The following is a 72,089-nucleotide window of genomic DNA, read 5'->3' on the forward strand; positions in this document are numbered from 1 at the left end:
TCATATATTAGACACTTATTAGTCGGAGAAAGTTCGTGTATTTGTACTTTATTTTTTAGAAGACATAAAGTAATTTGTCACTGCCATGATTTATTACAGAATTATAGCACTGATAATGCTTTGATCGGAAATTGCAAAAAATAACACTTATCTTGAAGTATTCTGCAACCTTATATAATGCATGTGACATTATATGAAAAAAGTTCTTTGGAATTTCGTACTTCTTCTAAAACTTTTAGTATTTAGTTATCAATGTAAATGAAATATTTGAAAGAGGGTTAAGTATATATAAATCTTTCAATATCATCAATTTTAAGAGACACAAACAGCTTTGAATTTGATTGGGTTATGACGTAAAAAAACATTATTTTTATAATTATATTTTTAATCAATTTGATTTAATTTTCCGATTTCAAGCTAAAGATTTAATGTTTATAAAGATTTCTTGTTTCCTTGTTCATTTATATTATAGTTATAAATATACAAAGAAGTAAAAGTTTAAGAAAGTCCTAGACAACTTGAAATTTGTGGCATTATAGCAATGAAATACTAGTATATGAATCGTACCTGAGACTACTATAACACTGTGTTATAGTTGTCTCAGATCCTACATAATTTATATCATTAGAAACTGTATTTTTCGAATAATTTAATATACTTATTTACCATCAGAGCACTGAAATTTGTTACATACTATCCCATAAAAAAGGGTGTAAAAACTGGATTTTAAGTTTTCGGAAATTGTTTTCAAGTTGAAGATATATTTTAAGGTAACGGACCCGACTGGTTTTGTCTATTTATTTGTATGTCATCTATCCACGTTCTTAGATGTACAAATTATATATGGCCTTAAATAGCCGACCATACGATATGGACCTTTTTCAGTGTTGAAGGCCGTACGATGGCCTATACATGTAGTTCTTACGTCCACTTTATTTTAACTTTGATGGATAGTTGTCTCATTAGCAATCATATCACATCTCCTTATATTTAGTATACTAGATGTAAGGAATGTTTTTCGTTCCGATTTATTTATGGAATTATGATTTAGGGAAGGCATTTTGTTTTTATACTTGGTTTAAATTTAAACACGATCTAAACTTTATGTTGGCACTATTTTTCCTTTTTCTTTCTTTCTTAATTGGTATTTCCCTTCAAATGTTAACACCTACATAACTGCATGTAGACTAAAACATCAATAAAAAGAAGATAATCCGATCCCAACACGATTATCCCACAACACATAGTACTTTATGAATCGCATCTTCCTTCTTAACATAAACACCAAGAGTGAAAAACAAAGAAATTTAACACAATCTTGTTGACACTTTCGATTAACCACCTCGATCGTAAGACGATTAGTCAAAAATCTCTCTAAAAAAGCGAGAAACAATCTTAAACAACAAGATGACATCTGAAAAAGTCTTTTGTTAAATAGGTGTTTAATAAGGAAAGAAAAGGATATATATTTAATTTATAGGGTGCATAGTAAGTTTTTGGTGTTGACACTGGCTAAATATTAAACACCTTTCTAATTTCTGATTGCATTTAAAACTTTATTTCGTTTTATTGATTTATTTTTTTCTAAATCTTAATGAAAAGAGTAACTATTTTAAGGCATCAAAAATAACACTTTTTAGACAGGATAAAGCATATGTTTTATGAGATAGTTAAAAAATAAGATTTTACAAAATTATCAAGAGCTACGTGCATGTCTTTGTTTGTGTTGCTGGGTTGTCGTCTCTTTTTCATATATGTTGCAAATTTCAATTATAAGTGAGTTTTTGTTGTGTTTATTAAGCAGTCAGTGATTGTTGACTATTTATAACTACAAAGTGATAATTTCTGTATATGATACGCTCTTTATAAAAATACTAAATATGATTAAAAGGAAAATTTTGGGAATATGGTCTATACGACAGCAACCAATCAACAACTAAAAGACATCTAAATCTTAACATATAGTCTTCGACAATAACAGTAGTCTATACTACATGCCATGTTCTAAAACGTCCCAAGTATATAAATGTTTTGAATGAATTTTAAATTTTAAATGAAAAAAATGCGTTTCTCTAAATAACTTGACACATGCGAACTCGTTTATCTTAGAGTTGTTTGTTATATAGCAGTATTCTACAGAAATTCGATTTCTTCAGTAGTTTATTTTTTAACTGACTGAAATCCTGGTCGGAAGTGAAATGTAAGAACACTCAACACTAATGCTCTAAAGTATCACCTCTTACATAAACAATTTAATGTACTTGTGAAAAAGATACACACTCAACAATAGACCCATTAAAATTCGGCACACACTTTGATGAATTCTTTTATTCAATTATTTATTAATATAATTCTAGGATAAATAAGTGAACAAGTTAATAATTCCTTAAGTCAACAAAACTTCTAAGAAATAATACAACCCGCCACTTCAGATGATAGTATTAGTCGCATTACTAACAAAACGTCTCGTCAGTGAAAGTTTCGAAGGTGTAAAATGTCCCTACAGCAGAAATTCTTGGACAAATACTAAACTGTATATGATGGTCGTGTTATTCAGTAGCTATACAATAGAGAATACGTATATAAATCAAAATTATATGAATTTTGTTTAATAAATATCGAAACCATAGAAGCATATAATGATTATGATCAAAAGAAATTACAACATAGTTGAAGTTCCCATCAGGGGTAACAGTTCCGAAATGATCAAAGCCATCATATACCCACCGGAACCCAAAAATGTGAGAAACCTTTGTGATATATAAACATATAATAAGTAAATATTTCACGCTTCATATTTTATTTACTTTGCTTAATTCACAAAGAAGTCCCGAAACTGATTAACACATAATTTGTTATGCCCAATCATATCATATTCACATTGCCAAAAATTCGTAAAAATACATTTGTAAGTCTTGACCAGTGACGAACTTATTTCAAGGGTAATATTATAAATTTGAATTTTATCGGTCAGTGCTTGATCAAAAGCAGATACACACACGAGACATTAATTAGAGCTGTTAATGAACTGCTGGGCAGTCAATTATACAATATCTTCGTGTTGAAACATAAATTTAAGACCCGTGCATGGTGAGGTGTGAACAGGGTACTTCTCAAATGAGTAATACAGAAATACATTTGGATCAATATTTTAAAAGTACCACGAAGTTATGCAAATCTTTACAAATTGTGCAAACTATTTTGAGTAAAAACATTTTATATTATAAAATTTGATAACCCGACTTTATGATGCTGAAAGTTTAGCACTTATTTCGTACTTTAAGTTAATAATTAAAAAAAATATTTGGAATTTTCAGAAACCCTGTATACAGTTAGAACATACAACAAAGGCCTAGGTTTGCAGAAGGCAAAGTTACAATGAATATAGACTTTTTCTTAAAAGATAAACAAAATCATTTTTGGGACCCTTTATATTGTTCGGTATGAGCCAAGGCTTCGTGTTTAAGGCCCCACTTTGACTATAATGGTTTCCTTATTACTATTTTTGACTGCATATAGAGTTGTTTCATTGGCACTTATACTACATCTTCTTATATCTATATGTGGGTAGAATAAATAAAAAATCGAAAATTACAGGGACGTCATTAGTCAATCTCTCAAATTTTAAAAGATTTTGGTCGCATGTTTGATGCATAAATGATCGGAACGTTTCATTTTGTTCAAAATACTTCCAAGTCCAGTGGCAAATATTTTATGGATTCAATTTTTGACGATTTTCCCAACACAGCCTCAAATAAATCCAGATCGGTTGTTAACAGGTCGTATTACATGGGTAAACATTTGAGGTTTTGAAGTGTAATAATCATTAATGAGTAATACGTGATATAGAAGATAAACAAACACACATGACGTAATACATTGCAACTAACACGCGCTACAGATAACGGCGACGATAAACTGTTTTTCTTTCGATAATATACTATCACATGTTTGGTACAGCGGAATTGACAAAATAGACATTTATTGAGAAAATTAATACAATTACAAAATTAATCAACCAGAAAAATACTTTTTCTTAACCAAGGACAATGACGTAACACGCCGCGTGATTCCGCACGGTAATTGTATTGTGGTCATTGAAAATAGCATATCTGTTCAATACCGAGCGTTAGATTCGAACCATTGCGTTTAATGGAAAGTTGAATTCGTATTAAAGAACAATAAACATTTTAGAATTTGTGTCTTCTGAATTGGTATTAAAGTACAATACATATTTTAGAATTGGTGTCTTCATCTCTGTTGAAGTACACCGAAGTGTCTGCTCCAAACCTTAATCCCTGCTTTAAACAATAAAGGGATTTAAAGTAAAAAGATATTACAACAATTTCATAAAATTATTTTGTTCTGATGTTTGATTTGATCCAATAAATGAAACGGCAACCTGTTCTAATTGGTACGTTGACAAGACGTACGTGAAAGTGCAGTCGTCTGTCAAATGGCGCGTGGCGAATCGACAGAACAAGTGCTGAAGACGATTGGTAAATTGCCTACAGATAACAACAGTAATTGATTACTACGTTTGGACAAATTGACCATTAAAATTAAATGTATAAAGACTTTGGTTACTGCATATCAGTGATGTATTGCAATAACTTATTTTACAATTTGATATGGACAGCTGTAATTTGTGGAAACTAGACCATAAAACTACCATTCAACAAACACAAATATTTGCATGCAAACATATGGACAAAAAAAAGAAAGAAAAAAAAGTGTTTTTATATCACTCCAAAACGCTTAATTAGAACTGAAGTAAAAAAAGGAATAAAAAGTTAAGAAATTTACAGAAAAAAAACCCAAGCACAAGTTCAGAAATATCCAAAAGGCGCTAAAAAAAACGACCCCTTAAAGTTTACAACTTACATTTTAGTTTATATAGCACTTCGGCTATAAAGTAGTTAGTTTTTATCTCAAACCTTTAGTAAATTTTCCCATTCTACTTTTTACAGATTCGTTACAAATTTGGTTGTTATGATGAAATCTGTGATGTTGAAAACAGAAAGGTACGGCATTGTAATTGGATCCGGTTTAGCAAATCTTCTGGAAACATAAACGATGTAAACTTCATTGCTGCTATTGTGAAAGACCAGCCTATATACCAAACAATCCGTCCAGTCAAACCAAACGATGAAATTGTCGTCTTCTTTGATCACGTGAACATCCAGTCTGAGGTTGCAGACGACACGATAGAAGAAATTGATGTTGTCGGAGACGTAGACGAGTGTATGGAAAGTAGTAAGTATTCCAGTACATTGAATAAATCAAAACATAATTTTCACAGACATTTTTAATGATACAACAGGTCAATATTACAGATATGGTATGATTGCCAATGCGAAAACCCTCCACAATATGTTCTCTTAAAAGGTCAAGGTTTGGAATTTAGCAATTTAATTGGATATGTTAAAAGCTCTAACAAAGTGTACCTTATTTGGATATCAAAATAATTTTCTTATCACTATTTGTAGGTATGAAAATTGAGAATGAGACATCACCAGTCCTGAACAGTAACTCTTCCCTAGAGTTGTCACGAGAAGATGACTGTCGTTCTAGTTTAAGCGATATAACAAGCTGTGGCGAAGAGCAAGATGATAATGTAAAATCAGAAAGCACAGAAATTCCCAGCTCTAGTCATGAGAGTAGTCTTAATTCCAGCAAGGACATATCCGCGTCTAGTCACAACAGCAGTGGGATAATATCTAGTAAACCAACAGGCTCTACTGAATCCGATATAACCAGCAGTAGCCCAGATTTCACAGAGAAACCAGTCAGGCGGAACAGAGAAAGAACGTGGTTACCATGTGAAGTCTGTGGCAAACGATTTGACCGTCCATCTTTGTTGAAACGACACATGCGCACCCACACAGGTACTATTTTTTGTTATCAACTGTACTCCTTTTGTGACATGTATATATATGTCATTTCATTACCACTATTCATACAATAAAGAAACTATCTAGAGATGAAGCATTTTTATATCAAACGTGTTTTTCATATTTGAGTAAATCTCTATTATTAATTCTGTAACATCAACCAGACAGTATACAAGGGCAACTTAAAGATCAGCAGTATCATACAAATTAAGACATATAATAGAATGCCATCTTCGTAAACTTAGTATTAACCAATCAAAACATGTTATTCTAACGTGTAGTATAATATAATAAATTGTTACATTTTAGTTTATGAAAGTTATTTCTGATTTCAGGTGAGAAACCCCATGCTTGTGATGTTTGCGGCAAAGCATTCTCAACCTCTTCCTCTCTGAACACCCACCGCCGGATCCACAGTGGAGAAAAGCCACACCAGTGTAAAGTGTGTGGAAAACGATTCACAGCATCATCTAACCTTTACTATCACAGAATGACCCATAATAAGGTAAAGTTCATTGGTTTTTCTTGTAAAACTGAATAGCGTAGACTTTTCCATAGTACTTTGTACATAACAGTTGCGTGTGAATATTCCATTATTAATGACGTGTTACTATTTATAGTTTTGTACCTCTATTTAACCGTTACAGAGTTGGGCTATAATAATAGATGCATATAATCCAAATATATACCTGAAAGTTTTAACCATATTTTCAAAAATAGAACAACATTTGTATGCACTGACACCGACTACATCCTGCTTTTACGGAAGTTGAAAATTTAATATCTATTAATATTTAATCGGTCAGTATGTCTGAGCAATATACATCTAGTCCGAGATTGCTCTGACGTCGGATGGCCTTTTTCAGGATTTTCAGAGGAAGGCAAATCCAGAAAAAGATTGTCAGACGTCAGAACATACAATTGCTTTATATTGTTCAAAACTCAGAGCATGTAATTGTTTAATGCATGCTTAATATGCAACCAAAGCAAACTTTGTACACTTTTACGTCTGCATTGAATAACGTTTTATCAGAATTCATTAAAGGATTTATATAGTAAATTAATGAAATATGTATATATAGTAACATAGTTATATTTATATTATTGCAGGAAAAGCCACACAAATGTAACATGTGTTCCAAGTCGTTCCCGACCCCCGGAGATTTACGAAGTCATATGTACGTTCACAGCGGATCTTGGCCATATAAATGCGAAATCTGCAATAGAGGATTCAGCAAACAGACCAACCTCAAAAATCATTTATTGCTACATACAGGTACAAACATTTATCTCAGCTATTATAGATATTGGTTTTGCATGCTCATTGTTGACGGCCGTATGTCGACCTTTAGTAGAACATCTTGTTGTAATGATTTTAAATAATGCCGCTTTTTTTATTTTAAGAAATGAAACAAAGCCAAATAAATGAATATCTTTAAGCTTGTATGGATGATATTCGTAAGCATTATAGAAAAAAAAACATTTAAACATATGTGAATATAATAAAACTTAAGGTATATAGCGTAATGTGAATTATCTATGATGAGTTTATTTAGATTACATCATGCATTTTATAGTAGAAAGGAATTTCACAGAAACTTTTCAGAGAAAGTCTCCATTTCAGATGTATTATAGACTTTTTGTTTTACCTTCGATTGTTATTGATTCCAACTTTTATTAACAGGTGACAAACCTCATGAGTGCTTAGTTTGTGGGAAGAAGTTTGCTCTACAATGTAACCTCAGGACTCACATGAAAACTCATGAAAGTAAGTACATATATGTATACAGATAACACTTTCTTTCGTATAATTTAAGTTGCACTTAGTTTTAAAACTTTGAATGTTCTTTTAAAACACAACAGCAAACATATTTGCTTAAGAATTATATGGTTTTGCTTATTGCAGAAAGCCTTACGTAAACCTATAAATGTAGTTGTCACATAACATAATTTGATCTACGGTGGGGAGATGTCCGTTGTGGAAATCATACCACATCTTCTTATTTTTACAATATTTTTTTTTAATTTGCCAACATTAACATGCATTTCATAAATTGAACCATTATTATTGTTCTTATATCTCAATTTCTGAATTAACGATTATTGTACTAAATATCTTATCCATCTTCTCAATTTCTGAGTTAGAGATTAGAGATTAATGTACTAAATATCTTATCCATCTTCTCAATTTCTGAGTTAGAAACTTAGAGATTATTGTACTAAATATCTTATCCATCTTCTCAATTTCTGAGTTAGAGATTATTGTACTAAATATCTTATCCATCTTCTCAATTTCTGAGTTAGAGATTATTGTATACTAAATATCTTATCCATCTTTCTTGTAGATGACAGCCAAGATGAATGCTTAAAATGTGGGAAAACCTTTACAGTCACAGACAAACAGAGTTTCACTGGGCGTTGCTCCGGATGTTCGCATGAGCAACAACTCTTGACAAATTTCAGTATATCTCGTTTGACAGAATCTACACCAAAGTGCTATAGCAAAAATCTGAATTCGAATGACTTTAGAAGAGCATCATCATTGACGTCTCCTCATTTCGAAAGATCACCACCATTTACGTCTGCGCAATTCTTTTCGACGCCATCTCACGTGACAGCAGCTCTGTCACCAATCACAGCTTTGAATCCAATTTTCACTGGAATGGTTCCAGGCTTCACTCCGGTTTCTTCACGTTCTAGTGAAAATCTAAAATTATACGGACAATTTATGTTGGATGAACATGCACAAGCACGACAACTTTGGACAGGAGTCCCCGCGCATGGATATTGAGGAAATGTCTTCTTACAGTGCAATCTTTGAATGACGCATACAAACTAGTTATAACAAATAGTGCCAAAATTATTTCGTTGTATGTACATACATGTATTTGTTTTTATATCTATTCTATTGTCTCCTTTGTAGACCATACATGTGCACTTCTACGCAAAAAAATGTATATAAATGGATGTATTTATTTCTATATCCATTCTATTGTCTCCTTTCTAGACCATACATGTTCACTTCTACGCAAAATATGTAAATTAGAAATGTATATTTTTCATTTTTTCTCTCACAATGTAGAAAGTTAAAAGTCATCCTAATTATTCTTGAATCTTCTGACATTTCTCTTCTTACCTTTACTTCTGATGTGAATGTATATATTTTATTCTTTCTATTTTCACACTACACTTTGCTTTTATTTTCCTATATCTTTTCTATATTTCCTCTCATTTGAACTATACATATAACATGATATATTTGTTACATATATTTTTGTAAACTTTGTTAAGTTTATGACATATTTCATTATCTTAATTGTTAAAGAATAAAATAATTGGTAATATAAACTTGTTGACTCTTATTCGAGTATAAAGATACTAAAGGGGCATTACTAAAATCCATCGACTTTTACGACAGACATACAATAGAGAGTATTTCAACAAAATTTAAACACATTCGGAAAACCAAAAATTTGGCAATACGAACCACACCAAAGAAACTGGATGTGAACTCAGATACTCTTGGAGCGTAAACAGTTCCTGCTTCACTAGTGACATCTTTTGAGGTGCTCTTATCAACTCATGGATGATAAGTCGCATAAGGGGATGACATACATGATATACAAATAGGAGTGTATAGGTCAACTAAAATTTTCAATGAGATGACTATAGCTTAATCATGACAAACCATTGGTTCTTTAATTTGCTCTAGGAAATAATGATCAGAACAATCAAGCTTTCCATGGACTATGTAGTCGACTAAGCTATAAAAAAAAAGAAGATGTGGTATGATTGCCAATGAGACATCTATCCACAAAAGACCAAAATGACACAGATATTAACAACTATAGGTCACCGTAAGGCATTCAACAATGAGCAAAGCCCATACCGCATAGTCAGCTATAAAAGACCCAAATAAGACAATGTAAAACAATTCAAACGAGAAAACTAACGGCCTTATTTATGTAATAAAATGAAAGAAAAACAAATAGGTAATACATAAACAAACGACAACCACTGAATTTACAGGCTCCTGACTTGGGACAGACACATCATGACACAAATAATGTGGCGGGGTTAAACATGTTAGCGGGATCCCAACCTTCCCCCTAACCTGTGACAGTGGTATAACAATACAACATAAGAACGAACTATAAAAATCAGTTTAAAAAAGGCTTAACTCATTAGATGGACAACAATACATGTGGAATGTTTTAATCACATATTGTTCGTGTATAACATACAATTACAATGTCCAGTCATAATAAGTGTTTGGTACATCTTGAGAAAAACAGTTCGAAATTCAAAAGAAAGTTTTGTTTGAAAATAAGTTCAAAGGCTTAGAATTGTTAAAATCCACGCTATTTCGACAGTCTGTTGAAATTTTTCTGCGACTGTCATACACTTGAGAGATTAATAGCTAGCTAAAAAAAACAGGCTACATCCACTATTTTCTATATCGGAAAATGTCTGTATCAAGTCAGAAATATAACGGTTGTTAACAATTCGTTTGATGTGTTTGAGCTTTCATTTAGCTTTTTGCTTTATAGCAATTTTCGTTTTAAAATTTCCTCGGAATTCAGTATTTGTGTAATTTTTCACTTTTTTTTTGATAATTGTCTCGTAGGAAATCATGATATCACATCTCATTATTTTTGGTGAAATAAGTAACTTAAGGTGGTACCTAACACTACAGGGAGATAACTCTGTAAAATCAGCTTAATGTTTTAATTACGTTGTGTTTTTACGGAATATTAAGCTTCTCAATGATCAAAATAAGTGTTTGTCAAATTGCTATATAACCAGTGTAATTTTTCTGATAAAACGATTGGTTCAATTTTAAAAAGAAAATTATATTTTTGTCAAAGGGTCAAAGTAAATACTTTGTCAAAATTTCAAGAAAATTAAACGAGCCGAATTATTTTAGTTTAGGTGTTGGGTACCACCTTAAATGTCTATGATTTCAACTCTCAGAAAAGGTTGTCCTTCGATGAATTCGGCCTTTCTTTTTAGGCCCTTCTAATCATATTAATAGATTGCTCTAGAATTATATATATATATATGTATATGTATTATTCATCCATATATTTTATATGTTCACATGTTTGATCGATTCTAAAGGAGATTGCTCTAGAAAAGCAATTCGGACGCACGAAAATAAAGTGTCACCTTCATTTAAAATCTTTATAATTACATTTGATGATACACATCTTTGAGTCAATGTTGAACATTTAAAACCATGTAAATTATACCTGTAATAATGAGTGATAATTAAATGACGCAATGTACTAATCATGATGCAACATTTAACAAAAGATTGAAAATTGAAAAAGTGACACACAATAAGAAAAGATAAACACCTTATGGTACTTCTTGGCATATCAGTTACTACATGTATCCCAAGGGTAGATGTAGATCTGGAGGTATGTAGACAGGTGTCAATTTCCGGTACGGCTCATTTTAATTAAGGAAATCACATCTGATGACTCTTCGATCGAAAACAAAATAATTGCTGAAGCGCCTGCTTTAAAAGATAACTTCACCATACAACCAATTCAAAACTTGCTCCAACAAACAGCAGGCAGTTAACAAAACAGACAAACAAAAAAATATTATTTCAAAGCAAAAGAAATAATCTGGCGCTTTGTTCTTACAGAGACATATAATATGTCACATTATATGTTTCTGGTTCTTAGCTATAGACTAGCAGCATAAATATATCCGAAAGGATGCATTTCAAAGGAAAACAAAAACTTTAGCACAAATATAAACCAAATATAATAATGAATATTCATTTGCAAGTGTTCGGTTAAGTTTGAATCTATATCAAGATAAAAATGACATCAAAACATTGAGAAAAAGCAGCATTTTTTTCTTCTTTTTCTTCTATTTTTTATTTCTCGCTTATTTTTAAATTTTTTAAAAAGTCCACATTTTTTGTTTGGAAAAAAGAACAGTTTTGAGTCATTGAATTCTTTAAACATATGTTTATTTTGCGCCAACCAACAAGTCTTGGCATAAGTTATTTTAAATTACTAAAATGTAACATTTATCATTGTTGATAAAGTTGTCTGTTCTTTGACATAGTGCACATCGTAAAACAGTTCCCAGAGGAAAGGAACCAGTATCTAGAACAATCTGGTACCGAGTTAACTACTCCACTGGGGCAAACATTACTATTTATTCTGGTGATAGACATTCAACACTGATAGGACATTTCAAATTAAGCTGAACACAATTGATTGTCATTTGATAAAATTTATTTGAGTTTTGGCATGGTATTACCAATAAAATAGTATCAGTGTTAACATTCACTGTAAATGACACTTAAACCTTTGTAACAGAACATCAAATTAATTATACTTTATTGCTTTATTGCTTGTCAAAGAATCAATTGTTTGCGAGATAACTCTTTCAGGCGGAAGAAAAAAAGCTGCAATGTCGTCTGCCGAGTACACTTAGAAATGTATATACACAATTATACGCTATATCGGATTTTTATGTAAGAGGAAAGCCCAATTTCCTCTAACACGTATTTGTCATAGGCGGATCCAGCCTCCCCTTTTGTGTGGAAAATTTGGTTGATTATAAAGGGAATCACTGAAGCATAACTGGAGCCTTCTTTCTGAAAAGTTCTGGATCCGCCACTGTTTGTTTCACTCACAGGACCAAAATGTATCATATTGAAAATTGGTTGATTTATTGGTAGCCGTTGGTAAACAACCAGTGGCAAATATTTAAATTATGTTCAGAACGACTGGGAATTTAATATTGAATATAAAATTGAGAATGCAAATGGGGATTATGTGAAAGAAACAACAGCCCGACCAAAGAGCACGAAACAGTTATTAAAGAGTTTATAACATACTTTTAAATCAAATCAAATTTTTTTTTGATAAAAGCAAACATGATAGGATGACAATTTTTTGTTGTTAAGTTTCAACAATATTACATACGTTTTATTTCCATAAAATAAAAATGCTATATGAGTAACAGTGCGGCCTTCGACAATGGACAATACACATGTAAAGTCAGTTTTAATATTCGTGTTCATTTGCTATTGAGTTTTTTTCACATAGTATTATAGTAGGTATTACTACAATTGATTCTTTCTTTTCCATATCATTAAAAAAAAAATCTATTTTGTTTTTGTTTTGAATTATAACATACAACAATAAAATCTCATGTTCAAAAAGCTTGCTGACTTTGGAATTACGACTTTTTCATACATTCATGCGTGCATGGTCCTACAAAGCTTCTCAGATCAACGACCACCGCTATGATTTCCAACTTTATTTTTTGAGAAATAATTGTAATGCCCTTTTAGATGGAATGTCATGAGTTTTTAACTTTTTATATGAAGAAATACATGTTTCCTTCAATTGATTTTTTTATTGTTTGGAATTCTCCCTTTTTTTGGAGGTTGTGGTTATGTATTTTTCTGGCTTAAATTCTCAGAATTATAAAAGGGTAAAAACGGTTCCGTATGGTTCTTCTATTTTTGAGTTTGTTTTTATGAGATATTTGTTTGTTTGTTTGTTTGTTTGTTATCTTTAACTGAACATAAGCTTCCGGCTTCACACGACTATAACTTACGAATGTCTTCACAAACATTTGGTTTTCAAATTGAAATTTCAACTAATCTTGATATCTAATGGTTATATGTACTAAGATATGAATACAAATTTTATTTACCAGAGAAAATTTGTGAAAGTTTTATTGTAGTGCTCGAAATAATGACTTTGACTGTTTGCTAATGATACATCATTAAGAGCTGTGACTAATTGAGGCCTGTCAAATGACTGACGAGTCACGCGTATATGATGAGGTAGGGGGTATGGTTTATTTGTAGTGGCTTGAGTAGCCTCAATGGACCACCAGTGAAAGAAATTAAATTTAAAACAATACGGTCATAAAATTGCCAAAACGTTCAGACTAATTTGTTCTCATCTACATTATTTCCAAGAGGTTAAAGAAAATGAAACCTCATTATAGCTTTAACAGGAATTCAAACACAAATGAAAAACGACAAGAGAAATCATATTAGTTATAAAATATAAATTAAAAAAGCTTTATAAATTTCATGCATCGGAATCGCTTTTCTGGTTTTAAGTTCATTGGGAACACTCACAGTCTAATAATGGATAGCCAAGGGTGTACATAAGAACCGAAACATTCAAAGAACTATGTGAACCTAAACATATAAGCTAAATCAATTTACCGTCAACTTTGCCTGTGTAAATAAATTTATAAACGGAAAATTTAAGAAAGTTTTTCTAGATCCATATAAATCATTTAGTACTTCACTGAGCTGGTGATACCCTTTCCGTCCAAGTTGCTTTATGGATCTTGTGCTTAAATTAAAAAATGAAGTCTTTTCATATCAACAGTATAACATCTTCATTTTGTGTAGTTCTATCTTAAGTATGCTAGTAAAAAAATCCCAGGTTTTGAGATTCAAGCATAATATTGTGTCAAAATCACAGGCACTTGTTTCTATCCATTGGAAGACCCATTATCAACGTATATTTATACGCCTGTGGACCAAATTATAAGTATTTTTTAAATAAAAATCCAATTAAAATTCAGTGCTGAGTATTTCTGTAAAAAGAATTAAGAAGATAAAGCCAAATAAATCATAATTCGATGGAAAAAAATGGTTGCTACCTTCTGAACTAATTCTTATGTATTTCAATATATAAAAAAAAAGAAACAAGAGAAAATACCATTTGTTTTACAGGTTTTAGTTCTATCATCTCTTCAACGTTTGTGTTTAAGCTGTGTTTTTACAAACATTTCGCTATATTGTACAGTAAAGTTGGTATTGAATTGTTTATGACTATCACACAAGTGAGAGGTTTACCTAGCTACAAAACTAGATCTAATCCATCATTTTCTACAAAAGAAAATAAAAAAAATATAGAAAAACAGATTCTGAGACTAGTGCCTGTGTCAAAAGCATACAATTTTCTTGTCCTAACGAAATGACTTCGTGACTATATCTTAAGTTTTATACTAAGCGAACAAAACGGTTTATAACATATTGTATTGGCCAAACTTCGGGATGTGCTATAACATACAGGCAGCACAATCTCTAAAATATTGTTCGTTTGCTCGAAAGCGAAATCAGCTTCTTTATTGATCTGTGTAGCCACAAACTGAAGTCAAATCTATTGGAAAAAGACTAATTATTTATGAATTCTTGACATATTTTGAACATTCACAGAAATTTGCTTTTAAGCATACAAGTGGTTACGAAAGCTAATAATTCAATCCCATTAGCTTAACTAGGTTTTTTTTATTGACAGCATACATATATAAACGGAAGAAGACAGGGCATTTACAAAAATCAACAAAGTTCGAAAGTTTAAGACGTTAAGACTTTTCAACAATTACATGTGGGTGTCTTGTCAAATAAAGCTTTATTTTTTTTTCAAACTGGCGACTTTGAAATCAAATTTCAAAGCGCCATTCTGTGATAAATGTTTAAAAGGTACAATTAGATGTGTAATCACAATTGCATTTTTGTAATTGTCCGGGAACAATATCCACAACTAAACGTTCTATACTGCAATTGTGATAGACTGGACATTGAGAGGGAATCCTATTTAACATTGTATTGACGGGCTTAATTTTTCAGAACGTCTTATCAATTCAGCCTTGAGCAAGGCAACGCCCTTTTAAATTCCTGAACAGTGGACAGTGAAGTTAATTTCACTTTTCAAAGGGTCATTAATGTTAACTAGCTTCTTTAACCCATTTTTATCTAATTTGAAAAGTCAAGCGTGAGTTCATTATGTTGAATTACCTTTGAAATGTTTTCAAAGCAAAGAAAACTGTTTAAATCAACTCATCTGTCAGACGGCATGCTATTCTGCAGACGTTAGGTCACAGGTCAAACGACGTCGAGCGCGTGCATCCAATTATGTAATTCTATTGGTGGATTGTCAACCCGTTCAATACAACTTGATGGTTCAATGGACTGGCATCTGCTACACGACTCTAAACAACTTGTTTTGTGCTTCATTTCAAGGGTATCATTTCTCTAAATCAATTATAACGACTGTAAGACACGTGGCTGTATAAAACACCAATATTTCAACCATTTATCACTATATTTAATTTTGAAAAAATTTCGTCAACTTCATGCAAAAACCAGTACTGTCTGTTTAGGGAATATTGGTTTAACTTGACTTGTGTCAAAGCTACTACAAATGAGAAGAAATTATTACTATGACTGCTATATAAATGTAAGAAGATATGACATGATTGTATGGAACGCCATAGCTGTCTTATGTGTCTTTGTTATTGCTTTTCTATTATAAGATGGTGCTTTTCTATTATAAGATGGTGCTTTTCTATTATAAGATGGTGCTTTTCTATTATAAGATGATGGTTTTCTATTATAAGATGGTGCTTTTCTATTATAAGATGGTGCTTTTCTATTATAAGATGGTGCTTTTCTATTATAAGATGATGGTTTTCTATTATAAGATGGTGCTTTTCTATTGTAAGATGATGGTTTTCTATTATAAGATGGTGGTTTTCTTTTATAAGGTGCTTTTTTATTATAAGGTGGTTTTCTATTATAAGGTGCTTTTTTATTATAAGGTGGTTTTCTATTATAAGGTGCTTTTTTATTATAAGGTGCTTTTTTATTATATGATGGTGGTTCCCGTGATTAAACGGAAGTGTGGGGATATCCTCTAGAAATTGACATAAAAAATAGAATGATATCATTCTAGGGTAAAATTCTTTCTGGAAAGGAGTCAAAAGTGTCAAAAGTTGTCTATAACTTATGTTTTCAATTGTCATTTGTAAATGGAGATACATTTTTATGGTAAGATAACATAGAAAATATTTTGAATGAATGTGGCTTAACATATATTTGAAATTCACAAACTTTTATTAAATTGAATTGACTACGTCTCACAGTTAGTAGAAACCTTAAAGATCAATTTGACTGACAGAATTGTCACTTTCTGTTAGAAGAATCACCAAAAGCTGTAAATTACAAAGTTTAAAGATAGTTTTAGTTCTGAAGTTTATTTAGATATTTTAGATAACAAAATCTTGTAGAATATTTTTAAATTTAAAATATTCCTTAATATCATGGACAAATATGGTAAAATAAAAGAGATATTGACATTTGTGTCGATCATTAATATATTTAAAGCATATATATCGGCGAATGTGAATTCCGTCCGGTCAACTTTTCTTTAAGAAAAACAGTTTTATTTACTATAAAGTTTATATTTTCATATCAAGTATTTATTGATCTCGTATGCTTTAAATATATTAATGATCGACACAAATGTCAATATCTCTTTTATTTTACCATATTTGTCCATGATATTAAGGAATATTTTTAATTTATAAATATTCTACAAGATTTTGTTATCTAAAGTATCTAAATAAACTTCAGAACTAAAACTATCTTTAAATACTTTGTAATTTACAGCTTTTGGTGATTCTTCTAACAGTAAGTGCCAGTTCTGTTCAAATTGATCTTTAAGGTTTGTACTAACTGTGAGACGTAGCCAATTCAAATTAATAAAAGTTTGTAAATTCCAAATATTTGTTAAGCCACATTCATTCAAAATATGTTCTATGTTATCTAACCATAAAAATTTATCTCCATTTACGAATGACAATTGGAAACATAAGTTAACTTTTGACAATTTTGACTCCTTTCCAGAAAGAATTTTACCCCAGAATGATATCATTCTATTTTTTATGTCAATTTCTAGAGGACATCCCCACACTTCCGGTTAATCACGGGAACCACCATCATCTAATAAAAAAGTACCTTCTAATAAAAAAAAGCACCTTATAATATAAAAGCACCTTATAATAAAAAAGCACCTTATAATAGAAAACCACCTTATAATAGAAAACCACCTTATAATAGAAAACCACCTTATAATAAAAAAACACCTTATAATAGAAAACCACCTTATAATAAAAAAGCACCTTATAATAGAAAACCACCATCTTATAATAGAAAACCAACATCTTATAATAGAAAAGCACCACCTTATAATAGAAAACCACCATCTTATAATAGAAAAGCACATCTTATAATAGAAAACCATCATCTTATAATAGAAAAGCACCATCTTATAATAGAAAAGCACCATCTTATAATAGAAAAGCACCATCTTATAATAGAAAACCATCATCTTATAATAGAAAACCACCATCTTATAATAGAAAAGCACCATCTTATAATAGAAAACCATCATCTTATAATAGAAAACCACCATCTTATAATAGAAAACCATCATCTTATAATAGAAAAGCACCATCTTATAATAGAAAAGCACCATCTTATAATAGAAATCCACCATCTTATAATAGAAAAGCAATAAAAAAAAGACACATAAGTCAGCTATGGCGTTCCATATGATTGTCAATGAAACAATTTTCTTCCAGTGACCACATGACGTAAAGTTATGCAACTATAGGTCACCTTCAATTATGAGCACAACCATGCCGCATAGCAAGCGATTACCTCTTTTTTATGCTACCGTTTGTCCACTTGGCATAATGCAATTGTTGGCAGTTTAAACTCTTAGATTAGCTTCGATCACAATTTCAATATCTTATTTGTAAAGACTCGTCAAAGATATGCTTATGATTCGGTATGCTAAACTTGCGTTTCGTCTACATAAGACTCTTTAGTCGTGTTCGAATCAAATACTAGCATGTTGGAAGATCCTCATTTATACAAAAATGGCTTTATAAATGATTTTATCGACACAATTAAGTCCATGCATTTTCATGCCTTTATAGATATAAGAAGATGTGGCATGAGTGCAAGTGAGACAACTCTCCATCCAAGTCATAATTTCCTAAAGTAAACCCTTATAGGTCAAAGTACGGTCTTCAACAGTTACACGGAGCGTTGGCTAACACCGAACAGCAAGCTATAAAGGGCTCACCAAAATGACTAATGTAAAACTATTCAAACGGAAAAACCAACCGTCCAATCTAAACAAGAAACGTTTTGTTTTTTTGACGTCACAACTATTGGAATAAAGTGTACCAACTTGATGCAGATTATTTCAGAGACACGTCTTTTTTTAACAAAGAAATCGGTATAAATTTTTTCACCTTATATCATATATTATTAAGGGTATTATTAGGTATTATTAAGGTATTATTAATTTGCCACGGACTCACGCATGGCCTAAGATACAGTATAGTGTTTTAAAAGTTATACTTGTGTTTTCTGCTGATAATTATAGATTAGTGGATTTTTACTGCTTCTCCTTTTTACTAACTTATATTTATTCCCCTAGACTAGAATACATGGGAGAGAGTCGAGATCGAAAAAAATGGAACCTCTCCACATGTGTACGTGTCAGTACATTGTTATGTTCCTAGAAAGAGGCTGCATGTATCCATATGTCTACTAGTATATCTTTTTAACATTTAGTATACTAGTATTTGATATACAGCCTTGACGATTAACTTTTGAGTCCAGAAGCCCGAAGACCAATTTTGTGAAACTTTTTGTTGGATTCTGTTTGCTTGTGTAGAGAAGATTTAACAAGCCTGAAAGCAATTTTAAAAGCCTGGGCCTTATGACTTATGATTATACGTGAAGACTGGAAATAGATAGTAACTCTTCGCTAGTCTATATTCACAACATATCTAGACTCTGAACCGATTAACATAAGCACGTGTTGTTTTGGTTTTTGTAACCATCATCTGGTAGAATTGAGATAACAAAAACTCGGAAAGCAAACATATAAAACAGAGAACACACAAATAAACGATACGGCCTAAATAGAACATACGAATCCTATTAAAGATCTAAACAGGATGAGGGCACAGCAACACGTTAGTCCATCAGCGAAGGTGCCGACCAAATGAAAGTATAACAATAAGTAGTTCAACAAATCCCTCTCTGGGTATTTTACAAATATGATCGACATAAATAGTGCAGTAAATATTTTACCAAACAAAGTATATTCTTGGTCTCAAAATAATTAAACAGACGGCATTCGCTAGTGTAATGAAAACAGCTACAATAATCCAATGTAAATAAAGGCAACAGTAGCATACCGGCATTCAAAAGTCATAAATCAATTGGAGGAAAATAAATCGGGGTCCAAACCTAAAACCGAGGGAGACACATCAACTATGAGTGGAAAACAAAGGAACACTGAAGTGCAACAAGAACAAACGCCACCATACATGTACATGGAAACGAATTATTTGATAACATGTCATTTTAAGACAAAACTGTTGGGTTGATCCCGGATTTAAGGCTAGCTAAACCTCCCGCTTATAGGACATTATTAATAAAATATCGCCAATATGAAATACCACGTGACAGACTTACAGCTCAAACACATTCATTAATACTCATCACAGAATAACACACAAACAAATAATATCATAGTCCACACAGTATATGCAAATAAACTCATCATAGATACCAGGATTGAAATTTGAATTTGCGCCAGACGAGTCTACAAATCATTAAAAAAAAAAAAAATACTGAACTTCGAGAAAGACTCAAAAAACAAAGTTCCTAATCAAATGGCAAAATCAAAATCTCAAACACATCAAACGAATGGACAACTTCTGTCATATTCCTGACTTGGTACATGCATTTTCTTATTTAGAAAATGGTGGATTAAGCCTGGTTTGAAACCTAGCTAAACCTCTCACTTGTATGACTGTCGCATAAAATTCCATAAAATTGACAATGATGTGTGAACAAAACAAACAGGCAAAATAGGTAAAAACTTAAAATAATAGGGGTACAGCAGTCAGCATTGTGTTATAAACTAATCACTATTAAAACAAATAAATATGTTACACATAGAAGCACAATTAGGCATAAAGATCAAGAATATTAGCAAAAGTTAAAGACAAAAATTTACCATAGAACAATAACTGGATGTACAAGTACAGAGACACGTCATATATATACTTAGTTGTTTTTTTCGTTTGGGCTTGCATCATATTTTCCCTCCGTATTATATGATTCGTTCATTCTATTTTGACTCTTTAAAATTCAAGGGTCTCTCTTAATTTCAGGTAAATTATATGACCGTCCAAATACCGTTTCGATCCCTAACATCACTTAAGAGACAATTGGTGTGGAAATCCGGATCTGTTGTACAAATGTCTGCACCTCATGTTTGTGGTATAACATCTTTGCCGCAAGTTTCAAAGTGTTTTCTGATTAGTATTAAATTAGTATTAAAATCCATTTTGTTTCATCTTGTGATCATTTATTTGGAAATCGCCAATAGCAGCAACAGGCTTTAAGAACATCAGTTGTTCGACCTGTTATAGTCAAATGCGTTTTGTAAAAATATATATTTTCACTTTTTTCGGTCTTTCGGAAAATATTGTTTGTGCTGTATATTTAAACCCTTCTATAACAAAATTTGCAAAAAAATGAAAGACAAAATTACGAGAATTTTCAAAGAACAACAACACAATGACAGGACCATGTTACTTTCAATGTCATATTTTTTTTACCTTTCTTTAGTTTTTGTCTATTTTTTTCATAACTTTTGTGGAGTTAACTGTCCCGCCAAATTGAATTTTGTTATTAATTTGGACGAACAATTTGCCATGTGATATTTTCCTAAAAATCTGTTTAATTGTTTCCATAAATATCATCAAAGTACAATATCATTTAAAGATCAAAGGGTAATATAAATTATCGGTAATGGCATAACTTGGCGAATTAAATGCATAACCCTCTTTATCCTGAATAGAACAGAAGTGTTCGAACTCCCGAGTCCACGTCTTCTACAAGAATGGCTATTATTGAAAATTAATACGTCGTTAACATCTAATCAAAACGCGGTCGAAGTTTGTAGTGGACTATGTCCAGCTATTATTAACACTTGATTAAAGTGTCCTTTTGTCACCACCGGCGTTATGCAAGGGAGGATCTTCCGGACTGACGGAGGCGTGACAGGCTTGATAGGAAATTACGTCAACTTTTTGACTTCAAAACCATTATTATATTCAATTTAGCGAAAAACAGCATTATAAAGAGTTATTTATAATTGGTAATAGATAGGGCGATCGATTTAGTCCAGATTATTGGTTTTCGCACCTGGATCTCTGCTTGAAACCATAAAAATTAAAGAAGTGTATTTCACGACTTTTTAAATAACTAGTATACCTTAAAATGGCAGTTTTCAAAATAAGCCCAACTGACGAATAATGCCGTTTTCTGGCATATTTTGATCATACGAAAATGGCGTCTTTATCTATAGCTATTGATATACCTGTTTTTTAAATTATTTATCGTATTCAATCAATAGCCAAATATATAATTTTTTTCAGCAATATATAACCAATGACTTTATTTATATAATTTCAAAAATGTTACTAACACTTTAAAATGTTGTGCGTCCGGGCCTTTTTTCCAGGGTTTACCTTCATCAGGAACTGTCAAACTATATCATTTAAAAGTCATGGATATATAATTACGAGATCAAGTAAGGAGGTTTATGAACAAAAGGGAGTATACAAAAATTAAATTAAACTCTTCTGATATTCATTATTATATTTTGCCAGTAAAACTGTAGTGTAATTTTAAACCATGCGTGTTAACCAAATTATTTGATACAGTTGTCTTCACGAACCGCCCAAGCTTTGAACGCCCAAAATTAACACTTCTACCTTAAAGGGACAATCGTTAATTGGGGTTTACGGATTTTAGAGAGCAAAAGTCAAGATTATTTGAAAACATTGTGTAATGGTCTTGAAACAGATGTTCAGTTATTTCTGTCGTAACATCAAACGATTAAATCCGGTCATGTCTGAAGGCATTTGATTCATCACATTTCAATGAACTGTCCAATAGCAGTTCAAATAGAGACAGTCACTGCTGTACTATTTCCGTACACCAGAGGAACTTCTGTATCATCCAAATCTATGATGAATAAAGTTATTATTTTAAGCGTGCAAATTTCAATTTAGTGGCGAATCCAGGGTTCGAGGAAACAGGGCGTAATAATTTATTTTTTTCGATATTTTTTTTTAAAAATTGTACTTTTTCGACCAAAAAAAAAAGAGTGCGTGCGTATGAACGTACCCCTCTGAAATCGCCACTACAAATGCCAGTTTTAGATTATAAAAACAAGGAGGAAATTGACGTTTTCGATAATTAATGTTTCATAGGTATTGTGCAAATAATTGTATAAAGTTCGAGATTGCATGTTCCTTACATTTATATAAGTGCGTCACTGTTTGTGATGGCCTGTGGTCGTTGATTGAATATGTTGGTTGTTGTTCTGTGATTGCCCAGACCAGCAGTCAGTACTTCTGTGTTGACATGAATATGGTCATATTATAAATAAGCTGTTTACCAAACTGAATTTTTGAAATACTAAGGCTTTTCTACATCAGGGGTTGATCATCTTTACCTTGGCTGTATTTAGCTAAACTTTCAGGAATTTTTGGTGCTAAATGCTCTTCAAAGTCGTACTTTATTTGGCCTTTTAACTTTTTGTTATTCGAGCGTCACTGATGAGTCTGTTATAGTTCTCGTCATTTTTCTAAATCAAAGTTCATCGGAAGGTACCACAACCTCGTTGGTAAATATTACGTGATACTGTCTTCAAACATAATAAACGATGGTCTTGGTCTTGCAGTTTAGTTTCTTGGTACTGACGTTGTTTCTCATCTTAATAACGTGTTTTAGTACTAGTATTCTTTTATTTGTCCTCATGAATATTACTTTTACTGTTTATTCTATTTTTATTGATATCCTCTTGATGTGGCTCGGTACTTGTACATCGATGCTTAACTTGCATAAGGGGCAAATTCTAAAACAAAACTCGTATTTTTTAACACGTGTGTATGTGTTAACCTTGAGTCACTTTTATTCATTATATTTAATATAAATGAAGATGATAAAAAGATGAACTTTACTCCTGGTCCGAAACATATCCAATTATCTGTATAAATCAATTAAAAATGCAACAAAGTTTTTTTTTTTTATAGGGGGATGTTGAATTATGAACCCGATATATATGTTCTTGCTGATCATTTTTGTTTTACAAGTTGTTCTCTATATACAATATAGTTTTCAAGATGATACAAAGAATACAAACAATTAGTTAAGATGTGTCATTAGAGGGCAATAACTCATATTTACGGAGTCACCAAGTGATTCTGCCATGTTTAACTTATTTGAAGATCGTGTCCTTTCATTCATTTTGTGGTTTAAAATCTCTCCATCTTGTACCGTTTTAAAGATGACAATCAAAAACCGCAAAAAAATACCGCATACTAGTATATAAGGCCCATAGGTCCCGCTGAACTCTTATACCTTCCCTTAAATCTTGATAAAGTTTGTTTTTTGAAAAGACTAAATATGCATCTGCAGAAAAAATGCAAGATGAAACTTAGTTAATTAAAAATTATGTGAACATTTTGAAAAAAAATGTTTTCTTCTAAAGGATTTGCAGTGCGCATGTTAGTATAGTATTCTGTTGTGGTTTATAAATCCTTGCTCTTTGGTTTTCTTGAGAATAGTTATCGCATTGACAATCAAACAATACATCCTAATTTTTATATTTGAGCTGCACTTATTTCAGATGTATTATACAAATCTTCATTTTAATATCTGATTGGTCTACAAATAAAGTACTTTTTGTTCAGCCACAGACAGTCGTGACATGCATTTGTAAGTGCCTGTTCAGAGTCAGATGTCTTGGCATAGATTGAATCTGTCTTTATTGTTTTCGTTTGTGAAATTAATTGTGAATTCTAGCAGAAATATCTCAAGATTTATAAAAAAAAAATACGAGTATCCGAGTTCTAAAATTATACTCGAGTACTCGTTGCCATCCCTAGTAAGTAGTAATGTTCGTTGGACTTATTTAAAATGCAGATATACCGAGACATCCGGGTTTTCTAAACAGTGAAGACTGGGAATTTGCAGAAATTGATGCTTTGACTCCTCATTAATAAGACAAGGTTATAATAAGCTCATCATTCACACATAATATCAAGCCCCTGTCTCACTACATGTTGATTTATTCTGCTCTAGTACGGGCACTGTGATTAGTTAATAAAATTATTTGTACTTTTGTTGATATTTTTGTGTATATCTACCACGCAGAAGCTTATTTATCTAATCAAATTTTCTCTGCTTTAAGACACACTCTGAAGAGGGGAAGGAGGGTTGGTTGGGGTTGGAAAACACAACTGACAATTGATTACCAAATAGACCAATGTGTACAAGGATCTTTTATGCCAAAATATTTGTCAAATTAAAGCTTTTTGTCATTTCAGGATCTTTAATAGCTTGCTAATGGTTGAAGACCTATGTCGACCTTAGGGTGACACATTTTGGTTTTATACAGGTTTTGTAAATGGTCTGGTTTAAACATGTAGTGTTCAGGTTTTGTTCAAGGTTTCGTTAATATTTTGTCAAGTTATGTGCGGGTTTAGTACAGGGTTTGATTCAAACAGGTTTTGTACAGCTTTCTGCAGGGTTCCATTTAGACATGTTTGTTTTTGACCGGCTTTCTACATGGATCCATTTAGACAGGTTTTGTACTGTATTTGGTTAAAAACAGGTTATGGCTTTGTAAAGACAGGTTTTTTTTCAGGATTCAGTTTAGACAAGTTTTGTATAGGATTCAGTTAAGATAAGTTTGTGTACAGTATTCAGTTAACACAGGTTTTGTAAACGATTCAGTTTAGACAGGTTTTGTACAGGATTCAATTCAGACAGGTTTGTAAAGGATTCCCTTAAGACAGGTTTTGTACAGGATTCACTTAACACAGGTTTTGTACAGGATTCAGTTAACACAGGTTTTGTATAGTATACTATTAGACAGGTTTTGAATAGGATTCAGTTTACACAGGTTTTGTACAGGATTCAATTTAGACAGGTTTTGTATAGTATACTATTTTGTATAGTTCAGTTTACAGGTTTGTACATGATTCAGCTTACACATGTTTTGTACAGGGTTCGGATTAGACAGGTTTGTACAGGGTTCAGTTTAGACACGCTTTGTAAGGGTTCAGTTTAGACAGGTTTTGTACAGGATCCAGTTTAGACAGGTTTTGTACAGGATTCAGTTTAGGTTTTGTACAGGATTCACATTAGACAAGTTTTGTACAGGTTTCAGTTTAGATAATTCTGTACGGGATTCAGTTTAGACAGGTTTGTACAGGGTTCAGTTTAGACACGCTTTGTAAGGGTTCAGTTTAGACAGGTTTTGTACAGGATTCAGTTTAGGTTTTGTACAGGGTTCACTTTAGTCATGTTTTGTACAGTGTTCACTTTAGTCATGTTTTGTACAGGGTTCACTATAGTCATGTTTTGTACAGGGTTTACGTTAGTCATGTTTTGTACAGGGTTCACTTTATTCATGTTTTGTACAGTGTTCACTTTAGTCATGTTTTGTACAGGGTTCACTTTAGTCATGTTTTGTACCGGGTTTACGTTAGTCATGTTTTCTTCAGGGTTCACTTTAGTCATGTTTTGTACAGTGTTCACTTTAGTCATGTTTTGTACAGGGTTCACTATAGTCATGTTTTGTACAGGGTTTACGTTAGTCATGTTTTGTACAGGGTTCACTTTATTCATGTTTTGTACAGTGTTCACTTTAGTCATGTTTTGTACAGGGTTCACTTTAGTCATGTTTTGTACAGGGTTTACGTTAGTCATGTTTTGTACAGTGTTCACTTTAGTCATGTTTTGTACAGTGTTCACTTTAGTCATGTTTTGTACAGGGTTCACTTTAGTCATGTTTTGTACAGTGTTCACTTTAGTCATGTTTTGTACAGGGTTCACTTTAGTCATGTTTTGTACAGTGTTCACTTTAGTCATGTTTTGTACAGGGTTCACTTTAGTCATGTTTTGTACAGGGTTCACTTTATTCATGTTTTGTACAGGGTTCACTTTAGTCATGTTTTGTACAGGGTTCACTTTAGTCATGTTTTGTACAGGGTTCACGTTAGTCATGTTTTGTACAGGGTTCACTTTAGTCATGTTTTGTACAGGGTTCACTATAGTCATGTTTTGTACAGGGTTCACTTTAGTCATGTTTTGTACAGGGTTCACTTTAGTCATGTTTTGTAGTGTTCACTTTAGTCATGTTTTGTACAGGGTTCACTTTAGTCATGTTTTGTACAGGGTGAGATTCAGATAGTTACCATGACATGAGCACAAAATTTTTACAAAACTATCTTTCAATGGAAAACATCCAATTTCCCTAAAATGAATGTATCTCAGATGATACTGTTCAGATGCCTATAAAATAATTAAAAATTTCTGGATATTTCTTAATTCTCAATTCTTATCCCTTTTTACTTTTGTATAATTCTTGTTGATCAAACCACCACACTATTGCCATAGTATTGGTACATACTTCAATAGGCCAAGTAAATCAAGTCAAAAATATACTGTTGTTTCATGTAATATTCAGTTATATATAAAATATGACAAAATAATTTACATAAATATATCTACGAATTATATACATAATTTGAGCATTTTAACCTAATATTTAAGCACTGAACCTTACTTTTTACAAGATGAAAAAATCTACATCATGAAAATTCATTAAGTATCTTGCAAATTCTTTTGTACATATAGTCAGAAGTCTAAGTAAAAATAATTTTTTTACAAATAAAAACGATATAAAGTGCATCACTTGTGTATATAATGAATGCCTGATTACAATTCATACAACCTTTAAAATACATGGAGAATGACAACCAATAATCGTAAAACAAGCACCAACAAACAAAGTTACAAACATCAATGGTAAGCACAGCAAAGCTTGTTGCCATTAATACCACCTAAATAAAAGCTTTTAAATTTTAGATTCTCTTTGTTCTAGAAATAAGATATATAAAGAACTTAAAAATGATAAAAGCTAATGGCATTTACTATTTTTTGGTGATTAAATAATATTACAAATTATGACCTGCATTTAAAAAAGAAATTAACAAATTTTTAAAAATTCACTTTGTAATATTCAACTTATTCTCTATGGCACTAAGCAATATTTGCTTGATATCATATATTTTTTTCAATGAAATTATAATTTTTCTAAATGAGTCTACTGATGTGGATTTCAATGTAAGTTTGGCATAAATTGGAAGCTAGTTGAGAGACCTGGCATAAAACAAAACACACAATGTATAACAAATCATTACTACATGTACACACAAACACATTGAAATACAAAAATAAAAATAGTGATAATTAAAAACAGCATGAAAAAAAAGATGTCTACCGAATATATATATTATAAAGCTTAATTTTACATTATGTTTACACAGTTAACAACTTTCAGACTGGCAGTACAACTAAATGCTTCTTTGTAATCCTATTTGGAATGCTTTGATATAAGAATTTCTTCATTGTTAACTATGTTAACTGAAATATATTAAAATGAAGAACAAAAATACAGCATAACTAAATGGCATGACCCAATTCACCTAAAAATTATTACCAAGATGAATAAAATTAGCAATTTTATCACAAGGCATTCACCCAAAAACACAAAAACACAGGGTTTCTTGCCAGTCATCCAACATTTTGGTATGAAATTAAAACAACCTTCAACTTTGATTTCATATCATTATTTTATCCCTTTAAAAATGTTTTCCTCTTTAAACAAAAATTTTGAAACTTTCAAACATTAAAATAACATAACATAGAGAGATATGTCTTACTTACTTTGCAGAAAAATAAAAGTTGATGAATGAAATTTTGGTGAACTTGACAAACTTTCACTTCTATAAATATCACAATACACAGCAGAGCTAAGCATGAAAATGAAATCTTAGAGACTGTAACCATGGTAACAAAGATACCAATTGTCATATCAAATATGTTTGACTGGACAATTACCCATGCAAGATATCCTATTTAAACCCTGTCTTCTGTAGGCTGTTATACAAATAAAAAAATCTACAAATTGAACAATTGAATTAAGATCATCAAAATGAAACTTAATTTCAACAGTCAGACATAGCTTTCAAAATAGGGAACAGTTCCCCAAATAAGCAATCACTTAAATTTGAGACATTTTTTTTCAGTGATCAAGAAAACAAATTTCCCATGAATAATTTGCCCTTAAAATTGAACATGTTTCATCAAAATTGTAATAAAATGAAGAAATTTAACAAAATTGAAATACATTGAGGTAAATCATACACAAAATGAAACTTTTGTTTATGGCATGATTGCATATTCTATAAAAACATTGTTTTGTACATGGAATTTTATCAAACAGACTCCACTTTTATATCAAATTCTTTTACAGACTTCTTTAGTATCCCTTATTTGATGGATACTTACTCACAAGGTTAACTATTCCAAATCTAGCAGGCTGTGTAGACATGTTGATATAAAGTTGTTTCCCTTTTAATTATAACTAATCATACGTCAAAGGATCATCTCATAAAAAATGTCTCAAATAGAAATAAAAGTATTTACTATCCTTAAGTAGTGGTCACAGACCCTTTCAATATATTATGCAACGTGCTTAGACAAAGTTTTTGGTGGATAAAAAGCTTTTTGAAGAAATTTTTAAAAAAAGTCCTAAATGCAGCACAATTTTGTGTAATGCTTGTTTAACTACAAATAGATTTACCTTTAAAAGGTCCATTTTTGTATCAAACAAAATATCTTTTAAATACATATCTTAATATACAATAACATTATTGTTTTAACAACTCTGTTCAAAACTTTTAATAAGAATATCTGTCTTTAAGTACATAAAACTCAAATCCTAATGTCCATTTGACGAAAAATGTTTGACAAACTTCTATGAGGTGAGATTTCTTGGAAAGAAAGATAACTCTGGTTTGTATCTGTTTACTTTATAATCAAACAAATAAACATTTAAATGCAGCCATACTGATTCTTCTTTTTATATAGTCAAAATGAAAAATGTTCTACATCTTTTGCAGCTCTTATTTTTGTTTTTGGTAGAACATTTCCAAAATTAAGTTAATGCATCACAAATTCCTTCCAAGAATTGTCAACTTAAAATTCTATTTATAACTATTTGTTTAAAATTGTCCAGATTCCTTTACTAACATTTTAAAAATATGTTTCTGAACTGTTTTTAACTTTTTAATTTTTGCAGAAACATTAAAGCCTTAGGACTTGCTATTGTAACTATTTTTTCCATTCTGTATTCTATTCTTCAAGTATTATTTTGGTTGACCTTACTATTAATTTTACTAATCAGATCTAATTTGACTTCATTTAACTTATTCATCACATTTATCCATTAAACATTCTTTTTTTATCCCATTTGTTTAAAATTGTTCAGATTCCTATACTAACATTTTAAAAATATGTTTCTTAATAACTGTTTTTAACTTTTTAATTTTTGCAGAAACATTAAAGCCTTAGGACTTGCTATTGTAACTATTTTTTCCATTCCATATTCTATTCTTCCAGTATTATTTTTTACACATTATTTGTGTTGACCTTACTATTATTTACAAATCAAATCTGATTTGACTTCATTTAACTTATTCATCACATTTATATAGTAAGTACCCTTGTATAGTTATCTGACATAATATTACCCTCTACCCATAAAATTTCTGTTCTTATAATGGCAACTATTCAGTCTATTGAAAGCTATACATAATATGAACAAGTAGATGTCATTAAGTTTGTTTTGTTTCATAAAATCTAAATTCTAATGTCCTTTTTACTCTGGACTGTGAACCCCATTGTAGTAAAGACAAAAGGTTTCATTGATGACCTTCAGAAATCCAACAGAAAAAATACAAAATACATTATTATTTTCAATAAAAAATGAAATTCTCAACGTCTTTAAGAATAACTATGTTAAAATCCAATATAAACTTTGAAATATTTATTACCTCCCTTTAAATATGAAAAAAAGATTTACTAATTTGTCATAAAAAACATGTCCTTTGAGACCTGTATGTAAGTATGAAAACCATAATAATTTGAAAAATAAAATAATTAATAAAAAAATTGTGAGCTTCATATCAAAGTGCATCATTTTATATCATTTGAATAACATATAGCTATTAACTCCATTTGTTTCATAAAGGCATACAGCCATTTTTGATGAGCTCATGAAAATGAAAATCTATCAAATGGTATCATTAGATTCATAAGACAAGTCTGTCTGATATCAAAGGTTATAGGTTATATAATGTGTAAAATATTCGTAAAGTTAAAAGACACCACAAAAGAGATTATTAACAAAATGACCAAACTAAACCCCCCTTTTTTAGCAATTTTAGAAGCCAAATAATGAATCTTATCACACCTCCACCTTTGTAACAAAATAATTCTTTTGGGAAACAGTTAAAATTTCTAATAAAAAATTACAGCTTGGAAAAAAATGAAAATCTGTCTAACAATATTTGTTTTTCGTATGTGATTCACTAACAACAAGATAAAATGGATTTACATGATCAACAAAAACTAAAATCATGAAAATGGTGGCATTCCAAACGTGTGTGGGTGTCCATGACTACCGAAAGGTGTAGCTGACGAGTTCATGCCTTGTGTCATTTGTCGTGCGTCAAAGCCATGATGATTATGTCCTAAGATGCTGTTTATGCTCATTGCATTCGGTAACGATGGATGGTGAGATCTATTATGTGGATGGAAGAGTGAGCTCCCTTGATGATGCTGAAGAGAGTTTGAATCCATGATCTGATTTCCGTGTAATTTGATTGGAGAAATGTTTATAGGTGAATCGCTCTGACCTGAATCGGGAAAAATATTACTAAAACTAAAGTTAGGCATATGTGGAGTGACAGTGACGCCACCTGAATGTGGAGTCAAAGAAGGGGCATTAGACATGCTCGGATGCATACTTCCAAATCCTGACTGAAAATTCAATCCCAAACCATTTTGTCCTCGAGATGGTGGAAATATTGAATTGAATGGTCCTCCAAAATCTGAATTTTTGTTCATTGCAGATGCAGAATTTGATAATGGTCTAGAACTATGTCCTAAAAAGTTTCCAGAAAACATATGTGCATCATTTTGTACATTTCTTGATGGTGGTGACAACGCTTGAGGAGGAAGATGTCCTAAGAACGGTGTCATTCTATTTGGGTCAAATAACGGATAATGCATTTCGTTCATCTCATAAGCAGGCTGTTTTGTTCTCTTTTGAGAAGGTTTAGACTTTTTACTGTTACCACTACTAGCAGTTGGTGGTCTTTGAGATTTCGGCATTGTTTGTTGTGGATGAACAGCCTGTGGAGGCGTGTGACGATTTGTCACGGGTGGAGTTGGTCCAGAGCCTGGCGATGGACCACTCATTGCTCTTGCAGACTGATTTGTATTCTGCTTTGAATTTGTCGGCAATGCATTTGCGGATTTTCTTCCATCACTACTAGGCGGTGTGTGGCTTAATGGCTGGGTTCCACCAGAGCTATTATGCGATGAATAAGGCATTGAATTTGATTCATATCTATTGTAGCTTTGAGCAGAGGATGACGGATTATAGACTTGAGATTGTGCCGGTGGAAACGGATCATATGGATTCCTTGACACAATATTCTGACGACCATTATCAGCCATCAGAGGAGGATGGTGTAATGGTGGTGTATTCTGAGGATTTGCAGAGAAAAATGGCTGCATATTATTAGGAACCGGTCCCCTTTCCAATGGATTCATATTTCTATTCATATCTGAATGCTGTTTAGGTGGCACATTATGATTCTGGCTCAAATCTTGAATTTGTTTTTGAGTATTTCTAATTTGATCAGATTGAGATTTATTCACTATAGGAGGTGTGGTAGCTGTTATGTTCTGAAATACAGGTGTACGTTCACGGGGAAGTTCCCTCGGCTGTTCTCGCAATGAACAGCTTTCACGGTTGACATCACCTGCACCGTAAGGAAAAGGCACATTGTTCTGACCTTGCATGGGAGGTATCCGATCATGATTTGATCTCTGCTGCTGTTGTGATTGAACAGAGTTACGATTCATTTGTGAGTTCATATTTCTTGACAAATCCATGTCAAAACTTGGAAGATTCATACCATGATATGGTTTAGTGGACGATGATCCTGGAGAATGATGATGTCCAGCTTGATACACTGGGAATGGGCTACTCTGTGACGATGAGTGTGAGGTCTGTGTTTGGTGGGATGACGGAATATGTGATGAGGGGGCACTAGACTGAGTTACAGTCGATTTTACAGAAGATAGAGTGAAAGTGAATGAACTTGTCACAGCAGTTGCTGTCGAACACGTTGACATAATCGGTGACATGTTCAAACTGTCAATAAAAGATCCAGATGGAGCAGTGGTTGATAAATTGAGACCTATACTAGCAAAGTTAAACCCATCTGGACTTGCTTCACGATATGAAGAATGATTCGGGCCATATTTTATTGTGTTTGGTCTATCATTTACCTCACTACGATTGTTTCTTGTATTTGTTGAACTAAAAGATACAGGTATAGTTGATGACGATGTTGTTTTACTTTGCACAGTGCTGACTTTATCATTGTATTTACTTACAGACGACGATGAAATCAGATCATTTCTACTTGATTGAACGAAATTGTCAGCAGAGTAAATTGATTTAGTTTTTGAGCTATCACTTGATTTTTTATTCACTTCCATTGAATTCTGTGGAGCACCCGATGGTAATTTTTCCGTAGCACTATAATTACCAGATCGTTCAGATTGTTTACTCTGTGAAAACAGTAGAGACTCTTGTTTTTCTTTTGATGATACACTATTTAATCCAGTTTCAGGCGGTAATGAGGTTGAAGTCAATTTCTCACTTTCACTGATTAGCACTGATAAATCTTGTGACACGGAAGGAGTACTTGTTGTGCATGATGTCGTCGTCGTCACCATAGATAGTGGTGATATGGATGATACCGTTACAGGTGAAATCACAGAATTAGCTATAGTTGTAACAATAGTTTGGTTACGAGGCTTTGGTGAAACAATATGTGGCGACAAAGAGTTTGTAGAAAAACCTAATATGCTACTCATTGCATTGTCAATATCAGTAGAATCATTTCCTGTTGATATGTCTAACGGCATAATGTCTGGATGTGACAACAGTTCTGAGTTTGAGTTTTGAACAGAATTTGTCTGATTTTCTGTGGGAGGGGCAAAACCGTTTGTCACTTCTAAATTAGGATAATCCATTCTTTTGTCGGAAGTAAATGAAGTATCTACATCCTGATGCGAATTTTTAGGTAAATCTGTTTTTGCTGATTCCATCCTTTTCTCTGGAGAAACAGAATTTTCATCCTTTTGTTTGTCAACATCCAAATTAATCTGTAGATCATCACTTGCTGGAGATAACAATGAATCATCCATTTTAACCTCTTTTGGCTTTTTCTTGTCACTAGATTTTTTACTATTTTTCTCTCTCTTAGTTTCACCTCCTTTCATCATGTTTGTTGTAGCCGCTGTATTCCGTAAAGGAAGTAAACCAAAAAGAGGCTGGGAGAAATCTTCTATCATCTCTTCCTCCTCCTCCTCAAAATCATAAACAGACTTTTTACTTGTCTTTGCTACAGGCTCTTTTTCAGGCCCACTGGCCATCTTAGATTTGGTTGGTGTGTGTTTGCGTTTCTTTGACACTGGTTCGATATCATTGGTATCAGACTTAGTCTTTTTACTTTTTGTCTTTTTGCTTGGTGGTGGTGACGCTAATCCTTCCACCTGATCAAGCACAGAAGACAGATCATTTTCAGAGAAGATTATTGCTTCTGGTAAATCTTTTGTTTCAACAACAATATCCTCTTGTTGTTTTCCTTTACGGGCACTTGAAGCTTTTCTATTCTTAGGTTTAGTTTCAGGTTCCAATTCTTTTGATATTTCTGGCTCAGATTTTTTACTTTTCTTTGCCTTCTTAGATGTTTGTTCGATACCTGGCTGCTCTTCAATTTTCGACTTATTTTCACTGACTAAGAGAGAGTTTTTTGCTTCTTCGTTGATTATATTCATTACATTTTCATCTACAATTTTACATACAGCTTTTTCTTTTTCGGCTTTATTTTGATCGTCTACTTGTTTAATTTGATCCTCTATAAGTTTAGCTACCTCATCCTGTTGAATTTCCGTCAAATTTTTAGCCATTTCGACTCCTTTCTGGGGAGAGCGCTTTGTTTCATCTTCCGGCTCTGCAACACTTGTGTCAATTTGAAGGGGATTATCTTCATTAGCAGGATTATAAAAGTTCACAGGAGAGATTTCAGATGAAAAGATAGACTGAGCAGCCTTTGCTAAAATATCAGTGGTACTTTCTGGTTCTGCTTTCTTAGGCTTAACTTTTGACTTGTTAACAGATGTCTTTTTCACTTCAGCAGTTTGAGTTTCAACATTTAAATCTTCTACATTAGGTCCATTCGCAGAAGGTTTTGGACAAAGTACTCTTTTCTTTGATTTCTTTGCCCCACTAGGGGGTGTTGCTTGTTGTGGAGCAGGAGGTTGAGGGACGGCAGCAGGAGCTGGCTGTTGGGTCTGAACGGTTCCAAGAACCTGCATTGTTGTAGGATCAACCAATATACTTGTTGGTTGACCGTTACAGGACATATTAATGATAATAGGAGCGTTACCAGATAATGTCTGAGGATGGTTTGGTTGTGATACCACTGTTGTATTGGCAGGCTTTGGTAGCTGCATTGGTGTACTTATTTGAGATGAACATGTAGAAGCAGGAATCATTATATTGTTCTGAGGTTGTGGCAACATGCCATTCTGTGTGTGTATCATTTGTTCTACAGATGAATTCACTTTGTTCATGACCGAATCCTGAAAAGATGAGTCAACTGTTTTATTGTGATTTGGTATAGCTGAATGTGACATAGTTGATGTAGTGATGGAAGACTGATTAGCCATGGAGATTTGTGGCCTCGGAGATGACTGACTGCTAACAGAGTTTGTTGTCATTAGTAGTCCTAATGATTGTTGTTGTTGTTGTTGCAGGTCTTGTCCACTTTGAGGTTGGTTCTGTTGAATTATCTGAAATTAATAAATAAAATATATGAATCTGTAATACAGCATTAATTAATACTTACATTCAGTCATATTATATCACAATCTCTATGAAAGGTTATAAGAAAAAGTGCATTCCAAATTTGAATCTTTTTTCAGAGATAAGAATCATACAAATATGTCATCAATAGATGGGTTTCAATATGTTATAATTTGATTAAGAGTTACTTCTCTTGGGCTATTTTGGAGGGATATTAAATTATTGATTTTCTAATTTGACCATTGTTGACCAATGAAACTGAAACATACAGAACCAACAAGTATGATGAGATATCCTTATTAGAGTGCAGTGATAAATAAAGCAAGGTTTCAAAAAGAAATAAAACTTGTATAAAATCATCATGGCCACAAAAGAGAAGTAACTCTTGTTCAAATTGTGACAATCAAAGTGAAATTATAACATCATGCAATGTTTTTAACACAACTCTTTGAAAGTGATAATAAATGTATTTTAACTTTTCTTTGTTCATTACCATAACTCATTTTATGTTAGGTTAATTTGTTTTCTTGTCACCTTTTTATTATGAGTATGACATATTTACGTTGCAATTTTTCCTAAATACTCGATAATCGGTTATCACAAAAAATAGTGTCTGCTACAAATGTACTTTCTGGAATTTTAAGGCCCGTTTAGGGTAGTGTACATGTAAAGCAATTATCAATTCAAGGAAGCCTTGAGATTTTGCTAGAGTGAATAAGATTAACATTTTAAATACCATCAAAGTGTGCAAATATGTTTGATCGATTGCTTGATATAACTACTTTTTCAAAATTTGTATTTTTACTTGTGTCGCAATCGTCAGAGTAGTCTGTAGATTATTCTAACTCTTTGTGAAAGCTCATACTGCTCAAGCTATTCCCATAATGTTAACATCATTACATGGACAATGTTGGATGGTTTACACTTGTTGGTGTAGAAACCAACCTGATTTGGTGAAATTATTAACTGGGGTTATTTCTACTGTCGGACATGACAGCTCCCTTTAAAATGCTGCCATAAATACCTACCTGCATTGGTGCAGATGTAATTGGCTGAGGTACAGGTGGTCTCCATTGATTGGTCTGAAGTAGTTGATTCTGGCCGGTACTTAACATTTGTGGATTTGTGACAACAGGTACAATCTGACCGTTTGGTAAAATAAGAGCTTGTGGTAACTGGTTCTGACCAGCCATGTTATTAACATTGATTAAGTTTCCAGCCTGGCTGACCGGTAGAATTAGGCCTTGCTGGTTCATTGTAGCACCCATTTGTCCTTGTAATAATTGTTGTTGGTTCATCGGAAACTGTTGTTGGATGAGACCACCAGCCATATTCATTTGATTTTGTGAAGTTAAACCAGCCAGCTGGTTTTGTAATGCTATGTTCATTTGTTGTTGCTGGTTAAAAGCTTGATCCATTGCTGGTTCCGTCTTTGTCACTTTGTTCTGCATCATTGGATCCATTGGTACATTTGCAATGCACGGAATACCTTGTTCATTAATAAACACTATCTGTTGTTGTTGTTGTTGTATCAGAGGATTATTAAATCCTTGCTGATTTTGAAACATATTTCCAGTGAAGTTTTGTTGTCCATTCACAAATGGCATTAATCCCGTAGAATTATTCTGCATCATCTGACCAGTGGCCATTATTGGATTGCTAGTGTTTACAGACTGTGTTGTAACCGTGGTAACGGAACTACTTTGTGGTGCATTACTCAATGACACAGACTGACAAGTCACAACCGCTGTCGATCCACTAACGAGATTCTGTGACGCCACAGACGCTAATGTCTGTAGTGCAGACTCAGATGAATGTTGCGTCACCAAATCCTCTATTGTTCCAGTCTGAGAATTACTATTTGGAGTGATGCCTGATTCCTGCATTGCTCCTTGTAACAGATCCCCACCAGACTGGTCTTTGTCACCAGCCTGACCAGGTAATGTCATTTGACCGGGTAAAAATGTCTGAGGGAACCCTGCTTGATTAGGCATCATCATTTGATTGTTCATCATCTGCATCTGATTCATTAACATATTCTGATTATTCATTTGCATAATATTAGGGGCAGTTAACTCTTCTTGTTGTTTTTTCATGTTTTCTAACTGTTGACTTATTGTGTTACGTTTCCTATTTTTGTTTGATTTTTGTTTTGGATCTAAGTCCTGATTGTTGATGTTAATTGCTGACAAAACAGGACTGACGTTCTTCTGAGCCCATATACCAGGAGTCATGTCAGTGGATAGACCTGAAATAACAATCATACATTTGTATTTATTTTAACTGATTAAAAGCAAATTCACATAATGTTCAAAAACATCTTTGCTATCCAAGAGATTTTAGGACTTCTTAACTTTTGGCTTGCCATTATGGTTAAAAAAAAAAGATTTTTCATTTCTTTCTTTTTACTTTGATTTCCAAACTTTTTGGGGGGTTCTATTTGGCTTCTCACATTTTTATTCTAAAGCTTATCTGACAAAAAAACATGTTTCCTATTCATTGAAATATGACGGATTGATTGCTGGAATTTTATGCCACTTTGAGAAAAGTGTGATGAAACAATTTCAATTCATTAAACATTTTGATAAAGACAGCAAACTGAGGTTAAGTAAGTTTCTATCTGACAGATCTAAAGATCACATTGACAATATTTGTTGGAAGCCCGACTTATGAAGAAATAAAGCAATTCTGGTGGTTGTGCATACCCCCACTTCTAATTCAAAGTATCATAAGCAGGAAGTGTTTGTCTGACTAGGCATATGCTAAGCATACCCCCACTTGTTATCTAAAGTATTGGAATAAATAGGAAGTGGGTGCCTGACAGATCAGAAAAGAGCTCACATGTTGCAACCTATCACTGCCATGCTGCTGACATAATATGAATTTATTTTGTAAAGTTGTGCAAGAGAAAAGTGTGAGGGCAATATTTGTTGAAAGGATGGACAAACAGATGGAAAGACAAGTTATATGCAATATAGCCCACACTTAGAGCTTGATTGCTATCAAAATTAAGTGTAAAGATTCCACTTTGTTGAATCGTGGAAAAGCATAATTCACTTGAGGTGAAGTTTTAAATGTTAGGCCACGATTTTTTAATTTGTTGGTTTATGGATTTTTCCCATAAAAAAGTCGGGTCGGTCGGTCGGGAAAAAAAAGAAAAAAAAACTCTTTCAAGACAGAAAAATATGCAAAATAGATATATGTTTCACCTTTCTAACAATATGTTCGTTAAGCTATTTTTGTCAACATTTCTTTAAATTTTAGTTCGATGAAATATTATTGCTCAGCTGTCATAAACTTTGCCTGACATTGTCTAGAATAATTTCCCGTAAAAAAAAGGGGGGTGCACGGACAGAGGCAAAATTAAATCGTAATTTCACATACAAGCAAAACAGATTTGCGTAGCTCTTTTACCGAAATTTTAGTGAATAATGATCTTCAAGCACGAAAACTGAAAATGAATTAAGTGTAAAATGTCGTACGAAAATAAGTTTCAACACAGGTGTCAATAACGTAATAGACTCCTCCACTGGAAAAACGAGAATATCGGGTTTATCTGTTGTCATGCATCATTTTTTTTTTTACCAAACGGACGACATTTTTTTTTATTATCTATGAAACAAGAAAATTCCAAATGATTTGTTAATATTCATAACTTTAACTGATGTCTTCAACCTGTCGGCTTTGGACAAGTCTATTTCTATGAAATGATGCATCTTACGGAATGATGACAAATACGGGAAATGAACTTATTGTGTTATATTGGTTTTAAAGACAGGTTTCGTTCCGTAAAATTATTTGCGCAAACGACATTTCAAGGTCAGTTATAATTGATTTGTCTATTTTAAGAAACGTAAACTGGAAGTTTTATTTTTTCACAACAGAAAATGTTATCCATTTTGTTAATGATATTTCATTTCATACAAAAAGAATATTTTAATTATTTTCCAGGGATTATGCATTTGTTAGAGTCAGCGGGAATAAAAAAGCATGAAAATTAAATTTAATTTTTATTCTGGAAATCGTCAAAATCGGGTCGGCGGATCTGTAAACCAACAAATTAAAAAATCCTGGCCTTATAAATATTTGTTAATATAAGAATATTATCTTGTTATCTTGTTTCTTTTGCTGCTACTTTTTATCAAACTGTTTGATTTGAAATAAAACCTAGAATGTGAGGTTTTACATATATCCTTATTGTTATCACTATAAAGATTTAGGCAGAGAAAAAAAAAAATTAAGTTTAAAATTAGACTGGATCATTTTAGTTTTTTTTTATACAAAAAAGGTTTGGATTGCAAATTGTCAAATTTGTTTTTGCTGTAGATCCATTTTTCTGTAATGGTGGTTTATTTTGTCAATAAGTAAAACATTTAAAACAAACATACCCTAAGGTGACCTTTAGTTGGTAACTTCAACACCATTTGGTCTCGTAGTAAAAAGTTGTCTCATTGGCAACCCTTCCACATCTCATTATTCATATATGGATGGCCCATAAAATAGCAATGCCCCTTCCACATTTGTTGCCAAAGAATATTAAATATTTTTTTATCTTGACACAACATTTTTTTAACTGACTACTTTACCTGCATTTCTAATGATATCAACATATCTATCTCTTTCTAACTTTGTCTTTTCTATATCTGTTTTCAACCTTTGAATTTCCAATCCTATAAATATAATATAAACATACAGGAAGGTAGATAAATACTGTTAAATTCAGCTACAAATTACACATCTCGGAATTGTCTCTTGATTTATATGCATCATGTTACAGTTGTAAACATATATTTTTTTAATTTGTAATTTTACAGTACTGTTTCAGGTTAGAGTGAAGGTTGGCACCTGTTCAATATTTAAAATTACTGCAGTAATATATTTGTATGCACCTGTCATGTTGTTCAGTGGTTGTTTTTTTATGGTGTTGTTCACCAGGTTCATAAGTGTTTCTTGTATCACAGTTTAGACCTTTGGTTTTCCTGTTTGAATTGTTTTACACTAGTTATTTTGAGTTCTGCTATAGTTTGCTTATTGGTGTGTGCCAAGACGCCTCGTTGAAGGCCATACTTTGACCTGTAATTGTGTGACTTGCATGGAGAGTTGTCTTATTGGCACTCATACCACATCTTCTTATTTATATTTTATGCATACTCTGGATAACAACATGATAGTAAGATATGAAAATATAAAAAGGGCAAATAATATTTAATATACAACATTTCTCATTATGATAATACCCATGATTTTATTATACACCAAGTTAACAAGAATAGATATATATATCTACAGACTACAGTTACCGGTAGCGTTTTTTTGGTTTGTGAGAGAGCTGTCCACTCATTCCATTTTCATAATTAATGTTCTATTTCTTATACTGTAGTTAATTTTTGTGTCATTTTGGTATCTTGTTGAGAGTTGTCTCATTGGCAATTATACACATTTTCTTTTTTTATATATACTGAAACAAACCAGGGAAATTGCTGGCACTTAGTTCAAAATAAAACTGTTGTCGGGCCAATTTTTTTTTTTTAGCTCTACCCCTTTTTTCAAAGACTAATATTTTTTGTTTTCTGTATACTTGAACATACATATATAAATACTATAGAGGTCACTGATATATTATAAAGAGACACAGTGTATAATATATCAGTGACCGCCGTGGATAGTAAACTATTTGAATTAATAGTAAATAGCAAATACACTTTATTTACAGTATGTAAGATCATAGTATACAGAAAAAGGTGACAAAAAATAATTGTCCTGTCGGACCTGTCCCCAAGTACTTAGTAAATTATGTGTAATCATTTAAAACAGTCCTAACAGAAGTCTTTTACATTACTAACAAATCAGTTCAATGACTGAAACAATATCCGAACGTCTTTATTTTTGTTTTCTGCCAAAATAACACAAACTGAATAATCATAAGCTAGGATGGTAAATGCCACAATGCATGGTACAAAATGTACCTATAGAACACAGAGGTATGATGATTTATTTATTGTGAAAGGAACAGAAGCGACACACAAAATAAGGTCTTCTCGTTGAAAAGTATAGATTAGCATGCTTTGAAAAATGCATAAAAAAATAAAGTCTAACTTTTGACAGCTTTATATTTTTCAATTTTCCTTGCAGGTAATCAATTAAATGTAAATATTAGTCAAAACTGCCCATTCTAACACCAAAGTATGTAGAACTAAGGTAAATATAAGTTAAATCCCCCTGAAGAAAGCTGTTTCATCATAACAATATTGATTTCAATACTTCATTTTTTTTAAATAGCCCTTCAAAAATGTACAATGATAAACAGATGTGTTCAATCAATGTGTAAAGTATGCATATATATGGATGTAATCTATTGTCCAATCAATTACTACTCTACTAAATAAGTATTGCTCAAGGGAGGATCCAGACATTTTCAAAAGAGGGATTTCCCAACCCAGGATTAAGGGAGGGGTGTTCAAACCATATGTACCCATTAAAATGCATTGATCTTCAAAAAAGGGGGGTCCAACCACATAACCCCTCACTCCTCTGGATCCACTACATTGTAATATAATTCTTACTTTGAACATCTTCTGTCATATCTGGAGTTGTCTGTGCCTGTGCCTTTAGTTGTGTTATATACTCCCATGCTGTTTCTACTATCTCTAAAGTACTCTGTAATAAAAGAACAACAATCTTAGGTACTAACTACTATTATTAAGATTAATAATGTGGATGTCATGTATTGTTTCGTGACTTACAAAAAATAAGACTTACAATGTATCATTGTTTCTAGGCTTTATTTTATTTCATCAAAAGTAATTGGTTGAGTATAAGGTTTATTGTATTCCTTTACACAACTCTATCACACAGACCATTATTTGTGAACAGTGTGAACAATCATATTTATAATCATTGACAAAACCTGAATTTACTGTCAGACATATATATATAGAGATTGGAATGGTACAAATGTCGAGATGTGATGGCATATCAGGGCCTTTTATAGCTGACTATGTGGTATGGGCTTTGCTCATTGTTTAAGGCCGAGCGGTGACCTACAGTTGTTAATGTCCGTGTCATTTTGGTCTCTTTAATTAACCTAGTTTACTTGTGTTGTTTGTTTGCTGTTATCATTGACATGAACCTCCACATATTCATTTTTTTATATTGTCCTATGTCCTATCTTTGCTCATTGTTGAAGGCCCTACGGTGACCTATAGTTGTTAATTTCTGTGTCATTTGGTCTATTGTTACCCTGTCAATATTGTAAATGGGAGCCTATTTATTTTGCCCAAATATCTTCAACGTTTCTCTTTTTAAGGCTTTCTCTCTATCATAAAATTGAGAATGGAAATGGGGAATGTGTCAATGATACCCAACCAAAGAGCAGAAAACAGCTGACGGCCACCGATGGGTCTTCAATACAGTGAGAAAATCCTGCCCAGAGGCATGCTTCAGCTGGCACCTAAATAAAACATGACCTTTTCTATTAATGTTACAATTAGCCTTATTTGTTACTCTTACCCTGCCCATGCGTTCTTTATCAGGACTGTTTTCTATAGGTGGTAACAGTTCACCTATCTTATTGATCCAGTAACGGATCTTGTCCTTCCTCTTCTTCTCTATTGAATTGTGAGTCATTCTCTTTCTGGCTTTATCACTGAAAAATTTCAATTTGAAATGTAAATAGATTGATTTATGTTTAATGCCACTAGTTTCAATACTTGTGCCCTTTTGTGGGGTCAGATTTTATTGCTAGGGGAGTTGAGGAATAATGGATAGCATTGTAACTACAAGTATCTACAAATGCTAACAGATCCATTCTATACTTATATGCTATAACTGTAAGTATTAAATATTCATGTACTAGTAATTGTCAAATATGATGTTCCCATCTGTTTGAGTTGGGTAGACTACAACTAACAAGGTCAACCAAGTCATCTACATGTACATTGGCAGGGTTCTCGCTAAGGATTTTTGAAGGCGAGTCCAGGGACTCGTCATTTTTGGCCATGATGAGTACAACAGCAAGAAGAAAATGTTTTATTGCAATATAATGTAATATTTTTGTCTCCATTTCATAACAGAGCAATGAAATGACATTTAATTCAGATCACTTTTAAATTTGTACCATTAAATGATGATATTTGTGTTAAACTAGTCTATGTTCAGATTATTCAAAATATTTCAATTTTGATGCATCTGTGGACTCACCAGTTTTGAAAATGATGAGTCCAGGACTCATGGACTCACCTTAGTGAGAACCCTGCATTGGGAAGGCTGGTAGACACCAAACAATGAACTTACAGAAGCTTTACAAAACAAAACCACAAATTTTTAACATTTTCTGCTACATGTACCAGAAATTTCTGGGATTTTGAATTACATGTATACTTCAATCTATGGTCAACAATATACATAATTAATGAAGAAATTCATCAGCTTTACAATTTGTACATGTATATTCCAGCTCTAGATTTATTTGACTTACATAGTATCGTCCTCTGCTTGTACAATATATAATTGTGCTGACTCGTCTATATCTCCATTCATGTTCATAAGTTTTGCTACATTATCTGTCCCTGTAGTATGAAAAGTTCAAAGATAATGAATTCTCTGTATAATATATGTTTTCAAATCTTACTTTCGTGTTTATTTGACCTATTGATACAATTTGTAATGTATTTTTATTATATTATGTTTACCTATTTTGTGTTTATACATTTGCATATCTTGTCTCACTTTTTTAATCTACATGTATACCACCTACATGTATATACATGTACATTTTGTAAGTATGATGATAAATTTTCACTTCTGTTCTTGTACAAAAATCAAAGCACTGTAAGCGCTGTAGGCAGTTAACCAAAAACCAAGGCATAATTATAACCAGATGCTCCACAGGGCGCAGCTTTATACGACCGCAGAGGTTGAACCCTTAATGGTTGGGCCAAGTATGGACACAACATTCAAGCTGGATTCAGCTCTGAATTTGGATTGTGATTAAATAGCTGACACAGTATAGGTTTCTGACACAGAATGATGATGGTCTAATGAACTTTAAAAAATTGTTTTGCCTTTGAGCAATTAACTTTAGTGTTGAATATTAATCCTCTCAAAAAAATGTTTGAAGAAATTTTCTTTTTATTTATGAAATCTGAAATGAGAAAAATTGAACCCCCCTCCCCCCAATTTTTTGGTTCACATTCCCCTTTCCCTTATTCCAAAACTGTTCTCAATTCAAATTTCTAATGGAGTTTGCAACAATAACTTCTCATTTAAATACATCATAAAATATTAAAATGAAAAAAAAAAGTGCTTGTTATCACTGAGTGGTAAAGATTGTTTTAATTTAACAGTTGGTAGTAAAAGTGAATATACATGGTATGTTGTAGAAAACAATGATTTAAGTTGATGCAACTACTTTTCTGGAGGATGAGAGATAACTCTAATTGAAAATTGTTGCTATTGCGCAATATTGTGCAATTGAAAATATTTGCTAATGCACAATACTGTGCAATTGAAGATTTCTTGCTATTGCACAATACTGTGTAATTGAAGATTTCTTGCTATTGCTGAATACTGTGCAATTGAAAATTTCTTAATATAATAATTTTGGATCCTGATTATGACAAACTTGAAAACTGGGCCAATAATCAAAAATCTAAGTTTATGTTCCTAAACTGTTGTAACCAAAACTCCCAAAATCAATCCAAACCTTTCTTTTGTGGTCATAAACCTTGCGTGAAAATTTCATACATTTCTATTCCCATACACTAAAGTTATAGTGGGTGGAGTGACCCTAGGGACTTCATTTAATTAGTTATTTAGTCTCATACATAAATGTATATGGTCGTGGGGTTGGGATCTCATCCGTTTCAAAATTATCAAACAGGAGGAGGTAAAGTGGCCCAATGGACTCCGCCTATAGATCATAAGATTTGCTTACATGCAGGTATCATAAATATATTGTGCCTGTCCAAAGTCAGGAGCCTGTAATTCAGTGGTTGTCGTTTGTTTATGTGTTACATATTTGTTTTTAGTTATTTATTCTATATAAATAAGGCTATCAGTTTTCTCGTTTTACATTGTTTTACATTATCTTATCAGGGCCTTTTAATAGCTGACTATGTGGTATGGGCTTTGCTCATTGTTGAAGGCTGTACGATGACCTATAGTTGTTAATGTCTGTCTCATTTTGGTCTCTTGTGGACAGTTGTCTCATTGGCAATCATACCACATCTTTTTTGTTGTATAAGAAACTTCCAGCTTTTTTAACTGACCCATCAACATTGAGAAGAAAAAAAATCCCCTTGAAATTGCAGTAATATGTTTAACTTTAAAAGCATCTAACATTGATTACCAACATACACCACTGTAAAGAAAATTTATACTGTTACCATTGTTATATAAACTGTTCCCTGCTGTCACATTGTATTGGATTTTGATATTAAAATTTGTGTACAAAATATGTTCTGCTTTTTCTTTCTTTTACATATAACTTTTGGTTTTCAATTCTAGTGTTTATATTTATTTACCATGCATAGATGTATTTTGTCACCTGTCTGGATTTTTTTTAGATGATAGCCGAACCCGAGATTATCCTTATCCGCTTCCGGAAACCGATCCGATATTGTTTCTCGCGGCAGCCAATTTTTTGTTCAATGTTGTTTGACAGATATATAGTGAGATACGATTTTACTCGGATTTACCCATTGTTTGTCGGAGATTTTCTGTATAAAGCTAGCGGTTGATCAAATTGAACATCGTTTTCATGAATAGTAATGATGAAATTAAGTTGGAGATCGTTTATTAGGAAAATTTGGTAAAAATGTTAGGAAAGTTATTTTTTTAATTTTCATTCAAGGTCCATCGGGCATGTCAGGCGTAGCTAGTAACCGAGTAGGAAGTCCGAGTGCAAAAGTGGAAGGTCGCAGACCTCGGACCACCGCTAACTTTAACCCCTGCGTCCAAATTGAAAATATACAAAAATTTTGTCTTCTAATTCAAATTGCTGCCAACAGGGTGATCAGTTGAACTTATTTTAATAAACTACTGACGTAGTTGACTACGTATTGATGACAAACAATATTCCTACGACTTTTGCAATTTGGGAAATCTAAACTACTTGTCTTGAGAGATTTTTGGCGATTCAATATTTCATACATTTGTTCTTTGACATCTTAGCCAAAGGCTCAAGGGATAATAAAATACATTAGGATTCCTAATGTGCTCTACTTCCTATGTGCAACTTCAAAACTTTTGGGAAAATCGACAATCATTTAAGTTTTTTCTGGTCATATTTTTTGTAATCCAGAATGAAAAGTATGAAAAAACTGTCCAATAAGATATAAATAACATAATGTCCAGCTAGATAATAACAATGGCACATATTTCAGCATTTATTGGGTAGGACACAAATCCAGGGTGCTCGCATAAGGCAGCTTAACTGCCTAAAAAATGTACTATGAACAACCAATTTATTTATTGGTAAAAAATATTTCTGTACTCCAAATGCATATGTACTTCTTAAAACATAATTGTTTTTATTTAACCTGCGTACATTATTTAATTTGACAGCATTTCGTCCAAATTTATAGTTTTCTTTCTGATTTTATTTTACATGTCACCTGTTTTATTTTATATTTACATTGTAACAGATAATTTTTATTTATTCATTCAGTGTGTGTGTACTTATTTTTTTTGTTTATACGTCTTTTGATTGAGTAAAGCTATTACAATTGACATTTTATAGTGTGTCTTTCTATGTTGTGATGTTACACTATTACTTCAGGTTAGGGTGTAGGTTAAAATGTTTAAAACTGCTGCGTTTGTTTGCACCTGTCCTTTGTCAGGAACCTTTTGTGGCACCGTTGTCTTTTTTATATTGTTTACATCTAAACCCCTTGTTTTTTCTAATTTTGTAATTACACTGTGTCATAGATCAAATTTATTCGTTCAACGTATGTTCACTTGGTTTTTTTTTTAATATCTCTTTGATTGAGTTTAGCCATTTCAATTGATATTTAATAGTGAGTCTTTCTATGTTGTGATGTTTCATGTTGGGTGAAGGTTGGCAACTAATAAAACGTTTAAACCCGCATTTTTTTTGGCATCTGTACTAAGTGTGTAGCATGATGTTAAGTGGTTGTTGCTTGTTGATGTGGTTCATATATATATTTAGATTGATTTTCCTGTCTGAATGATTTTACATTTTTGGGGCCCTTTATACATTTTTTTGTAGCTTTCTGTTCAGTGTAAGCAAAGGCTCCCGTGTTGAAGACCATTTTGACCATACATGTACAATGTACTTTTACAATTCAGAACATGTGTGATCACCTGTTGCATATATATTGTTACATTTCTCTGTACTTGTCATTTATTGTTTACAAATTGTATTAATTATAAATATAAACACATTGGGGAAAGATTAGTGGTACTGATTACAGCTGGGCAGATGAAAAGAATGCATGACAGGACCACTATTCTAAAGTAGCATAGGAAAACAACGTGATACCAATATACGACCAAAAAATTAATGTGGTCATATAAAAACAATTTATATATATCATACCATATCTCCTTATTTTTATGTAGTTTTTCATTTTATTAACATTATGACTTAAAGCCATTTAGGGCCATGCCAGCATTACTTGAAAAGAAATTTGCCAATTCAGGTAGTTTAATACTGATTTATGGGTCAGTATATATTATCAAGAAGCAGCTAAACAAATCTGCCATTTAACAAATTTGAGAACAGTTAATATGTACTCCTCGCAAACATCAATTTCTAGTGCTTACATTTGCTTAGACAGCTTTGAATTTAAATCTTTTACATTTTAGTACCTTATCCTCAAACTTTTGGATACTGTTGATTCTTAACCTGAAATCACCCTTGTTTTATGGCGTTGTTAGTGTTTCTATTTGGGTTTTTGTCCTGTCATCATTACTTTTTTTTGTTATTTGGTTCTCAACTTAAAAATATGAGTATTCCTTTTAAAATCATTGCAATAGAAATGCATTCAATAAACTTGAAGTTGTGTGCAGCAGTGTTGACCAGCCATTCTTTTGTACTTTTTGAGCTTAAACCGTCAATGTTTTCGACTGCCCTAAAAAGAAGGGTGGTTGGCCCTTAGTGCCATTTACTGTCACCCTTCTGCCCTTATAATGCCTTTGCACAAAAGACATTTGGCAAAACAGCAGAATGGAAATCAGAAAGTTGCCTTCTTCAATAAAGATTCTTCTGCTTGGAACATATTTAAAAAAAAAATGTTATTCCCTGACCCTCACAATGTTTTAGGTTTCTAGCATACTTATAAGTTAAATGTCCTGTTTGGGATGTACACTTTATCACTATTTTTGCCAATACTGGACTTTACAAAGGTTCCGGTAAAATTTTGACGTCACAATAGAAAATATCTGACACCACAAAAGAAAAGTGATGTTCAGGCAGCCTGATTCTCAAGTTAGATTTTACAAATAGCGATAAGGTGTTTACATATTGTAAGAGTAGTTGGAAAATGGTAAAATACACAAATTATTTAATATTTTAACAGTTAACTAATTGTGGTGTATGTCATCACTAATTGATAGTATCTATGAGTCGATTTAATCATGTGTATTACTGGACAATGTGTGAACTAGAGGCATTATCTATATAAAAGTCAACATGATTCAAATTCCATAATAAAAGAAACATTACAAGTTCAATTTATTATGTGTGTCTATGATTATGAATCAAGTGCACTCACTGACACTAGCCATTTGAACTTCATGCATAATTTTAATGAATGTGCAAAACACATAATTTCAATTGTTGGATGACAACACTTACAAAACGGTTATTGTGTATCCTAATAAATTGGGTTGTTTCTCACAACAGGGCCAAACAGATGACAGTGACAGCAACCAGTTTTTGTTTACCAGGTCAAGTCACCTTTGTTGACGTACAAATTTATGATATAAAGCCCTATTTTTGACATCTTACCATTGTTATCGCTCATTTCAAAAGGTAAGGAATAGGACTAAGCATTGTTACTACTACTTTTGACAATGGTTTTGACAAAATCAACCCATTTTTGAACAGCTACAATATTTGGGAAGCCATTTCATTTTGGAAGCCGCCATTTTCAGTCATGACGTCATTCATATGCAGATCAGTCTCGTTCTAAAAGTGGGATCGCCCTCCTTTCATGGAATTTCCTTCGAAAGATCTAACTAACTACCATAACATTTTACACAGAAGGATAAACCACAAGTCCATTTTCAGTGTATGGTTTAAAACAAAACAGATAAAACTATTTGCCAATAATTAAGGACAAAAGAAGGTGGAAATGAAGACAATGAATATGAAAGTTTTATGTCGGCAAAAAGCTCTACAGAGCTTATGTTTGTATTTATGTAACCCGACTTAAAATAAAATTTCTTATCTTATCTTATAACACTATAACATATTGGTATATATTCTGTATGTACAATATTGAATAATAATCATTCATGATATATATAGGCCTAATACAATATATTTGTATTACAATGTAGTATTACAATGTATATATATGTCTCTGATAATGATTAAGAAGTCAAGTTATCAACTGAGAGACTTTTATATGTATAAAGTATAGAGAGTCCCTGCCGAGGCTAACAATTGAATACACCAGACGCGCTTTTCTTCTACATGAAACTTAGATGAAAATAGTTATAAAGCTAAATAGTAGAGTCAATGAAGAGCAAAGAGAACCCAAAATTTCCAAAAAGTTTTGTCAAATATTGCCAGCTATTGAGCATGGTAACCTATGCCTGGGATAAGAAAATCCTTAGCATTTCGAAAATTCATACTTTTGTAAACTAATGATAATCATGTCAACACCGAAGTGCTGACTATTGGGCTTAAAATTGTGATCATGTGACTCTCGGGGACGAAACGTCCACCAGCAGTGACATCGGTGACCCAGTGGTGTACCAGTATTTAATAATTATTAAAGGTATCAAAGGTACCAAGCTTATAATTCAAACGCCAGATGGAATGCTACTCAATTGATTTCAAGTCCAATTCGTTCCAAGCAAATTCGTCCCAGATTTGTGAAAAAAAGTTTCATTTAAAGAAAGCTAGGACAATACTTCATATGAAAAAGACTCTTTTACACTGAGAAAGGACAGCATATTATGTGAAAAAGTGTCCACTTTCAATACCTACAAAATATATAGAACATAGCTTCATTTCTTTTTTTTTAGAATTAGCATGGGGATTTTGTCTCTATTAAAAAAAGGCATGTAAGCGGGAGTATTGTTTTTTTTAAATGTGATCATCGCCATGTGTATTTAAACATATAAAACTTATACAATAAAACAATACTCTCCCTTTTGTTATTTTATCAATAGTTGACTTGCAAAGTACATACAGTTCATCATTTTGAATTTTATAGTTGTATGCTTTTTCTCCTTTATAAGGAATTCAAGCCGTAACACTGCCAGACCACTAAAGGAAATGTAAGGGTACGAAAATTACATTCATTTTACAGTGTTTTCACCTACGTATATTCATGATCCAGACAAACATTCAACAGTTTCATTCTGTTTGTAATTTGTAGATATATAATAACTTAGTTAGGGTTCTTCCAATTTAATTTTGAGTCCATATTGAATGATAGAAAAATGTGTTTGAACCTGAGACTACTATAACACATCTGTCCTTGAACAGAGCTCCAAACGGTCCACGATTCTGTTATTAGGAGTACCGTAATTGCCACCATGCATAAATTTACATTATTAAAAATCAAATAGTAGATCTAGATGTTTCGATTTATTTCTTCAAATATTTAAAACAATTTGACATTAGCCCATGCCTACTGTATATTCAATTTTAAAGAAAATGAATGCTTGTAACATATATTTTTTTGTTCATATTTACAAGATGGATTTTTATGGACGTCACACTTTTCCGTACATTTTACTTTTTCCAGTGAATATTTCTTCTGTTGATATATAATATGAACGTTTTGTGTATATTTAAAAATATTAACCTATGTTGGAAAACTTTTTAATCTCTCAGAAATCTCTTAAGATTTCCACTGCTTTGTTTTCTAAATAGGTGCAATTTGGGTACTGTGACCATGATGACGTTACATAGACATCCTGATACTTTCGATAAACCATGCAGCAAAAGCTTTTGATAAGCTGATTCCTGAAACATGAAATCCTAATTCAATAAACTGTACCACTATGGAATAGAAGGGAAATTCAAAATGTAGATAATTCTAAGAAACCTATTTAGAAACATGCGTATGTAGATAAAATTTAAATGAGAACATACAGATGAGGTTTGTTTACTACAGAGAATACAGCAAATGGCGCAAAACTATCAACTTCGTTTTACAAATGCTATATAAAAAAAGTGATATGTAAAAAGTGGCATAGTAACAAGTGCATACTGCTGATAAACAAGCCACAGGAGCTACATATGTAGTTTTATGACACTCCCCCTATCATAGAAAATAATTTAGCAGATGTTAAAGTATTTTCATTGTTGTGTAGTAAGGGAGATAACCTGTGAATTCTTGGTAACAACTTAGATATAAATATGTTTAATAACACAGGGACTAAACAATTTAACTCACGGTTCGTTCAATCTATTGCGTTCTTTTTTTATTATTTCGTTCCATTTTATTAACACATGTGTGTATGACCTGTATATTTTCATTTGCAATTGTTGTATTTGATGACTGTCCAATGTCTGACTTAAATTTATATAATTATGTTGATTTTTTGTAGGCAAGAATAAAAAAGTACTGCTTACTTAAAAGATGCACAAAGGAATTCTGGATTTAGAACAGCACCACAGAAACAGGTACCGTCTGGTGAACATCAACACAAATACCTCTGAAGATGTATACTGTACCATACACAATGCGAAATGCATGAATGTAACAGAATTAACATTAAAAAAAATATGCCGTGATACTAGAACATATTGAACACAAGTGCAGGACTTAACAGGCAGTCACCTAGGTATTAAGAGAAGCGAACAAAATCGGGCAGATATCTCAGACATGTAGAAAAGGAACCGGTAGGTCAACACGTAATGTGTGCATTTTATGAGCTGGTTTGCAAGAATCCAGATGTTTTGAACCAGTGTTTAAACTATGGAGAACTTATGGAGAGTGCCAGAAACACGGGAACCATCAAGTGTGAAATGATACTGTTATCAGCCAAAACAATGACTGTGGTGTATAAATCCATAATATTGGGCCCTAATGAAGTCTACTAAGGAACACCTGGCGTAACTTCTTTTTTTGCACAAGAAAGTTTTTTCTAGTTCAACTATTTATGTTCGATTGAAAATAGATAAATTTGAATTCATAATTTATTAAAAGCTTTTGTGAAATCCATGTTTGGATCGACTTGTATATGTGTGCATCGTTCTGTTATGATTTTTATCATGGATTCACAAAATCTATTTGCTCTGAAATTGTGATGTAAGTCGTAAAGTATATTTTTCAATTTAAGATATTTCAAGATGTTGCTTGCAAGTATATGTGCTCTTGTAATCTGCAGGAAATACATGTAAGTGATATTGGTCCCATCATGTGTTTGTTCTCCTTTTAAAAACTGGTGTTATGTTTGGGCGATTCCGCTCATGAGGTACTATTTTGATATTAATTGTTATCAAAGGTACCAGGATTATAATTTAGATTAATTTGACGTTTGTAAAATTGAAGTAAGAGTGAGTGTATGCATGGTTTTTTTTTAGCTCTTTTCCACTTACGTTATGTTATTTGGTCCTGTTGCATAAGACTTAGATGTAAATGTTGACCTCAATTGTTCATTTACCGAGACATTTGCTGTTTCTAATGAATCTGTATCTAACGAACCGTTACTTCAGTTCTAATAAGTGTAATAACAGTGCTTTTGGGTCCTCAATGCTCTTCAACTGTGTACTTGTTTGACTTCTTAAATGTTTTGATGTGGTCGTCACTGATGAGTCTTATGTAGACGAAACGCGCGTCTGGCGTATTAAATTATAATCCTGGTACATTTGATAACTATCTTTAATTGATTGGTATAATGTATAAAAAGAGTATTTTTGTTGTTACCGCCAATGTTTTGTTGTGCTGTATTATTTCTATTTATTCTTGTCTTTCAGTTTTGCGTATGTGCTCTGTAATTATATGCCATTTGGGATTCTTTGTTGACATATTTGTTTGTTTTCAAAGAAATTAAAATCATAACATAATGTCGAAACCTGCATCCCAATTTTTTTTGGACATTTTTTATCTATTATTTTTTCACACATTGTTGTCAATATAATGGAACTTTATGCGTCTGTTTATTTCTCCATTTTCTACATAAAAAAAATGTCTGTACCAAGTTAGGAATATGACAGTTGGTACCGTTTCGTTTGATGTATCTACACTTTTGAAATTTACGTTTGATTAGTGTTTTCCGTTCGATATTTTTGTTATTTTACTTTTTGAAATGTGTTTTGACTGGAACGAAATTTATTTTATTTGGGTGGAATTTAAGATGTCAAGTACAAAGTTTACATGCATAAAAAAAATAGATAATAAACTGTGTGACGGGGAGGTAAAAAGTAAATAAAGACAACAGTGGTATGCCGGTGTTCAAAAGTCTTTAATCGGTTGAGAGAAAAAAAATCCGGGTTCCGAACTAAAACCGAGGAAAACACATCAATTATGAGAAAAAAAATCCGGGTTCCGAACTAAAACCGAGGAAAACACATCAATTATGAGAAGAAAACAAAGGAACAACAGGAGCACTGAAGTGCAACAAAAACAAACGCCAACATACATAGAAACAACTGCCATATTCCTGACTTGGTAAGGGTATTTTAAGGGGAAAAAAGAGAAAATGGTGGGATTAACATTGTTAAGTGACTAACAAAACCTCTTGCTATATGACAATGTTGAACAAATGTCGATAAAATGACAACACTAAACATGACAGAAACACAGCAAAAACATACACAAGAACATTCATCACAGATAAACGCGCAAACAAATAATATAATAGTCGACACAACATGCAAAATACAGAACAACAACGAGCATACTCCATCAACGACAAACAACACAGGATAAAAACAGTGACGCGCATACGTAACTAACATGCAAACTCGAACTAAATACAGTTATTTTCACAAAACTCGTCCAAAGAATTTTTGACATGACAATAGTGTTATTGGAAGTTAATTTCATAATTACTTGGACTACAACTATAAGACATAACAGATTATCCAACTGAAACCTAAGCAGAAACATCAAACATGAATACATGAATGTTTGAAGTAGAAAATATCGTGGTACGTCAAATAGCAATGCAAACTACCACTCGGTATAACAGTCATATTCGGAAATATGACCATGATGATATTGAGAGGCAATTTTATATTTATTAGATAGCAAACAATAAGACACAAAACAGGGACCAAAGATACCAAAAGGAACAGCGCCATGGCTAAAAATGAAAAACATAACACATTATTAAACCGAAACCATAACATAAACATTAAAAATAAATACATGAGTGTTGGATGTATAAAAATACCGAGACACGTCGTATAGCAATGCAAATCTACACTCGGTATAAGTCTTATTCGGGAAAAGTCACATTCGGTACTTTAATAGCAGGCAGACGAGATAGATGTTAAATCACAATTTGATACATGGCCAAAATGTCATTAGTTAGTTTTAAAAATTAAATGGCAATCCTTAAACTTGTAGAATATGAAAAACATTCAAAATCCATGATTGAAGCAAGGTGAAGGGCCAATTAATCGTCATGGAAAAGAGATCTTCAAATGCTCAATACGACTAATACGTAATATTATTGACTCACCATTAGTAGTTCATTTTAAACTGTATAACTCACAAAATCTAAAATGTAAACTATGCAGAAGTTCCAAAGTCAATGAAAATATAATGGAGTCTTTACTCCAAATAAACTCATCATATATACCAGGATTAAATTTTGTATTTACGCCAGACGCGCGTTTCGTATACAAAATACTTATCAGTGACACTGGAATCAAAAAAAGTTAAACGGGCAAAATAAAGTACGAAGTTGAAGAGCATTGATGACCAAAATTCCTAGAAGATTTACCAAATACAGCTATGATAATCTATTCCCGAGGTAGAAAAGTATTTGAAAAATTTAAAGTTTTGTAATCAATTTATAAAAATTACCATATCATTGGTAAATTATTTCAGCAAAAAGTGCCCACTACTAGGCTAGTGATACCCTCGGGGAATTAAAAATGACCAAAAAGTTTTGCAAAATACAGCTAAGGTAGTCTATTCCTGAGGTATAAAAGTCTTAGTATTTTAAAAATTGAAATGTTTAAAAACAGATAATTTATAAACATGGCCATATGAAAGATAGTTTAGGTCAGCACAGAGGGCTCACTACTGGGTTGGTGATACCCTCGGGGAATTAAAACTCCACCAGTAGTGGCATCGACCCAGTCACTGGCCAGTGGTTGTAAATAAACTCATCCTAGATATCATTTTGAATTTACGCTAGACGCGCTTTTCGTCTACAAAAGACTCAGCGGTGATACTCGAATCCAAAAAAGTTAAAAAGGCTAAATAAAGTACGAAGTTTTAAACCTTTGCCTTATCATAGATGCTATAATTCAACTTCATGTGCTTTTTTTTTATTTTTTTTATTGCTATTGGATTTTAAAGAGGTGATATAACGGCCGATTATTTTTAAAGAATAATAATTTTTAAAAAAAACCCACCAGTATTGAAATTGTGTAAGCTAGACACGCTTTCGTATCTAAAAACTCATCAGTGACTCTCCAACAAAGAAAAATGATGAAAGGCGAAATAAAGAAATAGAAGAGCACTGTGGACCCCTAATTCTGAAAGTTTTTGCCAAATACAGCTAAGGTAATCTACTGGTGGGGTAGAAAATTCTTAGTATTTTGAAAAATTCAAAGTTTGGAAACAGTTTATTTGTAATTATGATTATAACACTGATATTTCATGTCAACACAGAAGTGCTGACTACTGAACTGGTGATCAGGAAGAAAACCTCCACCAACAGTGACACCGACCAAGTGGTTGCAAATAAACTCATCATAAATACCAAGTATTCACTTTGTGTACGCAAGACGAGCGTTTTGTCTAAAAAGATGAATCAGAGACGCTCTCATAAAAATGTTCAAAAGGACAAATAAAGTACGAAACTTGGCAAGAAGAAAACAACAATTCGAAATGTTTCGCCAAATGCTGCATACACAGAGTTCAGTTCAGTTCGGTTTATGATTCATTTAACCTTTTTAATTGCAGCTTCAGCACCGCTCCCATGTACTTTTTAACGGTTTGAAACGTTTTGGCATTAAAAGTTTGTATGGAAATTGATGATCCACCCCTATAAAAGAGAAACTTAACGCCTGTGACATTTTTGTATTACTAAGGTCATCTTAACGATTGTTACTTTCGTCGATATCGTCGTTCTTGTCACGCATCAAATTAGCAACAACTGTTCGAAATGTAAAAACATCGCGATCGGCGTTGATACATTTGTTATCTTTAAACCAGAAATATTTTTGTAGATAAATTAGGCCGTAAATTATCTCGTTTGAATTATTCTACAATTCTCATTTCGGGGCCTTTTATAGCTGACTATGCAGTTTGGGATATGTTAATGTTGAAGACCGTACGGTGACCTAGAGTTGTTAATTTCTGTGTCATTTGGTCTCCTGTGGACAGTTGTCTCATTGGCAATCATACCATATCTTCTATTTTATATTGTAATAGTAGAGCAAGTTATCAATGTGTTTGAAACAACATATATGTACAAATGGAAAAAAAATGCTGAATATTGCCTTTCCGTTCTCTAACTCAACTTAATGTTCTTAAACGTATAGACAAAGCTAATTACCACAAAACTTAGATCTTGTACGGAAGCATCACTTTTATTGTTCTTCAGTTATGTCCAATTATAATGTTATAACTTATATGCAAGCGGGGGCATCACCTATGTCCCATGGACACATTCCCCATAATTTTTTTTAATTTTTATTTTATACTAGTACATTTATTGAATCTCTCTATGGTATACTTTGTCGAAATCAGTAGAAATGTCATTAGTTACGATACATATTCTATTTATTTTCATGGTATCGTTGCTTACATTTGTACTTTCTGATGATACCAAGTCGTTTTACCTGGCATATGCTTTGTACAGCTTTTCACTGGTGTTTTTAAAGTTAAGGTATAATATATAATCCGATACAACGAATAAATATTGATTTATAATAAACCTCACTGGAATCCAAATCGCAAAAAAATAACACCAAAAATACCCTATCCAGTTTTTAAAAAAATAAAGAGGCAACAAGATCATACACGTTTTTTTTATCATCGAGTTGTTGTTTTAAGATATATATATATATTTAACTCATATTAATGAAATGTTTTATACATTTTTAAGAATTATGCGGTAATTTATGGGTGTTGTCTTTATTATCGTTTTATTTTTAAAAATCGTTAGAAACGATAAATATACTATTTATAAAGGTCGATGACGCTTTCGTTGTTTACATTCACACTTTCTGCAAATACCAAGTCGTTTTGTCAGGAAAATGCTTTGTTCAGCAGATCGTTTTTTATTGTCAAAGTAGATAGGCCAATACAAAGAAAAAATATTGTTTATTATTGAGTTGTTTGTTCTATTTTATAAAATCATATTTCATTTGACATTATAGTAAAGTATATTTAAGGAAAGAAGAAGAAAGGGGTGGCTTTGTTTCTATGATTTCGAAAATCTATAGTTAAGTCATAAAGTGAAATACATGCATTTGGTTGAGTGGTTAAAATTGATCTAAATAAGAAAATTATGAAATAACTATTTACAAAATTGATTTTAAATCAAGTTTAAAGGTGAATATATATCTGACCATATAGTTTTAAGTAGCGCTTGTTACAGGGTATTTACATAAATAATTTGTATGTAAATATTTACTTAATTGTATTATATGTCTCTGATTGTATTGATTGTAGTTTTTATTGAAATAGGAGTCATAAGTAAATTGGTGTAGTGTGAGGTGATTACTTTAATATCAGGTGTGTATCATAGGATGATAATAACCAGTACAATGTACAAACAATATTTTTCATACTACAAATGTATTTAGTGATATTATGTGTGTTTTATGAAACTGAATAAGACAGTTGTTTTTAGATTTTAGTGATCATGAGATGTAATGCGTTTTATTAGTTTGATGTGAATGTCGAAGTGCTTTGACTTTTACAGTAACTGTAATGTACATATATGGACAGTTTAGTGCCTTTTAAATTATGAATAAACGTCTTAACGTTTTGATTTAACTGAACAGTCGCGGTGAGTCTATGGTGATACTTATTTTGTGGTGGATAATCCGGACAGTGTTGGTATTTAGTATACTGACCAGTGGAACAATTGAATCATAGGCGAAATAGACCTGATCACTAGTTTGAAATCTGCACCATTTGACCTCATACTATGTGACTATTGAACTGATGACGTCATCCACCAATAACTTTTGAGGCGTCAGCTATTTACTAATATTACGTTTAATTTTACGGGAACCATTGTGATGTACAGTAATATCGGACAAAACCAATAAGGTGTATACTACTGGTTTGTTAACTATATTCTTATTCTAATTTCATCTAACCGTTGCACACGGTTGCTTACAGTATACCGTCAGAGGATTTCCTTTACATAACTACAACAAGATTGGTAATCAAGATTCAGTTGAGTGAATAATATAAAGAAAAGGGTGCAACATTATTTATAAGCAGTGAATTTATGTTCCAGAACGCGTATCAAACATCATAATTATTAACTGCAGGATGAATACTAGTAATCGATGTAGTGAAACGACACCATATTATATTATAGTATTCAAAACCTGGTTTGCCTAAATACATGGGTCCTATGTATATCCATGAATTGTCGCTTGTTTTAATGATAAAATTCGTTCAGATTACGCAATACGACATTGGCTACTTTTTTCAAGATATAAAGTAACATTATTCTTACTTGGCTACATCGATCAAATACACCACCAACATGGTAATAAGGTTAGATATCGATGTCTTACGAGAAGAGGTAGATAAGGCGGTCCTAATGTTCGTCGATAAATACAAAGCAGAAATAATCTTGGTGCCATTAGTACTATGTTTAGGTATAGTTTTGAGTTCGTGTATAGGTAGTATATGTGCACATTTTCTTGTAAAGTTATGTACGCGATACTGTTGCAAGCGTCCAAAATACAAAAGAAGAAGAAGGCGTCGTCGAAGATATTCATTTAGACAATGTTCAAGCGATGATGAGGATGATGATGACACTGATGATGAGGATAATGATGGTGTTAATATATCACAACAGATAAATCAAAAATATAATTTAAAAAATATATATATACATTAATTGTGTAGTGTGTCTTTTTCTTCAATTATATATTTTATGATATCACACCAATTCATTCGTGGGGTTCATGTGTTCAGTGGTTAGTTTTCTATGTTGTGTTTTCTATCCTTTGTTTATCTGTTGGTCTTTTATTCATTTATCCATAGCGTTGATAATTTAATCTCGACTTCGAGCTGAACAATACAACATGTTTGGACTGTCTGTAACTGGTTATCTTTCAGATTACCAATTTGTCCGTTTTACTGACGTTGGCGACATCTCAGCGTTTATCAAAGACCATGCAACACGAACCCAAAAAACTGGGGATGATCCAATGTGATCCGGAAGGATGAGCAAATCGAACTCCACATATGGCACCCGTGGTGTTGCTCATGTTAGTACAAATCCATTAGATAGTCTGATCCGGTAGCTCACTTTCGTGAAAAGAGAACGGATTTTGTATCCTGTTATTCGAATGATCGTTCTACTCTGAATTCCTTTTTTTTTATAAACTTTTGTATTCTTGTCTTTCATTTTTGCTTATGTGCTTGGCTTTAAGCCTTTTTGTGTTTCTATGTAACATACTTGTTTGTGTTTACAGGTATAACGCAATGTTGATTGCTGTACCCCTATATTTGACATTTTTACCTATTATGTCTGTTTGTTTTGTTCACACATCGTTGGCAATATAATGAAATTTTGTATGCGACTGTCATAGAAGTTAGAGGTTTATCTAGCTATAAAACCAGGTTAAATCCACCATTTTCTACATAGGTAATTGTCTGCACCACGTCAGGAATAGAATATGACAGTTGTAATTCATTTGTTTGATGTGTTTGAGCTTTTGATTTTGTCATTTATTTACGGAATTTCCATTTGGATTTTCCTAAGAGTTCGGGGTTTTTTTCGGGGGGGGGGGGGGGGTACTTTTAATATGTCTCAGGGTGTTTCATCGTGTTACTAGCTAATTATTATTCGAGTAATTTACACTATATGCAAGTGATAGATATTGGTCAGTAGTTGCCATGATGATATTTGTCTCCTTTTGTTTAATACTTGTGAAACATATAGTATGATACATAAGTACATATACCTAAATTACATGTTTTTCGCGTCGTTTGACTGCAAGATTTTGAAAAATCACTGAAAAGTGTATCAAAATCAATCCAAATTCATATTATTTGTTCAATGCTGTAAAGAGTTTTTGTTCAATGTTGCACTGTATGTACTGTTAAAACTTTTTTTTTAATAATTGCAGTTAAAAAATGTATTAATTTATTTGCAGATAAATCAAATTAACGGCACTCCCTTAAACGATTTTGTGTAAACACTAACAGAAAACTTTTATTTGGTAAATTGAACACTTATACGATATGACAAAAATAAAGAGTCAATTTCATTGATTGTCGAAATACGCATCTGGTGCAGAAAAATTGATACAGTTTATATCCTACCTCCATGACAAATACGTTGTTGTCCCCGCAGATAAAGTCCCAAACAACATTGTTTTTGTGTGTAAAACTCATTACATTAACTGCTTGATAAACGAATTAGGTATTGACAATTCACTTGGAAACCCAACATATACCCTCACCACACTTACCAAAGAGGAAATCCTGGATAATCATAGGTCTGTTATATGTTCCTTTGGAATTTCAACCAAAGATGAAGAACTGGATCTTCCATCACTGTATTGGATACCTTAACTGCGTAAGTGTCTTTACAAACAACGGTATATTGCGGGGTCTTCCAAGTTTTCCACGAAACCTCTTTCTAAATTATTAACATCTATTTTATCAGCAATTAAAGACGGGCTTCAAAGTTATTGTGAAACTGCCTTTTCTAGAGGTGGCGTGAATCAGATGTGGATACTTAAAAATTCCAAGATCTTTTAGAGTACATACATACAATCTAACTCTCTTTCATCTGTGTAATAGTATTAAAACAATTGACTTTTCTACACTTTATACAAGTATTCCACATTCCAAATTAAAAGAAAAATTGAAAGAGTTGGTATTGCTTTGTTTCATAAAAGGGAATGGCCAACAAGTATCTTGTAGGAAGGGATAAATCCTACTTTGTAAAGAATCACTCTGATTCAAACAAAAAATTGTCTGACACTGTCATTATCAAGATGCTGATTGACAATATATTTGTTACGTTCGGATGACGTGTTTTTCAACAGACTATCGACATCCCAATGGGAATGAATTGTTCTCCTCTTTTTTCCAAATTATTTCTTTTTTATTATGAGGCTTACTTCATACAGGCACTTCTTATGAAGAAAGATAAGAAATTAGCAATATCCACGAACTCTACTTTCCGCTATTAAGAGTTATCAAAGGTACAAGGATTATAATTTAATACGTCAGACGCGCGATTCGTCTACATAAGACTCATCAGTGACGCTCATTTCAAAATAGTTGTAAAGCCAAAGAAATACAAAGTTGAAGAGCATTGAGGACCCAAAATTCCAAAACGTTGTGCCAAATACGGCTAAGGTAATCTGTTCATAGGATAAGAAAATCCTTAGTTTTTCGAAAAATTCAAAGTTTTGTAACAGGAAATTTATAAAAATGAACCACATAATTGATATTCATGTCAACACCGAAGTGCTGACTACTGGGCTAGAGATACCCTCGGGGACGAAACGTCCATCAGCAGTGGCATCGACCCATGATGTTCTTTCACTAAATAATTAAAAATTTGGAGACTATGTCGAACACATCTATCCTATTGAACTAGAGATAAAAGGATAAAACACATACAGTTAAGTCGGCCTCATATCTTGACTTAAATCGAGAAATTGTTAATGTTGGTCGATTGAAAACAAAACTTTACGACAAAAGAGATGATTTCAGCTTTCTAATTGTGAACTTTCCATTTCTAAGTAGCAACCTTCAAGCAGCACCTGCATACGGCCTATATATCTCCCAATTGATACGATATTCCCGTGATTGCATTTCCTATCATGACTTCCTTGATAGAGGGTTGTTGCTCACATGGTAGCTACTAAATCAAAAGTTCCAAATGGTGAAGTTGAAATCATCTCTCCTTAAATTTTACAGACACCATCACGAGTTGGTGCCACATGTTGAGCAGGATCTGCTTATCCTTCCGGAGCACCTGAGATCACCCCTAGTTTTTGGTGGGGTTCGTGTTGTTTATTCTTTAGTTTTCTATGTTGTGTCATGCGTACTATTGTTAGTCTGTTTGTCCTTTTCGTTTATAGACAAGCCGTTGTCAGATTATTTTGGATTTATGAGTTTGTCTGTTCCTCTGGCATTTTTCGTCCCTCTTTTATATTATTACTACCACTGGGTCGACGCCTCTACGGGTAGACTAAGTGTCCTGGAGGGTATTATCATCCAAGTAGCCAGTACTTCGGTACTTGCATGAAAATACAGATGTTGTGTTATTAATAATGCGTTTACAAAATTTCTGAAATCATTTAGAATAAAGGAATGTATCTCCCTCAAACAAAGCTCTGTTTCCTTGGTCGGCTTCGGCTATATTTGTTTGTCCCTTTTTGGATGATATCCCTTCATCCTTTTTTAAAATAAGCTTTGGACTTTTAAATATGTTGGCCTCTAGCATCACTGAATATACATGGATTGTTGAAATAGGCATCTGGTGCAGACAAATTGGTACCGTTTATGTTTCTAGTATTCATCGATGCATGTTTGTACAATTTCACATTCCGTAAATATATGTTTAATTATTTTCGCTTCGAAGTTCTTCTTGGTAAAAGGTACAGTTTGGATTGTCAATAACATTGATTCTATTCAAAAATTTAATTATATACCTTAAATAACCTGCTGGTTATTCTATATCGTAACCACTGCAGTTAGGTTTTTGGTGTAATAATGAAAGTTCATTTTCATCTGAACCCGAAGTTTTCTAAATAGATTACCTTAGTCGTATTTGGCTCTCAACGCTCTTCGACTTTGTACTTGATTTACTTTATAGCTATTTTGATATGAGCGTCACTGGTGAGTCTTACGTAGACGAAACGAGCGTTTGGCGTATTAAATTATAATCCTAATAACTATGTACACCGCTGGGCCGATGCCACTACTGGTGGACGTAAAAAAAATGAATTTTGAAAAACTAAAGATTCTCATCCCAGGCATAGATTACCGTAGCTGTATTTGGGTTCTCAATGTTCTTCAACTTTGTACTATTTTGGCTTTGTAACTATTATGATCCGAGCATCACTGGTGATTCTTGTGTAGACGAAACGCGCGTCTGATATATTAAATTATAATCCTGGTACCTGTGATAACTTTTCATTCCATATTTTTTCTGATCTGTTGAAACTTAATTAAATAGCAATAACGAAAAGAGTTGTCCAGCAATCTATTGTTGAGCGAAGGGCTATAAGATAAAATAAACAATGGATACCTATAGATTTACGATTACCAACTAATTTAAAAGAAACCATAACACAAACAAACAGACGGAGTACTGTACAGTTTGTGATTCGTTTTGCTTTCTAGTTACGCTGTTATCACTACTACCATAATATATCATTTTTAAATGTTCGATAGGTTTTGACATTAAAAAATTCTAAGGGAACTTGGTATGTGATCCGGAGAGCAAACGTGACGCACTGTTTTTTGTTGTTATACTAACCAAAGCCTTCTTCCCAAACGCTGCTTTCGTCGATATCGTTATTGATGCCACGCAACAAAGTGGAAACCAATGCCCGAAATATAAAAAAAAAAGAAATAAAAAAAATGACGTTCAGCCATTTTCACAGAAGAATTACAGAATTGTAATATTGGACGACGTTATCATTTGTCTTTTGAAACGACATCAGATCTCGTATACATCTGTTTCTTTCACCGACGCTGGCCATGCTTACATTCGTACTTTATGTAGATATCATGTCGATTAGTCTGGTAAGTTTGTAAAGCTGATCGTTGGTGTGGTATTTTTGTTGTCCATTTATATAGACCTATACAAAGAATGAATATTGTTTATTATCCTCATTGGCAATTGCATTGGAATCCAAATCGCACAAAACAACAACATAAGAAAACAATCACAAAAAAGTAAAGAACGTTTAACTGGGTTTTTATTGCTTCAATTGTTCATTTTGATTTAATCCCTGTGTGTAAATACTATTCTCACCCAACATAGTCCAGTATTGAAATTTTTTGTTATTGTAAAAGTTTTAAGTTTAAAGGGCGTCCTTCTTTCCTTTCTTTTGCATTGCTTTGATACTGTTTATTCTTTATGGTACTTTTCAATACATGGTTTGATTTTTGTTTGTTTAAATATTTACAATTTGTAATCAGTCTCGATAACAAAATGTAATTCATGCTACCTGATAAATGTGCTTCCGGCAGTTACTGATTAATTGAAATTTTATGATTGTTGGAATGGGCCTAAATTATAGGAACATATATAAGATAACGATAATCCGTTTATCCATGATGAAAGAAGAACGGGATTTTCATTCTTTTTCAAACTTAGAATATTTCAAAGTGCTCAAGCCTCAAATTTTTGGCTTTAATTAAAAATTCAATTCAATGACAGTGCAATGTTAATTATTAATGCATGACTACCTGTTAAGCACATTTCCGACTACAGTTACCGTCAAATTGGTTTAAAAAGTAAAATCACAAAAATACTGAACTCAGAGGAAAATCAATTTGGAAAGTCCATAATCACATGGCAAAATCAAAAAACAAAACGCATCAAAAACGAATGGACAAGAACTGTCATATTCCTGACTTGGTACAGGCATTTTCAAATGTAGAAAATGGTGGATTAAACCTGGTTCTATAGCGCTAACCCTCTCACTTTAATAACAGTCTCATCAAATTCCGTTACATTTACATGATGCGTTAAATAAACAGTCACAATCAATAAAATAGTCAAAATATGGGAACATCAGTCATCATCGTATAACAAATTAACAGGACACAACAACATCTACTATCTACGAACACATGGATTGATTTGAGTGTCTGACGTCAGAAAAATTATATACGTCACATAAATTTGTCGTTCAATGTGCATACAATAGTTATCAAAAGTACCTGGATTATAAACAATTTTAAATTTTACATAGGCAATGAGCGCAGACAGGGTTAAAAAATCAAAAGTATGTAAGAATAAATTACAGAAATCGAACTAGTCCAAAAGTTATACATAGAATTTATGAGAATCCAAAACTTTTAAAAGGAACAATTTAACAGGACACAAAAACCTATCCACGAACACATGGATCTACTTGAGTGTCCGACGTCAGAAAAATTATATACGTCACATAAATTTGTCGTTCAATGTGCATACAATTGTTATCAAAGGTACCAGGATTATAATTTAATACGCCAGACGCGCGTTTCGTCTACATAAGACTCATCAGTGACGCTCTACAAACAATTTTAAAATTTACATAGGCAATGTACGCATACAGGGTTAAAAAATCAAAAGTATGTAAGAATAAATTACAGAAATAGACCGAGATTCAAACTAGTCCAAAAATTATACATAGAATATATGAGAATCCAAAACTTTTTAAAGGGAACAATTTAACAGGACACAATAACATCTACTGTCTAAGAACACATGGATTGATTTGAGTGTCTGACGTTAGAAAAATTATATACGTCACATAAATTTGTTGTTCAATGTGCATACAAACAATTTTAAAATTTACATAGGCAATGTACGCATACAGGGTTAAAAAATCAAAAGTATGTAAGAATAAATTACAGAAACAGACCGAGATTCAAACTAGTTCAAAAGGTATACATAGAATTTATGAGAATCCAAAAATTGTCAATTCCACTACGTCATTGATTGATTTTGACGTTTGTGGTTCAACGTATACAAGTAATTCATAATAGAAATATATCATAATGACATATTATAGACAAATATCTTACTGACGGAATCTTTTAAAGTACAGAGTCACGTTATAAGCACAAAAGAAATACAAAGAGTCACATATACAAAACAAATCACCAAAAAATGAAAGCCAATACAAACACATTGACGAGATGTATAAGTACCGAGCCACGTCAAACGGATATCACATAAAACCATTCAACAGTAAAAGTAATCTTAATAATAGAACAAAAACAAATAAAAGAACAATAAAACATGTTGTTAAGATGATACACAACATCAGTACGCAGAATCTATACATCAAGACCATCGTGTATTATTTGAGAAGTTGATACGGAATATTTATCAACAAGGTCTTGGTACCTTCCGATGAACTTTTTTAGAAAAAGGACGAGACGTTCTTTGACATACCCCTGGTTCATCAACTTTCTACTCAGACACTGATGACGTTTTACAAAGTCTGAGTAGGAGCTGCAAGCTCTTGAATATCGAATAAGTTGGGAAATATATATCCCATATGCAGGTGAAGTTGTATAAATGTTACCATGATTCGTCGTTCCCGTCATTTTTAAAAATCATTTCACGTGATCAGCCAATTTTGATTATGATCTTAAGGAAAGTATACTTTTTTTGTCATGCACCTTAAATTACCGTTAACGTCATCAAAATAAAATTTAAATAAAAAAACCACAATGATGAGAAAGTTGACATAAAACCATCAATATGTGATTGAAATGATGTTAAAATGTGTTTTTTTACATAGGAATTTTATTAAATTTAAGTTGTAATCTATTTTTGATTCTATCTTTTGACCTCCTTCTTAGCATATGTAATCACAACTTAACTAAACTCAAATCTTTTATAAGTAAGTTCTTTTTATACGTCTAGGTAATGGAGAGACAGAAAATTTTAATAAGTTTAGTGATAGGCGTTATCTACATGAATAGATAACTCCATACATACGATGAGATGGTAAGAATTGTTTGTTTCCTTCTTGTGAATTAACCCGAATATTCCAGTCGTTATATTCCGACTCACTACCTCGAGAGGACACTGACCGTTAGTGGGCGCTGAATTATTCGAGTTACTTTTGAATATGAATGTTTTCTTGGTAAAAATAAAGAGGTAAAAAGTTATAGTTATCGTACCGTACATATTTTTTCGAGATGATGTTTTGAATATATTTTTGTTGGTCTAATTGTAAAGGCAAGGCTTTATTTCTTTAATTCTGGATAATCTATAGTTAATTACGACTTAAGATTAATACAAATTGTTGAGTGGTTAAAAATGGTTTAAATAAGAAAATTATCTGTTTACATTGATTTAAAATAAAAAATAAAGGTGAATATATATATCTGACCAAGGATTTGTACTATACAAATCTTTGATTTGGCCATATATTAATAAGTATTTATAAGTGCTATAAATAATCTGTATGTTAATTTTCTTAATTCAATTCGTTGTATTTGTTCTTATGTAGGACTCGAGTCATACTAGTAAGTAAATGGGCGCAGTGAAAGTGATTTATGAAAAGTACATAAATAGGTGTGTTAATGCAGTTCAAAGTACGAACAATATTTTACTTACCTTGAATAGATAAGTCCTCGGTGATATGTATTTTGTGTAACTGGATGTGACTGTATTATTTAGATTTAAGTGACGTGGATGGCACTTTTAGACTTAAGTGGATGCCACAACGTATAGACTTTTAAATTGATGTACATAGACAAGTTAGATAACGTTTTTGATTTAAATTAACTGTCACAGTGTATACGTGGTGTCGGAGGATTAATATCGGAACACATCCTTGGACAGAAAACAGTGAATATATATATATAGTGATGTGCATCGTGTGCTTTGTGTTGTGAAGTAAGCGGGTTGCTTGAATAGAATCCTTATCTTATAATGGATTTAACTATCTACTATCGTGATCTTTTAATTTATTGGTTGTAAACTCGGACAGTGTTGTTATCTATCATACCAGCAACTGGAATTGATTCATAGGTGTTATTATACTGGTTTGTGTGTCTATAGTCTTGCTCTAGTATTTATTGTATGCTGACAGTATAGTTGCTTACCCGTACAACAAAAATAGTGGTGCTTTAAATATACAAAGAAGAAGATCCATTAATTTAAGCTGTAGTTTCATGTGCTATAACCCGCTACCAATCGACAACACATGTTTTCCTGCAGCCAGTGGAACTACATCATATCATATCATATAGTGTTCAAACTAAATACATGGGTCTTATACCTATCCAGGTTCTCTTGTGAATGATGCTAGTTTGTGATATAACATAACATTTTACTTGTTTAGCTACATCGATCAAATATCGAGGATCAAATACATCACCGATATGGTAATAAGGTTAGATATCGATGTCTTACGAGAAGAGGTACATAAGGCGGTTCTAATGTTCATGGATAAATATAGATTAGAAATAATTCTGGTGCCATTAGTACTATGTTTAGCTATAGTTTTGAGTTCGTGTATAGGTAGTCTTTTTGCACACTGTCTTGTGAAGTTATGTGCGCGATATTGTTGTTGCAGACATTATAAAATTAAACGAAGGCGTCCTCGTCGGAGATATTCCTCAACACCATGTTCAAGCGATGATGATTATATATCTGAACAGATGTATCCAAACAATAAATTAAAAAAAATTTATGTACATTAAGTTTGTAATGTTTTTTTCTCTTTTTAATGATAGGGTATTGCTATCACTTACATATCTAAAGTGTCGTTAACAGCTTCTTTTCCAAACGGTTATGTGCTACAAACGAGGGTCGACCGATGTTTATGTCCGTTGTGTTGAGCTATCCTGAACTTTTGGTTGGTGATAGTCGAATCTCTTAGTTTGACTATATTGACATTTAAGACCTTTGATATTGTTGTGGTATATGATTTCAAAAAAGATTCTGTCATGCAACAACTGGAAATTTTAGGGTGTTGTCTTAGTTGCCAATCATAAAACAAATAATTTCGATAAAACATTTGCTAGTTCCGACATCATCGTTAATAAAATAGATAGATTTTGAGACAAAACGTGTAAAAGAGGGACGAAAGATACCAGAGGGACGGTAAAACTCATAAATCGAAAATAAACTGACATTGCCAGGCTTAAAATGAAAGAAGACTAACAGACAAACAATAGAACACATGACACAACATAAAAAACTAAAGAATAAGCAACAGGAACCCCACCAAAAAAACTAGAGGTGATCTCAAGTGCTCTGGAAGGGTAAGCAGATCCTGCTCCACATGTGCACCCGTCGTGTTGTTTATGTTATAACAAATTCGGTAAGTAGTCTAATTCGGTAGGTCACTTTCATTAAAGGGAAGGGGATTGTAGTTACGAGGTAAGGAACATATCCGATATAATTTGTGTAAACCTCTTGGTGGAGTTAAACGGATGGTTGTAAAAGAATGCTTTTCTTTTTGATATTGACTGTAATTTGTTATCTTTGATGACAACACGTCGTGCATTTTAGAGACGTAAGGTTGGCCATGAACAACTCAGTGGGTATTTTGGAATTTTCTTTCAACTATGCAAATGTGGACTCGATATCTTGTTCTTTTTTCGTATATTTCCTCATTGTTTGCATTAGTCTTGGTCAGGGTTTTTTTTGTTTTTTTTGTTGGCCAATTCATTACCGTATTCTTGAAATTCAGTTATCATAGTTTTCCCTGTTTGAAATGCTCGTTGGGTTGAGTTCCCGTTTCGATCATTGTGCTGTACGTCTATATGTATTCTTTATCACATAGTGACACCACATCTATAGAAGTAACCTAATCTCATATCGATGGACCGGTTTGTATGTGTTCATTAATCTTTTCTCTCTTGAAATGTTAATTTCAGCACATCGTTGCTCAAAATTGGGATGGCGATATCAAGACTTTGGAGTAGGTGTCAACTTTATATTGGGTAAAAGTTAATTAAATGATTTATTGTTTTCTTTAGATCATAGTTGTCTTGTGAACACTACAGGCCTATTTTTTTATCCTACTGTTGTTTTTTGCTTTGTTCTTTAGTAAACAATACTTCACGTACTAACATTCTTGTTTGGTGCATCTGATCATCGGGTATCTGTTGTCTCTCCTCAAAACAACTGGTCATAATCTTTGCTAGCCAAACCTGTCATTCGTCTCTTTTAGTTTACCAGTATATTGATGGATATAATAAGCTCACACACTGGAATCTTTAACACAAGACATGTAAAGTGCATTACATAGGATCAACATCTATACTCGTTGACTAGAGTATCTTCTAAAAGTAAAGACGTATAAAAATTCCGTGTTCCCACATCTACTCATTGCCGTCCTAATCGCAGTCGTATGTGATAACATTTATCATTTGTTGATACTCATCATATCTAACTGATAAGTTTAGTTATTATGTTTCCCTATACATTGATGAATTATCTTATTGGGGATAGATATTATATTTGTCAAATAAAAACTATTTTTCAAACATTGCCAGACACCTTACGACAATTACAAGTTTAATGTCAATGTGTTTTCATGTTTAGTCAATCACATTGCGGAAGCGACAGGTGAAGTCATTTTGATTTTAACACGATCCTTTATTTTATTAATCACAAAAATAAACTGTGGCAAATTACAGTTTATATTTTTAAATGGATTAAAGCTAGTGTGAGATTTGGACGTATATCTAATATTTTTATTTAGAGTGTCTGTTTAATTGTTTAATCCATTCAGACAATTTCATTTTAAATTGAACAGATAACGTGTTTCGATTTGCATTCTTAAATACATGTATCATAAATATGGTGTGTTACTTTTTAATCTAAAATTGTGTGAAAATCTCAACAGGGTGTGCTACTATTTCATTTCCTTTTTAAATAATCTCTTTATGAATATGTTTATAACGTACATTGATAATTCTTTTCAATATCCATTTTATCAGTTCTTGTT

At 32.4% G+C, this 72,089-nt stretch overlaps 4 protein-coding genes across 5 annotated transcripts in view; 2 read left to right on the forward strand and 2 right to left on the reverse strand.

The window, feature by feature from the left end:
• Nucleotides 1-9,129, forward strand: part of LOC134721093 (zinc finger protein ZFP2-like) — a 9,578-nt gene extending 449 nt beyond the window's left edge. Inside the window, exons 2-7 of the mRNA XM_063583818.1 lie at nt 4,971-5,256; nt 5,490-5,888; nt 6,230-6,399; nt 7,005-7,170; nt 7,579-7,662; nt 8,240-9,129. Coding sequence (XP_063439888.1) covers nt 4,971-5,256; nt 5,490-5,888; nt 6,230-6,399; nt 7,005-7,170; nt 7,579-7,662; nt 8,240-8,685 — 1,551 coding nt within the window. The 3' untranslated portion in view covers nt 8,686-9,129. The remainder of the gene's footprint in view (nt 1-4,970; nt 5,257-5,489; nt 5,889-6,229; nt 6,400-7,004; nt 7,171-7,578; nt 7,663-8,239) is intronic.
• Nucleotides 9,130-26,130: 17,001 nt separating this feature from the next.
• On the reverse strand, nt 26,131-26,976 carry LOC134722479 (uncharacterized protein PF3D7_1120600-like). Its single transcript, XM_063586100.1, has one exon. It carries the CDS (start codon nt 26,974-26,976, stop codon nt 26,131-26,133), a length of 846 nt encoding a protein of 281 aa, XP_063442170.1.
• Nucleotides 26,977-27,306: 330 nt separating this feature from the next.
• LOC134721094 (basic helix-loop-helix domain-containing protein USF3-like) lies at nt 27,307-50,023 on the reverse strand. The gene is made up of 7 exons (XM_063583819.1): nt 49,857-50,023; nt 44,361-44,451; nt 43,394-43,529; nt 42,448-42,541; nt 40,471-40,554; nt 36,913-38,132; nt 27,307-35,871 (listed from the first exon to the last, which is right to left on the reverse strand). The coding sequence occupies exons 1-7, from the start codon at nt 49,870-49,872 to the stop codon at nt 31,348-31,350; spliced, it is 6,165 nt and encodes a 2,054-aa protein (XP_063439889.1). The 5' UTR covers nt 49,873-50,023; the 3' UTR covers nt 27,307-31,347.
• Nucleotides 50,024-68,072: 18,049 nt separating this feature from the next.
• The window catches only part of LOC134721095 (lathosterol oxidase-like), a 10,662-nt gene continuing 6,645 nt past the window's right edge, over nt 68,073-72,089 (forward strand). Inside the window, exon 1 of one of the 2 annotated variants that reach the window (XM_063583822.1) lies at nt 68,073-68,125. The gene's annotated coding sequence lies outside the window, so the exon portion shown is untranslated. Of the gene's footprint in view, nt 68,126-68,254; nt 68,279-72,089 lie in introns of those variants that run through there. The other variant, XM_063583824.1, reaches the window with a different exon arrangement.

This window comes from Mytilus trossulus, chromosome 6 (genome assembly GCF_036588685.1).
Source record: "Mytilus trossulus isolate FHL-02 chromosome 6, PNRI_Mtr1.1.1.hap1, whole genome shotgun sequence".
Lineage (NCBI taxonomy): Eukaryota > Metazoa > Mollusca > Bivalvia > Mytilida > Mytilidae > Mytilus > Mytilus trossulus.

Excerpts from the sequence above, each read along its gene's own strand:
- LOC134722479 (XM_063586100.1), bottom strand. The coding sequence starts at position 26,976 with ATGACTAAAGTGAACCCTGTACAAAACATGACTAAAGTGAACCCTGTA.
- LOC134721094 (XM_063583819.1), bottom strand. Across the intron at positions 42,542-43,393 it reads ATAAAGAACGCATGGGCAGG|AGTACTTTAGAGATAGTAGA; the intron begins GTAAGAGTAACA and ends CTTTTATTACAG. Across the intron at positions 35,872-36,912 it reads TTACATCTGCACCAATGCAG|ATAATTCAACAGAACCAACC; the intron begins GTAGGTATTTAT and ends TATTAATTTCAG.